The 72,089-nt window shown below is 45.7% G+C and overlaps 1 protein-coding gene across 1 annotated transcript; it reads right to left on the bottom strand.

Moving 5' to 3' along the window:
* Positions 1-24,886: 24,886 nt before the first annotated feature.
* NEU4 (neuraminidase 4) lies at positions 24,887-51,225 on the bottom strand. Its single transcript, XM_075338695.1, has 3 exons — positions 51,025-51,225; positions 34,184-34,439; positions 24,887-25,947 (listed from the first exon to the last, which is right to left on the bottom strand). Exons 1-3 carry the CDS (start codon positions 51,223-51,225, stop codon positions 24,887-24,889), a joined length of 1,518 nt encoding a protein of 505 aa, XP_075194810.1.
* Between the last annotated feature and the right edge of the window lie 20,864 nt (positions 51,226-72,089).

Genomic DNA, 72,089 nt, shown 5'->3' with positions numbered 1-72,089 from the left:
AGATGGAGAGACACCCAATTTAGAATTTTACACAGGGCTATTATGGGCTTCAACATTCCGGGAAGAGATATGCGGTGTCCTAAATGTCAGAGAGAAAAAACAGATATGCTACATGGACTATGGGAGTGTAAGGAAATTCACAGGTTCTGGAATCAAGTTAGATTATTTGTCCAGGCAACATGGGGAATTTCTGGAAATCTAGAGCTAATGGTGTGGATTTTCCATTCCTTTGAGGGAGGAGTAAGAGGGGGATCGGACATGCCGGGAAAGAAGAAATATACAATAGTACATGACATAGCCATGATAGCCAAACGGTCCATATTAAAGCATTGGATACAAAGGGAGGGACCATCCATAAAAGAGGTCATCGGGGAATTACATAATTTATTGAGGTTGGAGAAAGTGGAAGCGGAAAAGGACAAAGACAGGTTGACACCCAAGTTCTTTGGGAAATGGAGAAATTTCATTGAAAGTCAATTTACTCAGGGAGAAATAAATAATCTGATGACACCTTTTATACAATCGGAATGGTACCTTCTGAATGATAGCCAGGACAAACTGGGTAAATTGAAAATCACGTAGGTGTGGGTTCCGGAGGAAAGGGAGACGAGACGCTAAGGTAGCAACAAGACGTGCCAGAAAATTTGGAAGCATTCGGGGTTGGCTTAGGGGCTTAATGATTCTAATTGACTTGTATCGCGTCTGTTATTTCTTAGTACTTTTGCCTTGGTTTAATAGAGACCATATCAATCAGATAAACAGTTTAAAATATCAAGTTGGGGCATTGCACCCTATTATGTCACATATTGTCAGACAAATGTTTTTCCTTGTGTAACCTTGAATATCTTGTTATGTTTATAAAAAATTGGAAAATCAATAAAAAGTTTTGAAAAAAAAAAAAAAAATTGTAGAACAAACGTTTAATACAATAAGAGTGACAGTGATTACAACAACTGGTGCTGGAGAGGAGAGTGACGGTATAGGAGGGGAAAGAGATTTTACTTTAAATTACTTGTATTTTTTGGTTGAGGAAAGTGCGTGAAAATGGGTGTGGCTAACAAAATGGGTGTGGTTACAGAATGGGTGTGGGTTTTCAACTGGGCGGAGTTTACAGAGAACCTGTTGTTAAAAATTTGAATCCCACCCCTGACATTAACCTTGCTTCCCAATTTGAATTCACTATCTTACTCTAATTTGAAACTTTGCTATTTTCTTATTGTTCGGTCTGGGGAGGATCATAAGCATTGCCCCCTTGTTAACAGAATGTCTTCTGCCTGGCGAGGACAAGAGTGAAGATTGAAAAGAAAAGTGTACGTGATAGTAGGGGGTAAGCTTTGCGTCCACGGTGTAGGGTAATGAAGTTCCAGAGGGGATTTGATTACCGAAGATGTGTATGAGGCAGAACAGGGAGTAGTGAGATGTTCTAGTGTAAGAGGAAAAAGTACCAAGAGAAGGAAGGAAGGGAGAAGAAATAGAACAAAGAAGAAAATTTTGCAACAATAGATAGAGCAGAAAGGGAGAGGGAAGAGACACACGCACAAAAAAAAAAAGGGGGAGGAGGAGTGCGTGGTTTAGAGGGGGCTATATGAAAAAGGGCAGATTAGGGGAGAGGGGTAGAGAGAGGGGAAGGGAGAGGTGATGGGGTTAAGGGTAGATGTGACTTGCCCTTAGATTCTCCTTTACTGAGCCAGTAACCTCGAGAAATCCTGAGTTTCCTTAAACATGATCCAAGGTTGCCAAATCCGGGTGTAGGTGTCAGTGGTGTCATTGGCGATTGCAGAAAGTCCTTCCATTAGGGCTATGTGTGAGAATTCTTTAAACCAGTCCCCGACAGGTGGCGTCTTCGACCTCCGCCAGTATCTTTGAATTACTGATCTAGCTGCAATCAGGCAAAACCTGAGGAGATCTTTTTTTTGTGCCCCGATGGAGCCTGGCAGCATGGAGAGAATCGCCACCTGAGGGGTAGGTCTGACCTGGGTTCCTGTAATTCTCGTGTAGGCCCCAAATACCACGTCCCAGAAGGGTTTGAGTTTATCGCATTCCCACCATATGTGGGACATTGTCCCCTTTTCAATTCCATAGCGCCAGCATTCATCCGGGACTGAAGGAAATAGCTTGTGAATTTTGGTAGGGCAAAGGTACCACCGTGTCAGAATCTTGTAATTCTTTTCCTGAGCAAATCCTGCCACCGACATTTTATGTGTAAAGAGGAAAGCTTTTTGTCTGTCCCCCTTGGAAAACGTAGTTCCCAATTCCCTTTCCCATGCCTGGACATAGTCCGGGCCCGGGTGATCAGACAGTCCGTTAAGGTGTTTATATATCACTGAGATCAGATGGGGGGGGGGGTGAATCCCTTAGGAACAAAACTTCAAACGCTGTTGGCAACGTCAGGTGAGGGTGTTGGCCCTCGGCCCTCCATTTCCCCAAACAGGATTGCAGCTGTCCATACTGCAACCAAGAGAGTTTCATGGGAGGGTCCCTTGCCTCTAACTGTTCTCGCGTGGGGATATGTGTGTCCTGTAGTAAGTGTGCCACTCGAAGATCAGAGTTTTGGTGCCAGCGAAGGAACCTCTCCACCCCCAATGTGGGAGGAAACTCCGGGTTGTTGAAGATAGGGGTCAATGGGCTGAGGGGTTTAGTCAGCCTGCTGTTTGTTCTCAACCTATCCCACAACGTCAACGTTGCCTTCACCAAAACCCCCTTGGGTTCAATATGTATCTTGTCCCATTGTCCCACCCATGGGAGGTTCTTCAGAGGCGTCTGTGTGCAATTTTGCTCCAGTTCCACCCGCTGTTTTGCGCCTGTCTGGAAGTGCCAGTCAAACAATCTGACCAACACCGACGCCTGGTGATAAAGTCGTAGATTTGGCAAACCCACCCCCCCTTGCTTGTGTCTAGTAAGGGTGAGGAACTTTATTCTGGGTTTTGCTTGTTTCCATATAAATTTTATAAGAGCCGATTTCATGGTTTTAAAAAAGCTTATTGGAGGGTTGATGGGTACAGCCTGGAATACATATAAGAATCTTGGAAGGATGTCCATTTTAAAGGTGTTAATTCTTCCAAACCAAGATAGAGGTTTTTTGTTATATGTGTTGAGGTCTCTAAGGGTCTTATCTAATAGGGTTTGGTAATTTAGTGTGTACAGTTTACTGAGGTCGGAAGGTATCTGAATTCCCAGGTACTTTAATGAGTGTGCCTGCCACTTGAATGGGAAGTTGTTTTGGGATCTTTGGACTTCCGACGCTGGCAATGAGATGTTTAGGGCTTCGGTTTTTTTGTAGTTGACCTTGAAGTTACTGAGGTCTCCATAACATTCAAATTCCATCATAATTGAGGGGAAGGTGATATGGGGTTCTGAGATATATAGCAACAAGTCATCTGCATAAAGGGCCGTTTTGTATTGTTTCCCACCCACGCTCAGACCCCGTACACTGGGGTTCTTCCTGATAGCCACTGCCAAATGTTCCATAACAATGGCATAGATCAATGGGGATAGCGGGCATCCCTGTCTAGTACCATTGTGGATCTGGAATGGGGCTGAGAGGGAGCCGTTAGCTTTAATCCGTGCTGTAGGGCCATTGTAGTGGGCCATTATTTTAGTTAAGAAACCTCCCGAGTCCAATCTGTTTAAGGGCCGCCTCCATAAAACCCCAGTGTACGCGGTCAAAGGCCTTCTCAGCATCTATTGATAACAGGCCCATTCCACCCGGGCACGCCCCCGCCCCGGCGATTAACGAGATAGTCTTGCACACGTTGTCCCTCGCCTCGCGTCCCTGTATAAATCCCACCTGGTCTGAGTGTATTATGTCTGGAAGTATCGGTGACAGTCTATTGGCTAGTAGTTTTGCAAAGATTTTGATGTCTACGTTAATCAACGAGATTGGACGATAGTTTGAGACCATCGTGAGGTCTTTCTCTGGTTTAGGTATTACGACTACGTGGGCCTCCAATGATTGTGGGGCAAACCCGTTGGTATATGTGACTGAGTTAAACACCTTTGTCATAAAGGGCGTAAGTTTGTCTCTAAAAATTTTAAAAAATAATGGGGAAAACCCGTCCGGTCCAGGGCTCTTTCCGCTAGGTGTATTATTGATAGCTTCCTCTACCTCCGCCTCAGTGAACTGTGCCTCAAGCTGTGCTGATACTTCGTCCCCTATTACCGGGAGGGCTGTGTCTGCCATGTATTCTTCTATCCGACTTTGAAATTCCTGGGGATCCAGATCTGATAATTTTCCTTTAATATTGTATAAGTTGGAGTAAAATGTTTTCATTATGTCTAGGATTTCTACAGGATTGTGTTCCTCTGTCCCATTTGGGTTCCTTATTCGGGGGATGTATTGTGTCTGTATACGGGGATGTAGGAGGCGTGACATCGGGCGACCACATTTATCCGAATAGTTGTAAAGGGTCCTTTTGAACTGATTCTTGAATCTAAGGTAACTGAGATTTAAAATGGATTTCAGTTCATCTCTGCATTTAGTGAGTTCTATCAGTGTTTCTGAAGATGGAGTACCCTTGTGATGAGTTTCTAATATTTGAATTTGGGCCAGGAGGTCCCTCACTTTAGCCTCTTTAGCCTTTTTGATGCGTGATCCCTGTTTTATAAAAGTGCCTCTCAGGACACATTTCAGAGCCTCCCACTTAAAGGGGTATGGTGTGCTGTCCGAAGCATGTACTGAAAGGAATTGTCAATTGAGTCTCCAATGTCCGCCACGCACGTGGGATCCCGAAGAAAAGTGTCATTGAGTCTCCAACTCCAGTTCTGCTCAGGTCTATCCGGTGGGGACAGTTTCAGAAAAATTGGTGTGTGGTCTGACCACACGAAATTGCCGATGGAGGGGCTGGGTTGCCATTTGAGAGCGTGGTGACTTATTAGAAAAAAGTCAATTCTACTATATGAATTATGGGGGTTTGAGAAAAATATATAATCTTTTCCCTGGGGGTTCATTATCCTCCAGATGTCCACTAACTGCAATCTATGTATTTCTTTTTTCAACGCCCGCAGGGACCCCTCCAGGACCGCGCTCCTCCCCGATGTAGTGTCCACCCTCGGGTTCAATGTTAGGTTGAAGTCTCCTCCTATCACCACCACCCCCTCAGAAAACCCGGATAAGGTTTTCAGGAAGGAACCGCATGCTTTTGCTTGATTCTGACTCGGCGAGTACCATCCCGCCACCGTGTAAAGAGTTGAGTCGATTCTGATTTTTATCATAAGGAATCTGCCATTGGGGTCTATAATTGAGTCAACTACTGAGTGACCCAGGTTTTTATGGATCGCTATGGAGACCCCCCTGGAACGCGATTCCGAGTTGGAACTGTGGAACCATTCGGTAAAATATCTGTCTTTGATGTTAGGGACATGACCCGTTTTTAAGTGTGTTTCCTCTAGGATGAGTATCTGGATCTTTTGTTTATGCATGCCATATAGAACCTGTGATCGTTTCTGCAGGGTGTTGAAGCCTCGAATGTTAATGGATCCGAAGTTTAGAGACGTCATGTTCACCAGTCACTGTCGTGTCAAGACTTTGTAGGTCCTGTGTATCTACTGATGTGTATTGGTACTGGGGAACAAGGGTAGAATGGGAAGAGGGGAAGGGGGTGAAGGGGTGGAATAGAGCTGGAGAGAGGGAAAAAAAAGAAAGAAAAACAAGAAAGGGGGGGTAGGGGAAGAAAGAGAAGAGGGGGGTTGATAGGGAAGTGAGAAAAAAAAGAGAAAGCTCAGAGAGTTTTTAAAGAATCAGGAAGAATGGAGTATTGAAGTAGGAGGTAGTAGGGCATCCCCTAAAGGAGGGGTACCCCCAGAGTCAGAGGGTATGGGGGAAGTAGTTTCCCTACTATACCGCGTCCAGCGAGGTAAAACTCCCCCTGTTGGTAGCGAGCTTTCCACCGGGGAGATCTCCCCCCAGACCGACAGAACCACAATCTGAAACTCAAAACATATCAACAGTTATCTCATAACCACCGCTCTGGGTAAAGTCAAGATATCAAAAAAAAACAAAAAAGGATTTTCAAATAGTGTATCGAGCACCCTGCATAGAGAGTCAATCGCCCGCCATTTCCCCCCCCTTACCTCTCCCTTGATTTTTTCAAGTGACTACCACTGTCTCTAAGGCGGCGGGCTTGACTGCCCCTATGGTAGTCTTCTCATCTTTGATCACACTGTTTGCGCCTCTCCCTCCATCTCCGCCTCAGATAAGACAGTCTCATCAGTTTCTTCCGGGGGAGAAATAATGGGTGTCTCTGTGAACGAAAAACTGGTAATGACTTGGAAAGCGATGACCTCTCAGCGTGCAACTCCAATCTCAGTGATCATCCCCCCTCCTTCTGGGGTCCCGCCTTCTATGAGGAAGCGGCGGTGCTAGGTGTGAGGGTCCCCCTCCCAAAAGGCCTGAGGGCAGCTGGGGCCAGTCCGTGACCTCCACCGTCGGAAGGCGTAAAGCTGCAGGAAAGGCGTTGATTCCTTTGGGGTGGCTGAGGGTGTGGACTCTTCCGTCTTGTCGAACCCTTAGGCGGAACGGGAATCCCCATGTGTATGGCATGTTATGTCGCCGGAGGACGTCCAGAAGAGGTCTCAGCGCCTTCCGTTTTTGCAGTGTCCATCTTGATAAGTCTGGGAGTATTTGAAGTTGTGTATCTTGATGACGGATGGTTCCAGAGACACGGGCCCGTGACATTATGGCATCTTTTAGCTGAAAACGATGAACTCTGCAGAATACGTCTCTGGGGTAGGCTGGATCCAGTGATTTGGGTCCTAAGGCCCTGTGAACTCGATCTAGTTCAAGGTTGGTATCCAGAGGGACCTGTAGGAGTGAGTTGAATAAATGACGTGTTGTTTTGTCCAGCTCACCCGGTTCAATGGACTCTGGGAGGCCTCGTATTCTTATATTATTTCGTCTTCCTCTGTTTTCTGCATCATTCATTTGATCAGCTAGGTAGTACAGTTGGTAAGAATGGATTGACAGGTCAGAGGAGTGGGTGTTCAATGTTTGTGACATAGATGTAGTAGTTGCCTCCACGACGGTCACTCTCTCCCCCACGTACTGTATATCATCTTTCAGGGCCATCAGTTCAGCTTTATATGCATTTTCTAATCGGGTAACATAGCTCTCCATCTCCTCCCTTGAAGGCATATTTTTGATTCTGTTGCCTAAGTCCCGAAGATCTGTCAGGGCTGCCTTCCTCAAGGACTTGAGGCCTTCATTCCCCTGCTGTAGCATTTGATCCTGGGTTCCCTGTGGGGTGTCAGCGCCCCCCCAGGGTGTGCCTGTATTCTGAGAGTGGGCTTCCTTCCCCTGATCCAGGGTCCCCGTCTCCTGAGACTGAGCTATATGCTGTGAGTCATGGGCTGGGGTTGCCTCTGTATATGGTGAAGCTGCAGTCTGGAGGTCCTCCATCTGCTCCACTATGGTGGATGGCTGCTGTCCCATCCTATCAGCCTCATTATGTTTTTGTGGGTCCTGTCTGTGCCCACTTGCCTGCTGTTTTGGAGAGGTGTCTGGGATTATCTTTTCCACTGGTGCCCCTGCCTGCAGCATGCCCCGGGCGCCGCTTATCTCTCCACACCGCTCCTGAGGTCCTCCCTCCACCTCCGCCTGTGCTACCAGCTCTGGTGTTCCTCCTGCTTCCACCGCGACGCCATCTTGGCCTCGTGGTGCGGGTCCCAATCCGCCCCCTCCTCCTCTGACCTGCATTTGAATCGTTGCCTGCTCGCCTCCCACCGGTTCCGCTGCTCCTACGCTGTTCTCTCCAGGGGTGAGTGTGTCTGCCGGCGGTTCCCTCTGCTCTGCACCGCCGCCCGCCTGCGACGCCATTACAGGCCCTGGTCCCCGCTGCTCCGTCTGGCCCGCTCCCGACATGAAGCGGGATATGTCCTGGGACAGGGGCTCCACGGTGCCTGTCGTGCTGGAGGGTGCTCCTTTCTTCTTTCTAGCACCCATGGAGGTCCTTCTGGGTGCCGTGGTACTCTGTAATATTGTGATTCTGTCGGCATGGGCTGGGAGCTAGTGAGACGTGTGTCTTTACTCCTCCATAGCCAGGCCACGCCCCCATCACACAATTTTATAACAATTGGACTTAGAAACATAACAGTTTAGTGGTAAAAATTATTATTTTTTTTAATTTACACAAGGGTTAATAGGTAAAAATGAACCCCACAATTTATTGTGCATTTTCTCCCCAACTTGCACATGTGTATACATACACCTTGCGGCAGCACGCTGCGATTAATGAATATGTTGCGGGCGGAGGAGGGGACGCTGCACTCTCCCACTGCTCGGGTCCGGCTGCTGCTGCGGCTCGGTGGTGGCTCGAGCGGTGGGCCGGATCCCGGGGACTCGAGCAGCGTTCCTCGCCCGTGAGTGAAAAGGGGGAATTGATTGTGGGGATTTGATATTGTCCGTAACGCCACCCATGGTTGTGGTGAGATTGGTGACACCACCGCTGCTCTGGATGGGGATCCTGGGAGCGATGACAGGGAGCAGCCTGGATGTTAGTTCTCCCCTCCGTGGGTAGGGGGGTTGGTTGTCCCGGGGCCCGGTGATGGGGTAGGGATGGATGGCAGGCGGGTTACGGGGCCTGGTGAGGTGCAGGGTCGCGGGGGCACGGTGGTACTCACTCAGCCAATGATGTACACAAAGTCTCCGGTAAAACAAACAGCTGGATGGACGGGTCCCACAGACGGCTGCGGTGTTTCTCCTCCCGGCAGGTTGATGGTGACTGCCTTTCCCTGCACCTGTGTAGTGTAGACGGTTCCAATGGGTTCCCACCGGTAACCCGCTCCCCAGCTTGAAGGTTGCTGAAGGAGCCCCTTTTGCCCGCAGGCTCTGGCCCTGGGAACTTTAGCCTTGGCGGTGACTGTGTTTCCCTCTAACGGTTGGACTGTTGCCTTCTGTCGGTACTTGGCTGCTGGGAAACCCAGGAGGTTCCCTTTGCTAACGGATTTGACAAATTGCACGGCGACTCCTAGCCTTGTCGGGGTCCGTAAGCCCCTGCCGGATAGTACTGGCTTCTCTTTGCGTACCGGTCCGGTACCACCGGGCCACCGCCCGTCCACGGTCCTTACGGCTAGCTCCAATAAGCCTCTCCTGCAGACGGTCACCACCGTCCGCCAACCTTGCTGTTCCGTCCGGGCCACACACCCGGACCAACTTCAGACTCCTCAACTGCCACTTCACTTCCTCTCACTTTCACTTCCAAACTCTATCTCCTCCTTTTCCCGCCTCCAGGACTGTGAACTCCTCAGTGGGCGGGACCAACCGCCTGGCCCACCCCCTGGTGTGAACATCAGCCCCTGGAGGGAGGCAACAAGGGTTTTTGTCTGGCTTAGGTGTGCCTGACCGGGAGTGTGGGGTGTGTTGATGTAGTACCTGTGACGTCCTGGCTTGTCCAGGGCACCACAAATACATGACCTTCAATATGGTTATAAATGTTAATATTTTTTCTTTGATAGCCCACATGTCGTAAACTAGTGTTTGAACACACGGTGACGGTGGGGCTGAGAATGTAGGAGCCCTATTTTGCTTTTAGAGTACATACTTTGCTATGATACTTAGCGCAGCCCGAAGGTGCTAGTGTGGCGACCTGGACTAGCCAGGTCGTCACAGGTACTGCAACACACACACCTCCACCCCGAGACAGGCACATTAGCCAGACACAAAATCCTTGTTGCCTCCCTCCAGGGGCTGATGTCCACAACAGGTGGGGTGGAGCCAGGCGGTTCGCCCCACCCACTGAGGAGTTCACAGTCCTGGAGGCGGGAAAAGGAAGAGAGATCAGTTAGGGAAGTGCAAGTGTGAGGAGTAAAGTAGTGGTGGAGGAGTAAACTGACCGTGTCCGGGTGTGTGGCCCGGGCACTAAGAGCAAGGTTGGCAGACGGTGGTGGCCGTCTGCAGGAGAGGCAAATCAACGCGGAACCATAGGACCGGGGTCGGGCGGTGGCCCGCTGGTACCAAACCGGGGAGCGAAGTGAAGCCAGCACACACAGGCAGGGCCTGCGGACCCCGGCCAGGCTTGGAGCCGCCGGAAAGGTCAAATCCGTTAGTGACCAGAACCCCAGGGGTTTCCTAGCAGCCAAGGCCCAATAGAAGGCAACCGTCCGACCAGCAAAAGGAAATACAGCTACCGCCAAAGCTAGGATTCCAAGGGCCAGAGCCTGTGTGCAAAAGGGCTCCTCCGGCACATATATACGCTGGGGAGCGGGTTACCGGTGGGAAGCCACCGGAGCTGAACAAACACTAAGGTGCAGGAAAAGGCAGCCATCACCAACCGTCCGGGAGAAGCCCCAGCAGCCGGCTGCGGGACCCGTCCATCCAGCCGTTTGGTTTACCAGAGACTTTGCGTACATTTGTGGCTGAGTGAGTACAACCGTGCCATCCGGCACCGCGCTGCACAGTCCAGGCGACCCTGCACCTTGCCAACCCTGCCTCCCCGTCACCTCACCGGGCCCCGGGACCACCAACCCCTACCCACGGAGGGGGAAAATAACATCCCAGCTGCTCCCTACCATCGCTCCCGGGATCCCCGTCACCAGCAGCGGTGGTGCCCAACCTCACCACAACCCGTGGGTGGCGTCACGGACTACATCCCCAAACCAAACTACCCCCTTTCACTCACGGGCGAGAAGCGCTGCTCGAGTCCCCGGATCCGGCCCACCGCTCGTGCCACCGAGCAGCAGCAGCAGCAGCGCCGGACCCGAGCGTTAGCGAGCGCAGCGCCCCGCCGCCCGCGATACTAGAACACCTGAAAACCTTAAAAGTGTCCCCAAATTAGAAATACATCTCTCAATTATTGTACTTATGGCTGCAATTACAATTTTGGCCCCACAGGTGTTTTCACTCTGCAACATCCACTCCATGCTATGTTTCTGGAAAATTGTAAATATGCCAGCTTACTGCCTGTACATTGTGTCCCACTTGCGATTCTAGAGATTCGCACCCCATAAATTATTAAGTGGGCTCTCACCCTACAGCAATGCTACATATGTGGTAACTTACTTTGGTTTAGGGCTCTTTTAGACATCCATGCAACACCGTCCGTACACAGACCAGTATGCATGGAGTGGCCGCAGGTTTCCCAACTAGAGCATGACAGCTTCATATATTTCTATGAGGCTGTCACCCTCAGGTCAGGAGACCCCCAGCCATTCTGTTGCCTTGTGGTCTGTGCACTAACTGGCCGTAGGACTCCTGACCTGAGGGTGACAGCCTCATAGAAATATATGAAGCTGTTAAGCTCTGATCAGATGAACCCCAGACCAGTCCATGCATTTTGACCGTTACAATGACCATGTTGCACAGACGTCTGAAAGAGCACTTAGGCAAAGTGTGGTACTCAGAATGTTGTGGGGTCATGTGGATTTGAGCATAGAGATTTCACTGTACTTTGAGTGGGTGAGAGACGTCGCTTTTCCAGATATTTGTTCTACCAGTAGCGTGGAAACCCCCTATATTTCAAGTGACAGATGACACAACTGAGTGGGAACTTTTTTTTTGTGGGATGAGTTGAAGTTTTTATTGGGAGCATTTTGGGGTGCATAATATTTTTGATTGCTTTCAGTATAAGGCTGGGATCACATTCTTGTGTTCTACACTGGGTTTCTACCTAAATCCATCAAAAATCAATTTGGATGAAACCCAAGATGGAACCACACACTATAATGAGATACACTATATATGAGCGGCTGCTGATAAGTCTTTGGCTTTACCCAGAAAGAAACAAGATAGGATGATGAAACTTTACATTTATTCCACATACTCTCCACTGATGTCAACACACTTCTTACATCGGTATTCCAAGTTCTGTAGCAAAAAGAAGGATTTTGGTTGTGTCTCAAACCAGTAATCTGTAGCAGCCATGGCATCAGAAATGGTGGGAAATTTGGTACCCTTGAGTTGTTTCTTCAGGTTTGGAAAAAGATGATAGCCTGAGGGCGCTAGATCTGGTGAATAAGGTGGGTGGTCAACCAATTGGAAGCCCAACTCTGCCAGTTTTCCTGAGGTCGCTTGTGCAGTGTGAGCAGAGGTGTTGCCTTGTAGAAACAAGATTCCTTTGGACAACTTGCCATACCTTTTGGCATTCAGAGCTGCCTTCAATTGGTCCAAAAGTTCAATTTAATACCTTGCATTGATGGTGGAACCCTTTTTTAGATAGTCCACTAGCAGTATGTCATCCTTATCCTAGAACACAGACGCCATCACCTTAGTGTCTGATTTTTGTACCCTGAACATCTTTGGATGAAGACAACCACTGTGCCTCCACTCTTTTGACTGCACCTTGCTATCAGGGTCATACAAATAAATCCAGGTCTCATCCATAGTGACCAGTTGATCAAGGAAGTTCTTATCAATCCGGAAACGCTGACAAATGGACCGGGAAGTTTTCACTCGCATGCTTCTCTGATCTGTTGTCAAACATTTGGGAACCCACTTTGCAGATAATTTCCTCATGTCCAAATGTTCCTGGATAATGACACAAACACGTTTATGGGAAATCCCCATGATGTCTGCTATTGCTTTAGCTGAAATTCGTCAATTCTCCAGTATGAGGTTGTGCGCAGCATCGACGATCTCCAGTACAACAACCACTCTGTCGTCCAGGATGTTCTTCATTATTGGTGCTGTGGTGGTCCATTTTAAATTTGGCAAACCAGTTAACTGTGAAATATAAAGGGCATTGATCCCCCAATGTCTGCGACATATCACCATCCTTTGAGGACTTTCCTTGCAGAAACAAGAATTTTATCACTCCTCTGCTCTCAGTTGCTGTGAATATCGCATTAGACTCCGCCATTTTGTTTTCCCGCGTGCGTAGAACACTATTGCCATAAACAACAAACACAAAATTTTGAAAACATACAGTATATTAGACACATAAGGCTTTAATGTGATGTAACATTCGTTACCATAGAAATAAAAAAAGATCACAAAGCCAAAGACTTATCAGCCCCTTGTATGTGCAGCTAGCAAAGAAAGGGAGTGGAGTAGCGAGTCTACTATCAGAAATTGCCAGTTGTCTTTGTCTAGGACGAGCTGGTGTTTGTTTATTAGAGCTTTTATTAACTTTAGCACCTACCCCACATACAAGTCGAACAACACACCCATTCCCCCAATGACTATTTATATAAACACAGCTTCTTTCCGGGGAGCCCTGGCTGCAGAGTACGGAGGTTGGGGGGATTCTCTCTGCACTGTTGGAATAAGGGTCACATTAAGGGAGAGGTTGAGAGCACAGGTGGAGGCCCTAGAGGAGGTGGAGAAGACAGAAGCATTTAAAGACTTAAGCATGTCTTTTGTCTTAATTTCTTTAATAATTTTATATTTTTATATCTTTTAGGTTCGCCTTTGTGGAACGTGGTGGGTCATCACTATAGAGTACGGCGGACCTCTTTATAAAACAGAAGAAAAGAAAAGGTGAATAAAGGCTGTAGTTGGGGGTGGTTGTTCTACAATCTCATCATCGTCCTCTCTGTTATCCCACTCTTCCTCTAAAAACTGTAAAAGGACAAACCAATATATTTATGTAATGAAGCCGAATATTTGAAAATTCTTTTTCATTTTGTCTTTCAGAGGAACACTGCCAATTTTTCTGTTTTTTATACAGAAGATACTATAATATCTATATAATAATACTATATATATCTCTGTCTGCTTTAAAGGGTGCTTTACACGCTGTGACATCGCTAGCGATTGCTAGCGATGTCACGAGCGATAGCACCCGTCCCTGTCATACGTGTGACATTTGGTGATCGTTGCCATAGCGAACATTATCGCTACGGCAACATCACACGCACATACCTGTGCAGCGACGTCGCTATGACCGCCGAACAATCCCTCCTTCAAGAGGGAGGTGCGTTCGGCGTCACCGCGATGTCACTAAGTGGCCGTCCAATAGAAGCGGAGGGGCGGAGATCAGCGGGACGTAACATCCTGCCCACCTCCTTCCTTCCGCATTGCCGGTGGATGCAGGTAGGAGATTTTTGTCGTTCCTGCGGTGTCACACATAGCGATATGTGCTGCCGCAGGAACGAAAAACAACATTGTACCTGCAGCAACAACGATATTAAGGAAAGGAGCAACGTGTCAACGATCACCATTTTTGGACGATTTTGCGATCGTTGATCGTCGCTCCTTGGTGTGACACGCTGCGATGTCGCTACTGGCGCCGGATGTGCGTCACTAACGACGTGACCCTGACAATATATTGGTAGCGATGTCACAGCGTGTAAAGCACCCTTAAGAGTTTTGTGACAGATTTTAGGTCTAAGGCGGGCTTTGCACGTTGCGACATCGCAAGCCGATGCTGCGATGTCGCACGCGATATTCCCCGCCCCTGTCGCAGGTACGATATCTTGTGATAGCTGGCGTAGCGATAATTATCGCTACGCCAGCTTCACATGCACTCACCTGCCCTGCGACCGTCGCTCTGGCCGGCAACCCGCCTCCTTCCTAAGGGGGCGGGTCGTGCGGTGTCACAGCGACGTCACACGGCAGGCGGCCAATGGCGGCGGAGGGGCGGAGATGAGCAGGATGTAAACATCCCGCCCACCTCCTTCCTTCCGCATAGCTGCTGGAGGCAGGTAGGAGATGTTCCTCGCTCCTGCGGATTCACACACAGCAATGTGCGCTGCCGCAGGAACGAGGAACTACATCGTACCTGTCGCGGCACCGGCATTATGGAAATGTCGGAGCCTGCACCGATGATACGATAACGCTTTTGCGCTCGTTCATCGTATCATCTACGATTTACACACTACGACATCGCAAGTGATGCCGGATGTGCATCACTTTCGATTTGACCCCACCGACATCGCACCTGCGATGTCGTAGTGTGCAAAGCCGCCCTAAGTCTCACTTTCCCCTGTGAGACTCTGCTATTGAAACATGTTTTCCTTTCCTTTGGCAGTTGTAGAGTTAATGGCAGTATTCCTTGCCAGCAAGCTGGCCAATTATTACTATCCCAGGTGTTTCAGGTTTGAGACCACTCCCAAACCCCTTATATACCCTCTGCTACCAGCAGAGTGTGCTGGTTATTCTTCATTCATTTAGATGCTAGTCTTGGAGGAGGAAGGAGCTGCTATTACCCTCTGCCGTATTTCCTCATGGCTCTGACTGCAGCATTCTGTTGTTGTTTTTCCTCCTGTCTGTCTTCCTTTCCTGGTGTGTTATTTTAGTGCAGAGGTGAGGCTAGCATCCTTCACCTGCCCACTCCTTAGCTAGGGACTATTGTAGGGTCATCTCAGGGCTTCAGGTTCCGGCTCAGCGACAGGTGAAGAACCTGTCTAGGGACTGGCTAAAAGTACAGTGGCAGAAAAGGTGAGGAGGTGCCCATCTTCCCTCTCAATAGCGCTAGGGCCCACCATTGTTAAAGTATACCCAGTATACCCCTTGTCTTGTCGTGGTGTTTTCCCCATTTAAGTTGTGTGTTTGGCCTCACACTGGACTTTCCCCTAGTCCGTGCATGACAGATACGACTGTGTACAGTTTTCTGTTTTAGTAATTTTTATTAATAGAATATCTCATATTACATACAGAGCACATATCTCCATCGCAGCACATCATATTATTGTTGTACAATTTCTCACAATAAAAGAGACATTTAAACCTCTTAAATTTAATAATTATATATATAACTATACAGTATATGTTACTTCTGATGTGCAATACTATTATCTTGTGATTGCTCTTGAGGAATTGAGATATCACTTCTGTCCTCATATCTGCTTTTAACTTACTAAAATACTAAAAACAGTTTTAATGTTTTAATCTCCAACAGATCATTATTATGAATGTCCATAGACAATGTCTTTTTTTTCTAAGTTACATTATCTGTTTTATCTATCAGGTCAGTCACCACTCACTTACCCTACACCCCTTTTCCCAGAATGGTAAACTACCCTTAATGGGAGAAGGTTACTGTTATTCAAGCTAATGCCTTTATGTGGTATCTGACTATCACACCACACACAATATTTTCATTTTTTTAGGTCATTTTAATTACACTGGCCTTGTACGGCTCAGGTCATATTTATCCTGCACCCTACACTGAGCGCTCACCCCTGGGATTACGTGTAAATCTCTGAAAAACTTGATTCCAGCAAAAAAAAACTAAAAAAATTTTTATATATACATATATATATATATATATATATATATATATATATATATATATATATTTATATGTACTCTGCAGCAATTGGTGAAACTGTCCTGGTGTCTGCCCCTAATTTTTGGAAATGTGGAGACTCCTAGTTGGGACTCCAAGTTGTGTGTTTGTAGTGGCAGGGGTCTCAGAGCAAGAGACCTACACCTGTCACTCTTCCACTTGCCTCTTTATTTGAAAAATGAAAATAGTGGGCCACAACCTGTGTGGTGCTAGGCCCATAACTGATTGCAGTGCTAAGACACTATGGGTACTATGGGCCAATTGATGCCACTGTTCTGCTGTGTGCCTTAAATTTATGGGGTCTCCAACTTGTGTGTTGTCTGTAATGGCAGGGTTCTCAGAAAAAATGACCTACTCTTGTCACTCATCCAATATTTCTTATAGTCTAGGAAGTTAATGGCTGTACCACAACAACCAGTTTGAGATGTTTTGGTGGCTTTTTGGGCCCTCTTAAAGGTGTTGTATAGCCTTTTGTTTTTCATCCCATTGAATTCTATGTGTTCGGTTAGGATTGGCGAACCGTTCGGCAAACAAGGGCAAGCTTGGCGAATCCGAAATGAATCCGAACTGAACTGAGCATCAGCCGGTTCGCTCATCTCTATTTGTAACCAAGAACTATTTCTGTGACCTTTTTTTTCCTAGCTTGAAGCACAGAAGTGGCTCTGTTACAAGAGATACAGCCCTGATGACAGGGTCTAATCTAGCTGAATAGGACACAGGTCTCTGCTGTAAACTAAGATTTTGGAGCCAATTTAGACAGCTGTTTTGTAACCTTCCTTTCCACAGATGGGATACAAAAGGAAAAAAGATAACTCATGTCGTAAGATGTGAAAAGGACAGCAACACAACCTTCAGATATAAAGAAGTCCATTTATATATTTCTTTTTAAAATTAACGTCATTAAAACAATATACTTTGCTGGTGAATTTTGGGCACCTTGTGAAAACAACATTCGTGTATACTGTAAACTAAGTCCTGTATGACTTAAGTCCTTTAAAGGTAAGAAACAAAAACAAATAAATACTAAAATTAGCTTCCAAGTAAATCACCATAAAATGCTTTGATGATCTCTAAAATAAAACCATTATTTACATACTCCTCCTCGCAGCCAATTAATAAAGGTATTTTAAATCTCTCTTTTCAAAACAAATATCTACCCAACCTCCCCCTTGTGTTTTTTTTTTCTTTCTTCACAAAAACTATTACATCTCCGTTGGATCTATTCAGTCAGATTTAATGCTGCAGGAATTGAAAAATACTGAGTCTTTGAGTCTCAAATCTGCAAACACTCAGTGCCATATCTACTATTTATTAATATATGCAGTCACATCTTCTCTTTTGCATTTACATTTGAACTGCATTTGTTGGATATCTGAATAAACAAACATACTTTTTTAAAGTTTTAGTTGTTAAAGTAAGTTAAGATATTATATCTTCACATCTGCCAAAAAAGTTTATAGGGGTGGGATTTCACTCTTGAAACAAAGAATCATCAAGGGGGTTTTGCAAATCTGGGTGGATGCGGGGAGTGTCTACATTTACTATTCAGTTACAGTTAGGTCCAGAAATATTTGGACAGTGACACAAGTTTTGTTATTTAGCTGTTTACAAAAACATGTTCAGAAATACAATTATATATATAATATGGGCTGAAAGTGCACACTCCCAGCTGCAATATGAGAGTTTTCACATCCAAATCGGAGAAAGGGTTTAGGAATCATAGCTCTGTAATGCATAGCCTCCTCTTTTTCAAGGGACCAAAAGTAATTGGACAAGGGACTCTAAGGGCTGCAATTAACTCTGAAGGCGTCTCCCTCGTTAACCTGTAATCAATGAAGTAGTTAAAAGGTCTGGGGTTGATTACAGGTGTGTGGTTTTGTATTTGGAAGCTGTTGCAGTGACCAGACAACATGCGGTCTAAGGAACTCTCAATTGAGGTGAAGCAGAACATCCTGAGGCTGAAAAAAAAGAAAAAATCCATCAGAGAGATAGCAGACATGCTTGGAGTAGCAAAATCAACAGTCTGGTACATTCTGAGAAAAAAGGAATTGACTGGTGAGCTTGGGAACTCAAAAAGGCCTGGGCGTCCACGGATGACAACAGTGGTGGATGATCGCCGCATACTTTCTTTGGTGAAGAAGAACCCGTTCACAACATCAACTGAAGTCCAGAACACTCTCAGTGAAGTAGGTGTATCTGTCTCTAAGTCAACAGTAAAGAGAAGACTCCATGAAAGTAAATACAAAGGGTTCCCATCTAGATGCAAACCATTCATCAATTCCAAAAATAGACAGGCCAGAGTTAAATTTGCTGAAAAACACCTCAAGAAGCCAGCTCAGTTCTGGAAAAGTATTCTATGGACAGATGAGACCAAGATCAACCTGTACCAGAATGATGGGAAGAAAAAAGTTTGGAGAAGAAAGGGAACGGCACATGATCCAAGGCACACCACATCCTCTGTAAAACATGGTGGAGGCAACATGATGGCATGGGCATGCATGGCTTTCAATGGCACTGGGTCACTTTTGTTTATTGATGACATAACAGCAGACAAGAGTAGCCGGATGAATTCTGAAGTGTACCGGGATATACTTTCAGCCCAGATTCAGCCAAATGCCGCAAAGTTGATCGGACGGCGCTTCATAGTACAGATGGACAATGACCCCAAGCATACAGCCAAAGCTACCCAGGAGATCATGAGTGCAAAAAAGTGGAACATTCTGCAATGGCCAAGTCAATCACCAGATCTTAACCCAATTGAGCATGCATTTCACTTGCTCAAATCCAGACTTAAGACGGAAAGACCCACAAACAAGCAAGACCTGAAGGCTGCGGCTGTAAAGGCCTGGCAAAGCATTAAGAAGGAGGAAACCCAGCGTTTGGTGATGTCCATGGGTTCCAGACTTAAGGCAGTGATTGCCTCCAAAGGATTCGCAACAAAATATTGAAAATAAAAATATTTTGTTTGGGTTTGGTTTATTTGTCCAATTACTTTTGACCTCCTAAAATGTGGAGTGTTTGTAAAGAAATGTGTACAATTCCTACAATTTCTATCAGATATTTTTGTTCAAACCTTCAAATTAAACGTTACAATCTGCACTTGAATTCTGTTGTAGAGATTTCATTTCAAATCCAATGTGGTGGCACGCAGAGCCCAACCCGCGAAAATTGTGTCACTGTCCAAATATTTCTGTACCTAACTGTATGTACTTTGCTATTTGCTACTACTCTAGAAACATCTACATTATGCATAATTCATATGCAGAATACAACAAAGGGTCCACAGAGAGGTTTTGAATATATAAACTTCCTTTAGGTTCATCAAGCTGAAAGAATCCCAAAAATATCTGATTATAAAAAGCTATTTTAACATTGTAAACCAAGAATAATTACTTGTTCGTTTAACACTCAGTCGCTATTTTTTTCTCTCTATTGCCTTCTGCAGCTGCCCAGGAGCTGCCCAGCCCCAACCCTACAGATATGGGTGCAGTTGTGCCTGTCTCTCTCTTCTTTAGCTATTCTTTTCTTAGAATAATCAATGATAAGAGCATTTTTTAAATTGAGCTTAGGTTTCATCACTCCACAATTTAAACAATAATCTCCATGACAGATTCTATACGACACATACTACACACGTCGACTATACTCGTATATCATCAGCACATGTAATTTCTTCACATTCTTTCAGCATCCTTATTCAACAAACCCTTCAACAGCAACCCCAACCTTACCCAGTCTGTACCTTAGTGTACAGATCACCCATCTTCTGTCTTGTTGACATGGAAACCCCAAGACTAGGGAGATAAAACCTTTGGAGAACCCTACCTCCTTTGCTATGGTCTTTGTTTTCCTCTGTCTTTCTCCATGCCTGACTATTTTGTCAGAATTCATCTCCTATGTCTAGGGAACGGAACCATATATGGGTTATCTTTGTATTATAGGAGGATGTTGACAGCTTTCATCAATATTAATACAATCCACTAATGTTACAATCTAACCCTACAGACCAATAACCAGTACAATGCTAAATCCACACTTACACACTGATCACCTGCACACAGTTCACAAAAGCATAGGTAACTTTTTCAGTTCCATGACCAGACTATTTAGTACAAAATAACTCACCAGGAGTGGAGAATAGACTAAACTCAGAAAAAGTAAGGCAAGTTTGCAAGAATAAGCTTCTTACTTTATGCTGCAGCTTTAGCGATACTTTTTCTAGAGGGTCCATCCTCTGAGATCCGGATGGTATAATGTCCATCTGGGTCCCTGTTTGGGCGCCATGATTTTGTGAGGGAAATTCACTCCTTCTACGCCATTGGGGCTCTAAACTAATAAGATTTGTTTCACAGCGCTCAGGAAACATAATAGCACAGCCTAAAATTTTGTACTGAAGGTTTCTGGTTTATTACATCATGTGACCAGTTTATATAGGATCTCAGAACAAAAAAAAAGCTCTTCTGAACTATGCACCAATAAGATCAGTAGGGGTGTGTATAGTAATGTGAAACGTCCCCCCTCATCAGTGTTAGCTGATCCCCATTACCACATAGAGTTATAAGACAAGATGAACACTATAAGAACAAAATTGATTCTGTTCTCTCACATATTAATGATAAAAATCTTTGAAAAAATTAAACAGCTGCTGGATATTGATGGGAATACTCCAGGTACTCCCATTTTGCAAAATCCGAAACTTCCTTTCTTAGGTTGGGAAGTTTTAGCTCTTGGAGAAAAAGCAGTAATCCAGTTTATAGCTCAACGTCAGGATAATGGAATCCTCAAAAGTTGAGGGATGAGTTTTTATTTCCAGACAAATATTTCTATCAATACCTTCAATTACATCACGCTTGGTCTGCAAAAAACATAGTCACACAGCTTAAAATCCAAAACTATTTAGTATTTTCATTGGTGCGAAACCAAATCAGGGTAGCAGCAGCTATTTCCAGGTTTTATGGAATACTCCTTGTAAAATTTATATCTAAACACCTAAAAAAAAAAACTAAAAGAAAAATGGGAACAGAATATCGGTTTAATTGAACCAGACAAGTGTAATGCAATAGTCTCTTTTGTACCACAATTATCCACTAGTGAAGCTCAGAGGTTGTCACAACTGTATTTAATACATCGGGTACCTATAACTTCTAACGTTCTTCATAAAATAATGGTGAGGTCTGATGACACTTGGCTAAAATGGGGAGAAGGCCATGCAGATATCATACACATGTTTTGGGAGTGTGGCCCACTGGGGAACTTCTGGAATCAGACCATAAACTACATAAATAATGTGTTTGACCTTAAAATCCCAATGCAATCTGATGCACAGTGTATGTTCTCGGCTTTGATGGAGAGACAGAAGGTAAAAATAAAAGGTTGGCACTTAAAAGGGCCTTATATCAGATTAGGAAAATGATAGCAGCATACTGGTTTGATAATTCATCCCTGAAGTTTAGGGAATTCATTGAGAAGATGCCGTTATTAATACGCCTGGATGAGGGAGTTTATAAAAAACAAAAGGCCTTAAATAAATATTATAAGATCTTGGATAGATGAAGGACTTTTTATGGTTTGTCTATTCTGTAAGTGGCGCAACTAGAGTACGATGGGCCCGATACAAAATTTGCGCCTGGACTCCCCTCTGCATGATGGTAAGATGTATGGGCCCTTGTAGAATTCCAAATCCTATAAAGACATACGAGTTTCCAGCCCTCCTTCTTCATTATGTAGTAATGTACCCCATCTTGTACTAATGTCTCTCATCATGGGTCCATTCCTGGAAAATATGTCCTCCATCCAAGTAAAAATGTTCCATATCCTAACAAATTTGTCCCCCACCCTGGTAAATATGTCCTCCATCCTGGTATATATGTCCCGCCATCCTGGTAAACATGTCCCCCATCCTCAGCCTCATACTGGTAATTATGTCCCCCATCCTGGTAAATATGTCCCTATCCTGGACCACATCCTGGTATATATGTTCCCATTCATGGTATATATGTTCTCATCTTGGGCCCATCCTGGTATATATATCCCCATGATAATATATATGTCTCCATCCTGGAATATATGTCCCTCATCCTGGTATTTATGTTCTCATTTATGTTCTGCATCCTGGGCCACATCTTGGTATACATGTCCCCCATCCCAGTATATATGTCCCCATCCTGGTATGGTATATATGTTTTCATCTTGTTATATATATCCTCATCCTGAGTCCATCCTGGTATAAATGTTCTCCATCCTGATATATATGTCCTCATCCTGGTATATATGTCCTCATTCTGTGCCCATCCTGGTATATATGTTCCCATCCAAGCATATATATCCCCATCCTCATATATTGGTCTCCCATCCTGGGCCACATCCTTGTATATATGTTCCCATCCTAGTATATGTGTCACCATCCTGGCATATATATCCCTCATTCTGCTGTATATGTCCCCATCCTAGTATATATGTCGCCATCCTGATGTACATATCTCCATCCTGGTATATATGTCCTAATCCTGGGTTCTTTCAAGGTATATATGGTCCCTATTCTGTCTCTAACGCATAAAAAAACAAATAAAAAAATACTACTAACCTTCCCAGGCTCCCATGTTGCGTGGCGACATTCTCTGTAAATGGCGCAGTGACCATCAGCTGACATCGGTGGGAATGCTATGGCAATGCATGACGTTACTGTCATGCGTCCCCAGTCACAGAGACGCTGACGTCAGCTGCCTGCCATTGGCTCTCAGTGCCGAAATGTATTTTATCTTGATGTTCATGCTCACATGCACATCCAGCTGAAGTAGGCCTTGAGGTCAGAGGAAGCCCTCCATTCTTGGGCCCTGTCGCAGTCGTGACCTCTGTGTACATGATTGTTACGCCCCTGTACTGTGTCTATGCTTAGTTCAATCCCTATTCAGGTGGGGTGTCTGGTTCTTAAATAATTTTGCTAGTGTACTTTAGTTGTGCACAAAATTTTTTGTTTTTTGGCATATTGGTGTATAGTAATATAGAATTAGCCCTAGAAACAGTCAATTGACTTTTAGATGATTCCCTGGTGTTTGGTTTCATCCATCTCCATTTCAATGTTATTAAACTCTATCATTCTTATGATGATCTGTGATATTTTATACTAATCTGTACATGTTCACAATGTTTCTATCCAGTGATGGTGGGGAATGGGTGAATTAGGTGGCTGCTATTTTTAAAATTTCAATAAAAATCTTTCCTGATTAACAAAAAGATGTGAGCCTCTTGCTGAATCAGGCGTCTCTGACTCCAGCATGCCACCATATCAAGGCTGACATGAAGAACGCTGGTCTTGATAAATTGGGGCCTATGTCTCCTTAGGGTGTCTTGTGTGTTTATTAAGAGCTACACAGTATATAGTAACAATAAATATAATTTTGGATGTCTCAAAACATATTCTGTATCCACTCACAATAAAAATGTCATGACTATAGCTGGACGCTGACAGGGTTAAGTCTTGTGGGAGAGGTCTGCTCAGTTGTGCCTTGTTCCGGGCTCACACCACTTTATCATAGTGTGGATTCCTCCAGAACGCCGCCAGTAATAGTTTCTGCTCTGCTGCGCGCGCAACTGGTTCTTGTGAGTTAGCCCTGATTCGTCTCGCTACCCAGCTTTCCTCTCCCTTACCTCCATTTCCCTTGTACCGTTTGTCTGCTCTGTCTACCTGAACCCGGTCCTGTTCTGTGTCTCGGTCTCCTTGTACTTACTTGCTCTACCGGCCTCTGACCTCGGTAACATTTCCTGACATCGGCTCTACTTCTCCTGTTTGGCTTTTGACGTGTCTTCTTGGCTCCTGACCATTTGTGTTTCCACCTGTTTACAGCTTGCTCACTCCTCCCTGTATTGGCATGACATCCCAGTTTAGACTCAGGCTTGCTGACTACTCTTTCTGGTGCTTGCGCCCTCTTGTGGGCTTTTATCTAACTACTCTTTTGAGTTCAATCTCCATTGGTGGAAGCCTGACAGAAAGTCACGAGTTATGATAATCTGCTTGGGGCTTTTATAAGATAGGTGTCTCCATTTATACCACCATCAGTGTCAGCTCTTCCACAATGCACAACATCCAGGGGAATAATCATGCAGCAACACTTCTATGGGATAAACAGATAGCCAACCATAGTGTAATACAGTAAGGATTGATTTACTAGGTCCAGTGTATTGTACTCACACAGATTAAAAAAACTGCACATTAAGATAATTTAAAGGCCCATAAAACAGCATGCCTTATATCTTGAATGACCCAAAGTTTCACCCACCCACTTTTGTCAGGGCTCTCATTCCCTTGGACCCTGGATGCAGTGTGATGTGTAGTAGCTGACACCGATCCATGAAATGGAGGCATCTATCTTATGAGACAATTGAACAAACTATCAGAACACCTGATTCTGGTTATGAGTGGATACTGAATTTGTATTACCTTATATATTGAGTAGTCCAACATTATTTTTATTGTAACTTTCATCTTAATGGGTTTATTCCTCATTGTTGGGTACATGCTCCCTATTTTCACTGTTTATGAATAATGAATTATTTATCCTCTGCTCACTTTACAGTTCATTTTTGTGTTAGCCGCAAACCACAGTATATAATCATACTTGGGGTAATCTGACGAAATCAATAGACTTCATGGAAGGGACTTGTCTTATGAGAAGCATTTCTTTGAGACTTAAAAGAAACATCCCACTTTTGCAGGTGACACTTTCCCTTTCTTAAGAACTTGCACAAATTCCTTTTATAACATCACGTTTCATAGTTGGATGAAGAAGAGCCGGGTTAAATGGCAAGTTCTGGATGACTTCATATAGTGTGAACATGCTGAATGAGATCTGCTCATAGGGAGAATGTACACCATTTTCATAGAGACAACCAAAGAGAGCCAAGGATGCAGACTCCAATGCTCCAAGTTCTCCAGACCGTAGCTCTATATATGCCAAGTCGGAGTAGGCACTGGGTCCTTCATAGATAATCCAAGGGCCCTTCCAGCTGTCAGCATCTTTAGGGTATGGACTGAGATAAACACCCAAATTCACCCGTCTCTGTGTGCTTGTTGGGTGGGAATACAAGACCCAAGTAGGCAGCTGAAATTGGTGATCAGTCTTAAAAAGTGTCTTTTTTACTTGTAAGTCTGGTGATGATGATTGCACCCTAGTGTCTATGCCAACAGTCTTCTTATTTGTCTGTTTGTGCATCATTACTTCACAGATATTGTGGTGTCTAATTAATTGATAGCCTTCAGGACTCTGTCCACCTCTTTTCAGTAACTGATGTACTCTCTCGGTTCTTATGGTCGATGTGTTAGCTGCACTGATCACATTTATAGGCTGCACCATCTGCATGTTTTTAGCAGCAAATCTATCGGAAAATTTGAATGGGGCAGGAAAACCAATGACACTCCCATGGCATCCAGTAGGCGTCTCCACCAGTTTCTCCACTAGTTGCCCTTGCTGGAAGACGAGACCATTATCAAAACTCAGAGCTTGCACTCTGAATCCTAGAGAGCTCCTCGCATTGCAATACAAGACATTGCTGCCATCTTCCTCATCCACTGACACCAATTGGCATTCTACGGTCTGTAGGTTTGGGACTAGGTCTCCAAATGTCCAAGATTTCCCATGATCATCACTACGGAAAGCAAATGCCCGTGGAGTAGTCTGGCAGAGCTTTCCAAAGCAGTTTCTGCAATCTATGTGATAGGTGTATGCAGGTAAAAGCAGACGGCCAGACTTTAGCTGGATGCCATGTCCCGGTCCCAAAGCAAAGGTAGCCCACTCTGAAAACAGAAAGTGTTTGAAAAATTTAGACATATTTAAAATAAAACAAGCAAAAAAAAAACATTAAAACATTTGTGTTTTTTTAATATTAAAAAAAACATTCCTTTCCAGATGTTGACAAAAGATTATTTATGACAACTCAAAATGAGAACATCGTGCAGTTTTTTAAAATAGAAGAAATAATGCAATCAGTTTTCTACTCCAAAACCTTTTTTAAAAATCTGAGAGGAAAAATACAATTGATTGTTATTTTAAAGAATTATCTTTATTTTATGTTTGTATTGACTATAAGCTGGCAAGGGCAGGGTCTGCTCCTATATTTACCAGTCTGTCATTGTTAGTTTATTGTAATTTATATTACATAATTACATAGTTACTTAGGTTGAAAAAAAGACCTAGGTCCATCTAGTTCAGCCTTCCTCCACCAGTTATACATTTGGTCACTAAGTCATTTATAACCAACAATGTTGTGTGCACTGAGGAAATCATCCAGCCCTTTTTTTAACCCCTTCACGACCATGGACGGAAAGATCCGTCATAGTGCCCTAGTACTTAAAGACCAATGACGGATCTTTCCGTCATGGCGGAATCGCGGCACCGGAGCCCCGATGACTGCGATCGGTTCACAGAAACTGCAGATTCGGGAATGAGGGGACCTATACCTGACCTCAGGAGGGGTGGTGCCTCCTCCCCGGACTTACGGAGGCTATGATTGGCTGACGAACGTCACTCAGCCAATCACAGCCACTGTAATGTTTCAGCCATTTAAAGTGACTGAAACATTGAAATCCAGCCCTGACCAGTGCAGCTGTAGCACTGGCCATTGGCTGGAGCTGGGTGACCTCACTGGATCACCCTCCCCCAGCTCCAGCAGCTCTGATTGGAGAGACCGGCCTTGTGACCGATCTCTCCAATCACCATGGACCTGTTGCCGGTTACCGCCCCCGTCAGCTTCACTTGTCGGTCTTGAGCACGCCAGCACAATGAGTGTATACAGTGCAATGGCAGGGCGACAAGCTCTGGTGCCATGCTGTTATGTGACCGGAGCATGGGACCCGGAAGTGGCCGCGCTGCCATTATACTGTATGAAACCGGCGAAAAGCCTCCTGATCCGCCGCTGCCCTCCTCCATCTGCCACCGCTCTGCTCTCCCCGATCTGCTGCCCGCACCCCCACCTCTCACCCCCGTGATCGGCTGCCCTCCCCCTCCCACTCATGATAGGCTGCCCGATCCCTCCCCCTCGTGATTGGTTGCCCGCCCCCTCACCTCCGTGATGTGCTGCCCGGCCCATGCCCCTCGTGATCGGCTGCCCTCCCCCTCCCCCTCATGATCGGCTGCCCGCCCCCTCACCTCCGTGATGTGCTGGCCGCCCCCTCACCTCCGTGATGTGCTGCCCGGCCCCTCCTCCTCATGATCGGCTGCCCGACCCCTCCCCCTCGTGATCGGCTGCCTGACCCCTCCCCCTCGTGATCGGCTTCCCGCCCCCTCACCTCCGTGATGTGCTCTCCCTCACCAGTCACCCCCGTGATGTGTGCTCCCTCACCTGTCACCCCCGTGATGTGCGATCCCTCACCTGTCACCCCCGTAATGTGCGCTCCCTCACCTGTCACCCCCGTGATGTGCGCTCCCTCACCTGTCACCCCCGTGATGTGCGCTCCCTCACCTGTCACCCCCGTGATGTGCGCTCCCTCACCTGTCACCCCCGTGATGTGTGCTCCCTCACCTGTCACCCCCGTGATGTGCGATCCCTCACCTGTCACCCCCGTAATGTGCGCTCCCTCACCTGTCACCCCCGTGATGTGCGCTCCCTCACCTGTCACCCCCGTGATGTGCACTCCCTCACCTGTCACCCCCGTGATGTGCGCTCCCTCACCTGTCACCCTCGTGATGAGCGCTCCCTCAACTGTCACCCCCGTGATGTGCGCTCCCTCACCTGTCACCCCCGTGATGTGCGCTCCCTCACCTGTCACCCCCATGATTTGCGCTCCCTCACCTGTCACCCCCGTGATCTGCTGCCCGCTCTCCGCTCATCTGTCTCCCCATGATCTGTGCTCCCTCCCCCACCTCTCACCCTCCCCGATCTGCTGCCTCCTTCATCTCCTGTGATCCTGCTGCCTAGATCCATCCTGTAAGGTAACTATCCCCAATCTCACCTCCCACTCCCCTTTCCCCCCATTACCCCTTCCCCCCCATCCTCCGCCGCTCCTGCATCCACTGTGCCCTCTCCCATCTGCCGCCACCCTATCCCAGGCGCCGTCTCACATTCACAGATGCTCCCTTTATATGCCGCCGCCCCCCCCATCTGCTGCCCCCCCATCTGCCGCCCCCCCATCTGCCACTGTTCTGATACATCCTGTAAGTAGTGTTCGTGGCTCTTTTCTAACTATCCCCAATCGCATCTCCCACTCCCTCCCCTCCTCCTCCCACACCCGCTTGCCGCCAAGTGCTGATCAGCTACGTGATTGGCTGATCAGGTACGTAATTGTTGCTCGAGTTTTTGCTTTTTTTTGTGCACCCCAAATAAAAAAAAAGACAAAACTTGAACAATTAGGTACCTGATCAGCAATCGTCCTGCAGTCGTACTCGACTTTGGACAGGACTTCTTTTTTCCATCCCACCTTGTCCCCCGCCCCCCCTTTTTGCAGAACATCCGTGCGTGCGTCCTGATTTTTTTTTTTTTATGCCATGGGGGTCTAGTTTCCAAAATGGGGTTACATGTGGGGGAGCTCCACTGTTTCGGCACCTCAGGGGTCTCCAAACACAACATGGAATACGCTAATTATTCCAGACAATTTTGCGTTTGAAAAGTCAAATGACGCTCCTTGCATTCCGAGCCCTGCTGTGCACCCAAACATTTGATTTCCACCACATATGAGGTATCTGTGTACTCAGGAGAAATTGCACCATAGATTTTATGGTGAAATTTTTCCTGATACCCTTGTGAAAAGAAAAAGCTACCTGGTTGAAGTAACAATTTTGTGGTAAAAAATGTTTTTTTTTATTTTCACGGCTCAACTTTATTAACTTTTTTGAAGCCCCCAGAGGTTCAAAGTGCTCAATAAACATCTAGATAAATTCCATGAGGGGCCTAGTTTCCAAAATGGGGTCACATGTGGGGGAGCTCCACTGTTTCGGCACCTCAGGGGCTCTCCAAACGCAACATGGTGCGGCTAACAATTCCAGCTAATTTTCTGTTCAAAAAGTCAAATGACGCTCCTTCCCTTCCGAGTCCTGCTGTGCGCCCAAACAGTAGTTTTTCGCCACATATGAGGTATCTGCATGCTCAGAAGAAATTGCCCAACAAATTATGGGGGTTCATTTAATCCTGCTACCCTTGTGAATATGCAATATTTGAGGCTAAATTAACATTTTTGTTGCAAAATGTAAAATGTTAATTTTTTCCTTCCACATTGCTTTAGTTACTGTGAAGCACCTGAAGGGTTAATAACCTTCTTGAATGTGGTTTTGAGTAGCCTGAGGGGTGCCGTTTTTAGAATGGTGTCACTTTTGGGTGTTTTGTATCTTGTAGACCTTTCAAAATTGCTTCAAATGTGATGTGGTCCCTAAAAAAATTGGCTTTGTAAATTTTGTTGTAAAAATGAGAAATTGCTCATAAACTTTGAACCCCTATAACTTCCTTAATTTTTTTTTCCCCCCAGAATTGTTCTGATGTAAAGTAGACATGTGGGAAATGTTATTTATTAATTATTTTGTGTCATATGTCTCGTTGGTTTTAGAGCATAAAAATTAAAAGTTTGAAAATTACAAAATTTTCAAAATGTTCATGAAATTTCCGTTTTTTCACAAAGAAACGCAAAAAATATCGGCCTAAATTTACCACTAACATGAAGCCCAATATGTCACGAAAAAACAATCTCAGAATCACTGGGATCAGTTAAAGCGTTCCAGAGTTATAACTTCATAAAGTGACACTGGTCAAAATTGCAAAAAATGGCCTGGTCTTTAGGGTCAAAATAGGCTTGGGGCTGAAGGGGTTAAAAGCTGTTATAGTATCTGCCATTACTACCTCTTGTGGTAGGGCATTCCACAGTCTGACTGCACTAACTGTAAAGAACCCTTTCCTATTTAGCTGTCGGAATCACTTTTCTTCCACTCGCAGTGAGTGCCCCCTGGTCCTTAGTATTGTCTTTGGAAGAAATAAGTCATGTGCCAGTCCTTTATATTGACCACACATGTATTTATACGTATAAATGAGATCTCCTCTGAGACATCTTTTTTCTAAGCTAAACATATCTAACTTTTTCAACCTGTCATCATATGGGAGGCCTCCATTCCTTGTAGTAGTCTAGTTGCCCGCCTTTGAACTGACTCTAACTTCTGAATGTCCTTTTTAAAATGTGGAGCCCAAAACTGGATCCCATAGAGGGGTAACAATACGTTGGGATCACGGGATCTACTCTCTCTTTTTATACACCCTAAAATCTTGTTTGCTTTAGCAGCTGCTACTTGACATTGAGTGCTGCTGCTCAGCTTATTTTGTAATAAGAATACCCAAGTCCTTCTCCTGTTCTGTAGTCCCGAGTTTACTTCCATTTAATGTATACGCAGCTATAGGATTACTCCGTCCTAGGTGAATTACTTTACATTTATCAACATTAAATTTCATTTGCCAAGTATCTGCCCATTCTGACATCTTATCCATATCTTTTTGTAATATTGTACTATCAAGGTCAGTTTTTAATACCCTATATAGTTTGGTGTCATCAGCAAAGACGAAAGGGGGCTTTACATGCTACGATATCGTTAATGTTTTATCGTCGGGGTCACGTTGTTAGTGACGCACATCCGGCGTCATTAACGATATCGCAGCGTGTGACACTGACCAGCGACCTTAAGCGACCTCAAAAATGGTGAAAATCATTCACCATGGAGAGGTCGTCCCAAACTCAAAAATTGGTAAGGGTTGTTTATCCATGTTGTTCATCGCTCATGCGGCAGTACACATCGCTATGTGTGACACCGCAGGAGCGAGGAATGTCTCCTTACCTGCCGCCGGCCCCAATGCGGAAGGAAGGAGGTGGGCGGGATGTTACGTCCTGCTCATCTCCGCCCCTCCGCTTTGATTGGCCGGTTGCTTAGTGACGTTGCGGTGACGTCGCTGTGATGCCGAACGTCCCTCCCCCTTGAAGGAGGGATTGTTCGACAGTCACAGCGATGCCACTGACCAGGTAAGTACGTGTGACGCTGCCGTAGCGATAATGTTCGCTACGGCACCGATCACAAACAATCGCATGCGTGACGGGGGCGGGTACTTATACGCTCGATATCGCTAGAAATTGCTAGCGATATCGCTACCGTGTAAAGCCCCCTTGACACTTTACTATCAATCCCATCCACAAGGTCATTAATAAAGAGATTAAAAAGAATCGGTCCTAGCACAGATCCCTGCGGCACCCCATTGCGGACTATAACCCATTTAGATATTGCACCATGTATGACTACTCTTTGTTTCCTATCTTTTAGCCAATTCCTTACCCAGTTGTATTTAGTTTCCCCTAGTCCTTGCTTCTGGAGCTTTAGTATAAGGCTATTATATGGTACAGTATCAAATGCCTTTGCAAAGTCCAAATAAATCACATCAGCTGCATTACCAATATCCAGGTTTGCACTTACCCCCTCATAGAACCCCAACAGGTTGGTTAGACACGACTTATCTTTCATGAATCCATGCTGTTTCTCAGTTATTATATTATTTTCTGCAATATATTTGTGCATGTCATTCTTTAAAATGCCCTCAATAACTTTGCATACTATATTTGTATTTTTTATGTAAATCCTTCTCACATGTACAGAACCGTGGAATCAGTGATGCTCCAAAAAGAAATAATAATAATAATAATAATAATAATAATAATAATAATAATAATTCGTATTGTACAGATCAGGACATTACACAAAACACATTTTCTTCTTCTAAAGCTTAAAGAGGTGGTCCACTACAATGTATAGTGGCCACATCAATGTGAAGCTGAGACAGAAGGCAGTTTCTAAATACCTTCTGTTGTCAATTTTGCCTGTGAGCGGTGCTATCGCTGTCCGCTCATCTCCATTACCTGTCCCGGGCTGCAGTGACCACTAATGTCCGGTGATGTCCAATCAACCTCCAAAATTGGAAGTTGACCGGGCATCACCGAGGCAGGACCCAGTCTCCCTGAGTGACTGGGCTGTGATGGCAGAGTTTCATCGCACGTCACAGCCCATCATCTCGCACGCTCTACCCCTTAACAGCAGAGCGCTGGGCTGTGACGTGTGATGAAACTCCGCCCACAGCCCAGTCACTCAGGGAGACTGGGTCCCGCCTCGGTGATGCCGGGTCAACTTACAATTCCGGAAGTTGATGTGACATCGCCGGAAATCAAAGAAAAAGACTGATGGCATATCCTGTGAATATGAAACATAGTAACAAAAAGGAGACAGTTTCACACTGCAGTGCTAAGATATGTGGAACAATGAATATGGGAATATAGACATGCATTACTGCTGTAAACAAACATGTAAAAATAGAGATACTTAGCACACAAAACTGGACAGATTTTATGTGAGCTAAACAGCCAGCGGCAAGGTGACCTCATTTTTGTTGGGTCCCTAGCAAACTAATGCCTCTCTTTGGGTTAAAAAACCCGCTACAATTAATGGGCTGACAGAAACTTGCAAATGGAGAATTAAAATCGCCCGAGGCTGAAGAGCAGGAGGGCTCAATCAGAAGGCATAACCCTGTAATCTAAGTAAAAGACTGATGGCACACCCTATCTTTCTAATGTGAACAAATGCAAACTGAATATGAAACATTTTTTTATCACCGGACATCAGGGGTCACTTCAGCCAGGATCACGTGACGGGGATGAGCGGACAGCGATAGCGCCGCTCACAAGCAGAAAGGACAACAGCAGGTATTTGGAAAAAGCCTTCTGTCGCAGCTTTACATCGATGTGGCCACTATGTTTTGTAGTGGACCACCCCTTTAATATCAGTATCAAGACTATGAGATGGAAAAATAGCAAAAACTAGAGTCACTGTTACTGCAATATTATTGTAGTAACCTTTTGAAATCTCATGATCCTCTGACATTTCCCATCATCTGTCTTGTATCAAAATACATCTTAGAGTTGATTTCATTTTAGACATTTTTGCATTTATAAGCTGAAAAAGCTTTTACATAGAATAGGAGATATTTATTGTATTTCACTGTACATGTCCATGTAATCACCAGAAGGAGGGCAGCTGTCACACCTGTTAGGACAAACTTTTACTTTTAACTATTTAATCAGACTTTGTCAGGTCCCTGAAGCTTCACAGAATGCCCCAGTACCATTTAGAATCATAACTTGGTACCTCAATAATGTCCCTGATATACCAACCAGGATCTGGGCTTACTGCAAAAAAACAACAGTTAAATCCACTCTTGCCATATGTGACAGGTAGGAACTGCACAGATTATCTAAAATCATCCAGCAACTGTAGAGTTAAGCCTGCAGCAGCAGACAGAAGTATCTAGTAGTGACCCAGGGGATGCTAGGAAGCAGTCAGTGTGTATTTGTCTCTGCAAAGAAAAGAAGTGTATGTTTGTCTCTCTGCAAAAGAACAGTGCTAAGAAAGTGTAGTGTATGTATCCTTAGAATAGTCAAGCTACAGAGATCTGCCAGTTCAAGACAGAGACTGCCAAGAGTGGAGAACAGCTCAGGATAGTTCAAAAGCAAACTATTGTGCAGCAGAAGGATAGAGAAGAGTGACCTGCACATAATCCACCCCTCTCCCTGACATCACTGCATAAGGTACAGTGTTCTACTCTGTGTACATCCTCATTGTAAGGCGAAAGATTCTGTAAGAAGAGAAGATATTCTGTGAACAGACTGTTATGTATGTTATTCTGGAAGCCCTGTGTGAATAGTATTAAAGCCTTCAATCTACTGGAACAGTGTTATATAGCTGTGTGTTTCTGGAAACTGGTACATCACCTCATGTATGGAAGGTGGTGGTTAAGTGTGCTCTGATTTAATCTTCCAAATTTTCAAAGAACTCATGTTTACTTTGCCTAGCCCCCCTATACAGAGTGGCGAACATAAACACATATGCAAATAAACCTGACTAGTCCAGGAGTGTCCCCTCTAGTGATAGCAGTCATGCAGTACTCACATCCCTGTTGGCCTGAGAGATATCCTCTTTACTGTCTGCATTTTCTCTTAGGCCACATCTGCATCCATATTTACTCTGTACCTTTCAGTGATTCTCCGATGACTTTCTGAGTCAAATCTATAACATTGCTCCATGTCTTGCCTTGGTCTGAGCTTATTACATAGCACAGTCTTGCAAGATTACGGCCAGTTATGATCTGGTAGGATTCTGTGGTCCTGCCCTGGACAGCAATGAAGAAAAGGAAGATCTCTCCTGTAAAGTTGTCATAGATCGGACATGGGTTCATTGAGCGATGTCCAGGCAATATGGCTTTCTCCACAGCAAACATGTCCTCCCACTGCAAGAAGACATTATACACCTTTATTTGTTTTGCATATTTTTACCACAACACAGAAGAAACAATGTGAATGTGGGTTAATAGAAAGCCCAAACTAGCCTCTTAAACAGACAGTAACATAACTTTCATGAACAACATAACATTTAAAATTAATCCACCATTTTTATTTTGGTGGACGGTACAACAACTCAAGCAAGATACGTTCTCCCAAAACAAAGGCAAAAAAAACAAATAAAAAGAATACAATAAAGAAACTAATATGCGTCAGTATATACAGGGTGGTCCAAAAGTAGGTGGACAGAAAATAATAACATTTATTTTGCTTTATATATAAAATTATATTTACTAACACAAGCATAACATTGACAATTAAATTTTATTCTGAACAATAATACAAAAGCCCTTACATTTTATCAACGCAGGTGTTCAAACTGATTTCCATTACAATTTGCACATCTTTGAAGTCGGCCTCTTACGCTTCGACAAACATTTTTTTGCACAAGTCTCTTTGGGTATTAATTTCTTGAAATGCATCTCTTATGTAATTTTTCAAATCAGTGACACTTTTTGGTTTTTGACTATAAACTTTATCCTTAAGTACTCCCCAAAAGAAAAAATCCATTGGAGTCAAATCTGGTGAGCGTGCCAGCCAATCAAGTGGGCCTCTTCGGCCAATCCATTTATTAGGAAATGTTCCATCAAGATACTCGCTGACTACTCTTGATTAATGTGAAGGGGCCCCATCTTGTTGGAAATAAAGATCATTTGAATTAGGCTGTTGCTGTAACTGGGGAACAACTTGATTCATTAGAATGTGGTGATACTTATCTCCTGTGACTGTTCCATCAAAAGATATTGGTCCTAAAACACCAAAACTTGAAATACCACCCCAAACATTGACACCAGGGTCATTTAGTTGTTGCTCTAATGTTAAATGCATGTTCTCATTCTACCAGTAAATACAATTACCGTATTTTTCGCTTTATAAGACGCACCTGATTATAAGACGCACCCCCAAATTTGGTGAAGGAAAAGAGAATTTTTTTTTTTAATGTTAAATGGGGTCCATCTTATAATGCCAGTGTCCGTCTAACAAATCATATAGACGTATATGTCCCTCATAGCCCCCCATCCTAAAATTAGCCCCCCTTAATCTGGATATGGCCCCTTATATTGAATATAGCCCCCTTGTGCTGGGACACGTCCTTCTGTGCTGCCCATGGCCCCTATAGATGGCACATCTCCCCTGTGTTTGATATGGCCCCCAAACAGCTGCCCATGGCCCCTATAGATGGCACATCTCCCCTGTGTTTGATATGGCCCCCATACAGCTGCCCATGGCCCCTATAGATGGCACATCTCCCCTGTTAGATATGGCCCCCATACAGCTGCCCATGGCCCCTATAGATGGCACATCTCCCCTGTGTTAGATATGCCCCCCATGCTGCTGCTCATAATAAAATAAAACACTCTTTCCTTACCTTCTCAGCGCTGTCCCTCCTCGTGTCTCCCTCCTCGCAGTTGAGCTCCGGCTTCCTCCACTTCCTGGTTCTTGCTGCCGGTCATGTGATCTTCACGGCAGAGTGATATCATCTCTGAGTGCCTTATCACCGACAGCAGCAGCAGGACACCGGGAGATCAGCGCTGGAGGTAAGTAAAGCTTTTTAATTTTACTATGGGCAGCAGTATGGGGGTGATACCTAACACAGGGGGATCATGTGCGATCAAATGGGAGCGCAGGCAGATATAATATGCCCCGCTGCCCAAGCCCCTCAGCGTGATGCGATTTCAGCACCACGCTGCTGATGGACAGCGGCTGTGCATATTATATGAGCGGGAGCAGGAGATCAAAGGCTGCCGCCCGCAGCTTCACCAGCTCCCAGCACCGCTCCAGAGTGGACCCTGCAGTATATATATATATATATATATATCTAATATATAAAGCTGAATGTGTGTATGTGTGTGTGTGTGTATGTGTGTAAGTATGTCCGGGATTGGCATCCACACCGTCGCAGCTACAGCCACAAAATTTTGCACACTCACACTTCTGGACCCCGAGAGTGTCATAGGCTATGTTTTGAGGGGAAATTTTAACCTCACTCTTTACAGTTATTCAACAAAAAACCTGCCTCCATTAAAGCGAATGGAGCTGGGAGCCACAGTGCAGCCAGAACTTCAGAAGAATGCGCGGCCACGCCCTTATATGGAATGTTGGCGTGTCCCAATGTAGCCAGAGAAAGAGACAGACACAGAGCCACGCCCTTATATGGAATGTTGGCATGTCACAATGCAGCCAGGGAAAGAGACAGACACAGACAGGGAAAGAGGCAGACACAGACAGGGTAAGAAACAGACATAGACAGGGTAAGAGACAGACACAAAGAGACAGACACAGACAGGGAAAGAGGCAGACAGACAGGGTAAGAAACAGACATAGACAGGGTAAGAAACAGACACAAAGAGACAGACACAGACAAAGAAACAGACTGACAGGGAAAGAGACAGACAGGGAAAGAGAGGGAAAGAGACAGACAGGGAAAGAGACAGACAGGGAAAGAGATAGATAGACAGACAGGGAAAGAGATTGAGACAGACGGAGAAAGAGACAGACAGTCAGGGAAAGAGACAGACAAAGAGAGAGAGAGAGACAGAGAGATATATACAGTGGGGGAGACAGACAGAGAATAGGAGAGAAACAGAGAGACAGTTACTATCCCGGGCAGCGCCGGGTGCTATGTTGTGAGGCGAAATTTTAACCCCGCGCGTTCCAATTTACCAATCAATTTTGCCCCTATCTACATAATGGGGAAAAAGTGAAACGAAAAGTGTTGGGGGCAAATTGACAGCTGCCAGATGTGAACAAGGGGGACTTAAAGAATGAGAGCGATGGTGCCAAAGAGTATATACCGTACAGTTACTAAGGTGGGACCCCGACATGGGATACTCGCCACACTCGGGGATATGAACACACACACAAAATGCGCCACACACTACCACGTACTTGAACACATATACCACCCTCAGCACACATCTCACCACACATACACCAACCTTGCCACATAATCGCCCTAAACACACACAAGTCTGGTATTATCCTTCAAAAATAAAAATCTGATTAATAAGCAGCCAAACTACAAGAACAACAAATGTACCACATAGGAAATCCGGCAGCTGTCAGTCACATGACCTGTCTATATGTGTATGTGTGAGCTAATATATACTGTCAGGGGGAGGGCTTTCTGTTTCCTGGAGATTTATCAGGCTGCCAATAGCAACCAATCACAACTTAGCTTCTATTTTGCTACAGTTAATTAACCTGAGCTCTGATTGGTTAATATAGGCAACAATTTAATAATTACATTTCTGTCTGTTTTGTGGTTTTTGTGTGCAGAATACATTTTTGTTAATACATTCTATTTGGTTAACAGCAGTTATTAACCCGGGCGAAGCCGGGTAGTACAGCTAGTATATATATATATATATATATATATATATATATATATATACCCCCCCTGTATATTCAGTTTATAAGACGCACCCCCTACTTTCCCCCAAAATTTGGGGGAACAAAAGTGCGTCTTATAAATCGAAAAATACGGTATGTCTGTTAATATGGCCGGATAATTTGAAAGAAGCTTCATCACTCCACATAATGTTATCTAAAATTACTGGACTTTCTTCAATTTTGTTAAGCATAAACTAACTAAATTGCAGCCGCCTGTCTGGATCATCCTCCAAAAATCCATGAATTACATGAGGACGATAAGCTTTCCACCCAATAGATTTCAGGATTCGCATGATAGAAGCTCGTGAAATTCCCAGATCTAAAGAGACTCTTCCGGTGGACTTTTTGGACCATGAACAAATGTTTCAGCAACAAGTTGTTTATTATTTTCTGTACAGGCTGTTTTGGGTCGAACAGTTTTTTAGAGCATTAAGGATTGAGCCAGTGGCATTGAATTTGTTATGAATGCGGTAAATGGTTTGTCTCTTTGGGGCTTGAGTACCAAATGTTTCAACCCAATTTGCTCTAACAGTTTCAGCATTTTGAGATTTCCAATACTCTTTTAAAATCCATTTTCTTTGATCTGTATTTAAATTATTTGCCATTATGGGTTATCTGAATTATCTGAAAAGAAAACAGATTTGGGGGAGATTTATCTGTGAAAACTAGATCTGTGAAACTGACTCAGTTTCCCTTAGCAACCAATCAGATTCCAACTTTCATTTTCCAAAGAGTCTGTGAAGAATGAAAAGTGGAATCTGATTGGTTGCTAAGGGCAACTGAGTCAGTTTCACTTTACACCATGTTTGATAAATCTCCCTTTTCATAACCCTATTACACATACTGTCCACCTACTTTTGGACCACCCTGTATATTGAAGTATTGAGAAATAATGAACTGAATACATTTAAACTTACCGGCATGGCATGTTTTGAATCATTCACTTACTTGACATACACTGATTAGCAAAAGGGTAACAATTTTTGAACATTTGACTTTCAGGCTCCGATCTCACCATCCAGTACAGCTTCAATTGTGAGACTACTTTCATTTATAAATTTAACTTTTTGTTATTTTGTTAGAATTTTGTAAATCCACCTTTGGCTTTCAACACTGCCTGAATCCTTCTGGGCATGCTCTCAATCAGATACAATCATGTCTCAACCGAAATCTGATCCCAGGTCTCTTCTACACGTTCCCAGTGTTGTTGCATACTGGTTGACTCATTTTCAAATTCAATTTGATATATTCCAGGGGTCAAATTTATCTCAAAAATATATTATAAACCCCAACTTTTTAAAAAATTCCTTTATTATACCAAAAGCTAAACAGACTCATAGACATAAATACATACAGTGTCTCAGCTGGATTCAACCAATAAGGGGGTAGATACATTGCAATATATAATTCATCCTTCTTCCACGATTCGATACCTATTTCCCCTCATCAAAAAATTCCTCAGAGGGAAAAATTGCAATTTTTCAAAGGTTTATATATACTTCATACCATTATTCACATTATATATATATTTTTTTTATAAATACCTATTAAACTCACCGTCACACAGTGGTTTAGGAGCTGAATACAGAGACAAAAAGATATTTCGTCTCTATATCTAGTTCCAACCCCTATCCAGTTTTAGAGACCATATAAACACACTTATGATAATGTCATCCCTGGTCACTCTTTTTGATGTTTTTTTGACCGCTACTCGACATCCAAATCACATCCTCAACTGGTCAATTGAACAGAGGAAAAAGCAGGCATAACTTTTTAAAAAAGCACATCCTGGAATACCCTAGGTTATTCCTAACAGAACCAACACCCAATATGTAGTGCAAACTCATCTACCGAACTGTTATTTTAGATACCATGCACCCTATAGAATGCCAAAGGTCATTCTCTACAGAACAGAGACCTAATATCGGCCCGAGGCCATCATCTGAACTGTTAGAAAAAAGATTTTTTTCAGCAAAGCAACAAACACATATATGCCAAAGATAATACAGAATACAAAGTCCAGTAACCATAATTTGTTCCTTAATAGGATTCTTGATAGATGAAATATTTATCACATATCCACTTGAGATTATCATATAAAATAATATCCTTCTTCATAGAGGTAGTTGATTTCAGACATGTGAAATGTCACAGGTTCCTTTTGGTAATGGTTAGACACTCTGTGCTTGATAGCTTCACAATCTTGGGATACAATTTACACCTTACACCTCGACGCGTATCCCCCCTTGTATGATAGAGCCAAAGGGTTCATCAGGAGGTTTTATTGATCCATGAGTTTAATATCAATATTCAATATGGATCTAAAAGAGGAAGAGAGAAATATATACAATCTCTCAGTATAGATAAGAAACGCTTCCCAACATACACATAAGAAGACTACACCGTCAAGATCTTACTCAAAATGAGGCTATAAACGATCCCATTAGATACCAATTGCCCCATTCCGTATACATATTCCCTACATCAAAACAGGTCTACTCCTTACAAATGGAAAGGAGAGCACAAATATGTATGCGTATATCTAAATCAGTAACCCCAAGAACAATCATATAGACCAAGTCAGTCAGCTGATTTTAAAAAATACAATAGATATAGACAATGTCACTTACCCCAAAATCACCTCAGATAAAGTATGGTATGCCAAACCGGACCACTACAGCAATCGTTTAGGGGTCCAAGTAAGATGAGACAGTAGAAACTGGCAAAACGCCATGATAGCCTCCGTCCCAGAAAATCCCCAAATGAGGACACCAGCACGCCAACCAACAACCATGCGGCAACCTTTTAAATGAGTGCGGGAGCCATTACATTTCCGGTCCCAGCCGTCTCCCATCATTCATTGCGACCGTGCACACGCGCAGTCACGTCATTCACCCTGCTTCATACACAAACCTGATGTCACTTCCCGTATATCTCATCAAAGCCACCGTGCTTGCGCAAACCTGCGCCAACCACGCAGCCGCCTATCTTTAAATTTTAGTCAGTTAGTAAGCATTAACCCTCTATATGTGACCCTTTTGCTATGTGGAATTTTGTTTCATGGTGAATTCAGCCTGTGTATATCTTATGCCTCGGGCGCATGCGCGGCGCTGCGCTATGGGAACCTTCGTGGTGGCGCTTGGAGAATATGGGCGGCTGCGTGGTTGGCGCAGGTTTGCGCAAGCGCGGTGGCTTTGATGAGGTATACGCTTCGGGCGCATGCGCGGCGCTGCGCTATGGGAACCTTTGTTATGCCGCTTTGAGAATATGGGCGGCTGCGTGGTTGGCGCAGGTTTGCACAAGCGCGGTGGCTTTGATGAGATATACGGGAAGTGACATCAGGTTTGTGTATGAAGCAGGGTGAATGACGTGACTGCGCGTGTGCGCGGTCGCAATGAATGATGGGAGGCGGCTGGGACCGGAAATGTAATGGCTCCCGCACTCATTTAAAAGGTTGCCGCATGGTTGTTGGTTGGCGTGCTGGTGTCCTCATTTGGGGATTTTCTGGGACGGAGGCTATCATGGCGTTTTGCCAGTTTCTACTGTCTCATCTTACTTGGACCCCTAAACGATTGCTGTAGTGGTCCGGTTTGGCATACCATACTTTATCTGAGGTGATTTTGGGGTAAATGACATTGTCTATATCTATTGTATTTTTTAAAATCAGCTGACTGACTTGGTCTATATGATTGTTCTTGGGGTTACTGATTTAGATATACGCATACATATTTGTGCTCTCCTTTCCATTTGTAAGGAGTAGACCTGTTTTGATGTAGGGAATATGTATACGGAATGGGGCAATTGGTATCTAATGGGATCATTTATAGCCTCATTTTGAGTAAGATCTTGACGGTGTAGTCTTCTTATGTGTATGTTGGGAAGTGTTTCTTATCTATACTGAGAGATTGTATATATTTCTCTCTTCCTCTTTTAGATCCATATTGAATATTGATTTTAAACTCATGGATCAATAAAACCTCCTGATGAACCCTTTGGCTCTATCATACAAGGGGGGAAACGCGTCGAGGTGTAAGGTGTAAATTGTATCCCAAGATTGTGAAGCTATCAAGCACAGAGTGTCTAACCATTACCAAAAGGAACCTGTGACATGTCACATGTCTGAAATCAACTACCTCTATGAAGAAGGATATTATTTTATATGATAATCTCAAGTGGATATGTGATAAATATTTCATCTATCAAGAATCCTATTAAGGAACAAATTATGGTTACTGGACTTTGTATTCTGTATTATCTTTGGCATATATGTGTTTGTTGCTTTGCTGAAAAAATCTTTTTTCTAACAGTTCAGATGATGGCCTCGGGCCGATATTAGGTCTCTGTTCTGTAGAGAATGACCTTTGGCATTCTATAGGGTGCATGGTATCTAAAATAACAGTTCGGTAGATGAGTTTGCACTACATATTGGGTGTTGGTTCTGTTAGGAATAACCTAGGGTATTCCAGGATGTGCTTTTTTAAAAAGTTATCCCTGTTTTTTCCTCTGTTCAATTGACCAGTTGAGGATGTGATTTGGATGTCGAGTAGCGGTCAAAAAAACATCAAAAAGAGTGACCAGGGATGACATTATCATAAGTGTGTTTATATGGTCTCTAAAACTGGATAGGGGTTGGAACTAGATATAGAGACGAAATATCTTTTTGTCTCTGTATTCAGCTCCTAAACCACTGTGTGACGGTGAGTTTAATAGGTATTTATAAAAAAAATATATATATAATGTGAATAATGGTATGAAGTATATATAAACCTTTGAAAAATTGCAATTTTTCCCTCTGAGAAATTTTTTGATGAGGGGAAATAGGTATCGAATCGTGGAAGAAGGATGAATTATATATTGCAATGTATCTACCCCCTTATTGGTTGAATCCAGCTGAGACACTGTATGTATTTATGTCTATGAGTCTGTTTAGCTTTTGGTATAATAAAGGAATTTTTTAAAAAGTTGGGGTTTATAATATATTTTTGAGATTAATTTGACCCCTGGAATATATCAAATTGAATTTGAAAAGAAATTAAATAGTATGGCTAGCTTTTTGACCGGGCCAATTAATATCACTTCATTGGATAGTGAGGCGGAGGAGGTATTCTCTCTGCAGGGGGATCATCTTACCTTCAACGCTACTCCCAATATTCGCGGTACCTTTAAGGAATTAACTACTTGTTATAAACAATATCTAAAGTCCTGGTGGGAAATTAAGGGGTTGGAGAATTATATCAAGAATAATATTGTACCTAAGGGATTACGTATCAACATTAATCCCTCCCCAAGAGCAAGCAGTAAGGAGCTGTTGAAGGCCTGGCAGGCAGAGTCGATAGCCTCTTCCTTGAGATTTATGGGATTGCTCTTGGAGGAAGAGAGGAAGTTGTTCAGGGAGGCAGAGAGGACCTTGAATACCTTGATTGAAAAAACACTAGGCTTTAAATCGAACCCTGAGTTTAATAAAAAGGAGAGTATTTTGCAGGGTGATATTGAAAGGTATCAAAATCAACTAAAATCCAGAAAACATACACAATTTCAGAGAGATCATAGCGAGTTCCAGACTGAAAAGGCCTATAATTTTTCTACAATAATGAAAAATATCCTTGAAGTGTCATCATCTGAGACTGATATATCAGACTCGGAGGGCGTAAATAGGAATTATAGAGCAGGCAACAGGGGAAGGGGTGGACGGAATAGAAAAGGGGGTTGGAGAGACCAGAGAGAGAGATGGGGACCACCTGTGAGGACCAGGAGCAATACAAGGAACAACATACAGACAGAGGGGGGAGGAGCGGTTGGAGGTGTAATAGCCTCATCCTTTGCCTCACCCTCCTCTGCACCGTTGCCTTTTTTAGGACAGCAGGTACCCAACAATTTACTCAACAAGGGTCGAGTACAATAGGTATAGTAAACTCAGGGCAAGTTGTTAACCTGAGTCGACAGCACCTTTCAAATGAGGAAATTCAACTACTATCGAAGGGCTTATCATTTGTACCCACCACGCCTTTTAACCTGTTTACCTGGGTAAAAGACCTAAATCTGTTTTGTCGTAAATTGAAATGGAAATTTTTTTTTAAATCTAATAATAAGGAACAGTGTCTTGCTCTGGGAGTAGAGGAGGAGGATATAGAGGTCTTTGGAGATTTGATGGATCTTGTTAATGATGAGAATGCCAGAATTAGGAAAGGGTCCCTTTACCGATTTAAAAAGAAAAAGTACTAAGATGCCTCCCTCTGGGGACTATGGTAAAATCGACTTATTCCTGCAGCTAGTTGAAAAGGATCTTGGAAGACTGAAACCTCATAATAGTAATGTGCCATCTAATCTTAGTCAGGTGGAATGGGAAGCATTGATGAGTTTGGAGAAAAATAGACATGTTGTCCTCAAGTCCTCCGACAAGGGGGGCAACATTGTTGTTTTGGATCATGAAGAATATGGCTCCATGTGTATGAAAATCCTGAAGGATAATGATACGTATGGAATTCTCAAGACTGATCCCACTGAACGGTTTCTTAGGGATTTGGTTGTCTTAATAGATGAAGCCTTGGACACTGGTTTAATCTCGGCCCAGGAGCACAAGTTCCTTGTCCCTACTCATCTGGTGGTTCCTACCTTTTATGCACTTCCAAAATTGCATAAGGGGGTGGAACCATTGAGGGGAAGGCCCATTGTGGCCGGAATAGGTTCGATTGGTCAGAACGTCGGAATTTATGTTGATAAAATATTGCGGCCATTTGTTGTATCACTGTCCACATACTTAAGAGATACATCGGACCTTCTATTGAAATTGGAGGGGATGACAGTGGATCGGGGAACGTTCTTGGCGTCGGTCAACGTGGAGGCGCTCTATAGTAGTATCGTCCATGAGAAGGGTTTACAAGCTGTCCGATACTATCTATCCGGGAGGGCCGTCCACTTCGGCCGGCACAATGATTTTGTCCTCGATCTACTGTCATTTGTCTTGCACCATAACTATTTTCTATGCGGCGGTAAGTACTTCCATCAACTCAGGGGGACTGCGATGGGCTGCTCATGTGCGCCCAGCTATGCAAATCTCCTCCTGGGTTGGTGGGAGAAAACCGTCGCATTTTCTGGGGAATATAAATGGTGGCAAGATAAGATAAGCGCGTGGTACAGATATATAGACGACGTTTTGATTATCTGGACTGGGACTAGGGATGAATTTCTGCAAATGGTGGAGGAATTAGGTGTGAATAGTTTTAATCTAAGGTTCACATACGAGATAGACCAGCAGAAAATATCGTTCCTTGATCTTCTTATCTCATTGGATGAGAAAGGCTCTATTCACACAACCATATTTAGGAAACCTACATCAACTAATAGTTTATTGCGATGGGAGAGTCATCACCCCCTGCCCCTTCGGAAGGGTATTCCAAAGGGACAATACCTTAGAGCAAGGCGCAACTGTTCTGAGATTAACTCTTTCAAATTGCAGGCTTCCAATTTGAGGGAAAGATTTAGAGACAGAGGGTATCCTGAGATGGCACTGAATGGAGCTTTTCAACATGCTCTCCATAAACAGAGGAGTTCCCTGCTAGTCCCAAATACACAGAGAATTAACCCGGATGAAATCAGGGTTATTGGTACTTATAATGTGCAGGCGGAACGAATTTTTGGAATTTTGAGGAGACACTGGGGCATTTTGAAGGCGGATTAATCTATAGGAGATAATATCTCGGAGGTCCCCAGGATAACTTTCAGGAGAGGTAGGTCATTAGCAGACCGATTGGTGCATAGCCACTATAAGAAACCACTATCGGAGGGGACGTGGCTGAACAGTCGGGTTTGCGGTACTTTTAGATGTGGTAGATGCCACTTCTGTGGTTGGATTAATATTTCTAAGTATTCGGTCAGTGTAGCTACAGGAAATAAGTATTTTCTGAGGGACTTTGCAAATTGCCTGACAAAAGGGGTAGTATATGTGTCAACATGTACATGCCCAAAGAACTATGTTGGGAAAACGCGACGTGAATTTCGAAGGCGTATAGGGGATCATTTGGGGGATATCCTGCACAAACGGGATACCCCCATATCCCGTCATATTTGGGAAAATCATGGAGGCGACTCAGGCATACTTAAATTTGAGGTCCTAGAAGTAATCATACAAAGTGAAAGAGGAGGGAATTGGGACAATAAGATTCTTAGGAAAGAAACGGAATGGATTTTTCGTTTGGGGTCGGTACAACCAATGGGTCTTAATGAAAATCTAACATATGGGTGTTTTCTGGATTGATGTATATTGGGATGTGATATATCTGGGGATGATTTGAGATGGTTCCACTGGGGGGAGGGTGTTTTCTTCCTTTACTGTCTTTAGTGTAGGTCCGGTGATATTGGAAAGACTAGAGGAGGTTAGATTGAATGATAACCTTCTTAATATAAACCCCCATTATTGGGTTTGGTTTTTATCAATAATAATAGTAAGCTAAAGGTCAATAATTGGTAAAGAGAGGGGTGGAAAGTGTAGGTTTAATAATGTTGGTTGGGGTAGGAATGCTCCCGTTTCTTTGGAATAGGCCCTTTAAAAACTACATCAATATATGTATGCAGTAAGGCCCCTTGAATTTAAGCATTTTTTCTTCTATATCTTTAAATTTTAGTCAATTAGTAAGCATTAACCCTCTATATGTGACCCTTTTGCTATGTGGAATTTTGTTTCATGGTGAATTCAGCCTGTGTATATCTTATGCCTCGGGCGCATGCGCGGCGCTGCGCTATGGGAACCTTTGTGGTGCCGCTTGGAGAATATGGGCGGCTGCGTGGTTGGCGCAGGTTTGCGCAAGCGCGGTGGCTTTGATGAGGTATACGCTTCGGGCGCATGCGCGGCGCTGCGCTATGGGAACCTTCGTTATGCCGCTTTGAGAATATGGGCGGCTGCGTGGTTGGCGCAGGTTTGCGCAAGCGCGGTGGCTTTGATGAGATATACGGGAAGTGACATCAGGTTTGTGTATGAAGCAGGGTGAATGACGTGACTGCGCGTGTGCGCGGTCGCAATGAATGATGGAAGGCGGCTGGGACCGGAAATGTAATGGCTCCCACACTCATTTAAAAGGTTGCCGCATGGTTGTTGGTTGGCGTGCTGGTGTCCTCATTTGGGGATTTTCTGGGACGGAGGCTATCATGGCGTTTTGCCAGTTTCTACTGTCTCATCTTACTTGGACCCCTAAACGATTGCTGTAGTGGTCCGGTTTGGCATACCATACTTTATCTGAGGTGATTTTGGGGTAAGTGACATTGTCTATATCTATTGTATTTTTTAAAATCAGCTGACTGACTTGGTCTATATGATTGTTCTTGGGGTTACTCATTTAGATATACGCATACATATTTGTGCTCTCCTTTCCATTTGTAAGGAGTAGACCTGTTTTGATGTAGGGAATATGTATACGGAATGGGGCAATTGGTATCTAATGGGATCATTTATAGCCTAATTTTGAGTAAGATCTTGACGGTGTAGTCTTCTTATGTGTATGTTGGGAAGCGTTTCTTATCTATACTGAGAGATTGTATATATTTCTCTCTTCCTCTTTTAGATCCATATTGAATATTGATATTAAACTCATGGATCAATAAAACCTCCTGATGAACCCTTTGGCTCTATCATACAAGGGGGGAAACGCGTCGAGGTGTAAGGTGTAAATTGTATCCCAAGATTGTGAAGCTATCAAGCACAGAGTGTCTAACCATTACCAAAAGGAACCTGTGACATTTCACATGTCTGAAATCAACTACCTCTATGAAGAAGGATATTATTTTATATGATAATCTCAAGTGGATATGTGATAAATATTTCATCTATCAAGAATCCTATTAAGGAACAAATTATGGTTACTGGACTTTGTATTCTGTATTATCTTTGGCATATATGTGTTTGTTGCTTTGCTGAAAAAAATCTTTTTTCTAACAGTTCAGATGATGGCCTCGAGCCGATATTAGGTCTCTGTTCTGTAGAGAATGACCTTTGGCATTCTATAGGGTGCATGGTATCTAAAATAACAGTTCGGTAGATGAGTTTGCACTACATATTGGGTGTTGGTTCTGTTAGGAATAACCTAGGGTATTCCAGGATGTGCTTTTTTAAAAAGTTATCCCTGTTTTTTCCTCTGTTCAATTGACCAGTTGAGGATGTGATTTGGATGTCGAGTAGCGGTCAAAAAAACATCAAAAAGAGTGACCAGGGATGACATTATCATAAGTGTGTTTATATGGTCTCTAAAACTGGATAGGGGTTGGAACTAGATATAGAGACGAAATATCTTTTTGTCTCTGTATTCAGCTCCTAAACCACTGTGTGACGGTGAGTTTAATAGGTATTTATAAAAAAATATATATATAATGTGAATAATGGTATGAAGTATATATAAACCTTTGAAAAATTGCAATTTTTCCCTCTGAGGAATTTTTTGATGAGGGGAAATAGGTATCGAATCGTGAAAGAAGGATGAATTATATATTGCAATGTATCTACCCCCTTATTGGTTGAATCCAGCTGAGACACTGTATGTATTTATGTCTATGAGTCTGTTTAGCTTTTGGTATAATAAAGGAATTTTTTAAAAAATACTGGTTGACTCACTTGAATACTGTATGATTACAGTTTTTCTTTTTAAACTCTACCCACAAGTTTTTGATTGGGTTGAGGTTTTGGGACTGTGGGGGCCAATCCAGCACCTCTACTTCATTGTCATTGAGCCAATTCTTCTCCAATCTTGATGTATGCTATGGGTCGTTGTACAAAATATGGGTCAAGTGTACAAAATAACTCATCTTCTAGAATACTCACATATAGTTCAGCACTAAGACCACCATCGATACTGGTCAAGTATCTAACGCTTTTGGCTGTGAAACAACCACATATCATCAGGCTTCCTCCATCGAACTTGACAGTTCCTTAAATTTCTTGATCTGTTAGTCTCTTTTTCCCTTGTTTCTTCCAGACCCATTTACAACCATCAGAGCCTAGTCTATTGACTTTTGTCTTATAACGCCAATCACCCATTTCCAATCTTCTACAGTATACTTTTTAGACGTTTATGCAAACTCAAAGCCACACTTATGACAAAATTGAAATTGAAGCTTCTTCACCTTTTTTCAAGCCACCAATCCAGACTTGTGTAATGAGTATCACACAATGCTTGCATGAATGTCTGTGATCTCACTGTTATGAAGCATACAAGCCGCCTCCACTGCCGTATTTGTTGCATCAGCATTGATAGAACTTGTGATGAGACAACTTGATGATGCCGATAGGTTGTCTGAATGCCCACTTATTGGCTTTGAATGGATGGATGGACTTCATTTTATATTCTTCCAACTGTCATGACATGATGCAGTTTGTCAATTTTATTGACTGAGAGACCGCTATCGATGAGCTGGATGATGCCATCTCTCTTTTCTTGGAACATCTTCATAGCTGCCCTTTAATTCGAACCAGTGACCTTTCACTTGGGAATCAACCGAATAACACAGTGAGCTATTAGGGAATGTGAGAACAGATTGTAATTTATGGTGTACATATTTTTCACCACCTGGAGCAAAACAATAACAATGCAGTGACATAACAAGAATCTACATAACTAATCATATGCTAAGTAGTTGCAAGTCAAATTTATGTATAAGATAGCCAAGATGATCTTTTAATATATAAAGCTGAGTGTATGTATGTACTGTATGTATGCCCGCTACAAAATTCACACCATCGCATGTACAATCACGAACTTTTGCACAGACACTCCATTTGACTTAAGGGTACTTTACACGCTGCGATATCGGTACCTATATCGCTAGCGAGCGTACCCGCACCCGTCGGTTGTGCGTCACGGGCAAATCGCTGCCCGTGGTGCACAACATCGCTTACAACCATCACACGGACTTACCTTGCCTGCGACGCCGCTCTGGCCGGGGAACCGCCTCCTTTCTAAGGGGGCGGTTTGTGCGGCATCACAGTGACATCACACGGCAGCCGCCCAATAGAAGCGGAGGGGCGGAGATGAGCGGGACGAACATCACGCCCACCTCCTTTCTTCCTCATTGCAGCCGGCCGCAGGTACGAGGTTGTTACTCATTTCTGCGGTGTCACACATAGCGAAGTGTGCTGCCGCAGGAACGATGAACAACCTCGCTACTGAATAGACGATTTTTGGTAAGTGAACAACCTCTCACATACCAACGATTTTTGGCTATTTTGCGATCGTTTAAGGTCGCTCATACGTGTTACACACTGCGACGTCGCTAACGACGCCGGATGTGCGTCACAAACACCGTGACCCCGACGATATATATCGTTAGCGATATCGCAGCGTGTAAATGGCCCTTAAGGGAATGTCATAGACTATGTTTTGAGGGGAAATTTGAACCCCGCGCTTTACAGTTATTCATCAAAAACCTGCTTCCATTAAAGTCAATGGAGCTGGGAGCCACAGTGCAGCCAGAACTTCAGACGAATGCACAGCCATGCCCTTAAATGGAATGTTGGCATGTCACAATGCAGCCAGGGAAAGAGGCAGACACAGGCACAGACAAAGAGACAGACAAAGAGACAGGGAAAGAGACAGACACAGACAGGGAAAGAAGCAGATATAGACAGGGAAAAAGACAGGAAAAGAGACAGGGAAAGAGACAGGGAAAGAGAAAGTCAGGGAAAGAGACAGACAGGGACAGGCAGAGACAGACAGGCAGACAAAGAAACAGATAGACACAGACAAAGAGACAGACACAGACAGAGAGACAGACAGGGAAAGAGACAGACAACGAGATAGAGACAGACATAGAGGGAGACAGACATAGACTGGGAGAGAAACAGAGAGACAGTTACTATCACGGGCAAGGCTGGGTGCTATAGCTAGTTGCATATAACAGGAAGATAGTCTCATGCACAAAGCTGCAGTGTTTGGTGAGATTTGGAGCCTAAAATTCAAAAGTTCAAAGCATTGTTACCCTTTTGCTGATCAGTACATTTATGTTTCATGGACTAATCTAAAATCATACCAACTTTCACTTACAACCCAAACTGAGATAATGTTCAGAAATTCCATAGTTTACTAATCACACTTTTCTGACCTCTACATAGCTGTGGTATAGTATGCCACGACGTGACACAAGTAGATTAGCGTGAGCATCGTCAGTGCTTAGTCTCTCTTCTGCAAATGCCAACAGAGTCGACCAACGTGGGATGTAGAGGAGAGCCGGTACACGATAAGTCACACCATTCTTCTCCCTCTCAAACAGAACTGTGCGAGACGGAAAATGACGGGACCCCATGAAAAACTGAAAAAAAAAAGAAGATAAAGTATTGTTATTTTATAAAACTAAATAAATAACAGTGTATATATCACGCCCTTTCCAATTTCTTCAATTTTTGCATATTTGTCACAGTTCAATGTTTTAGATAATCAAAGTTATTTCAATATTAGACACTATTGTTAAATTAAAACCGGCCCTATGTGAAAAATGTGACTGCCCCCTTAATTACAGTACTACAACCACTAACTACATCACGTTAACCAAATTTAATTGACAATTGGGTTCCATTTTACTATCCATGATTACTGCCAGACCTTTTAAATCTAAACAACATTTAAAGCTGTCTGGAAATGTGAAACAATTACAAGGTCATAAAAGCAGCACATGATATCCTGTTGTAAAGAGATTACAATACAAATGTCAATGTCATTGAAACCTTCCAGTCAATGTTAAGTCAATGGTGAAAACTTGCAGGAGTGGTTAGTATAGCAAAACTTTCACCAAGAGTGCATTAAAGACTCATAAAGGACGCCCCAAAAGAACAAAGATGAACAACTAGAGAATATTAGTTCTCACTTGCCTCACATATACTGTATATATTAGGTTCTAAATTAAAGGGACTTTGTCCGCACAGAATGACTGTTCAAACCAAGTACTGGGTCTTGGTGCATCATGACGTGGCCAAACATTTAAATGGAATCTGTCACCATTTTTTTCATGGCTGAACAAAGACTAGCACCTTCATCATCAGTGCCTGTGCCGCATTCCATGAAGTGTATATAATCCCCTGACTCCCCATCTACATTTCCTAAAAACCTTTTGAAATTCTCAGGTCAGGTCAAATGGGCGTCCTCCCTTCCTTCCTCGGCTGATTTCAGTCCCCTGCTTTGATAGCCATGGATGATGCCTCCTGCATTATCCACATAGCTAGATCAATTTTTGGACCGGAACAGAGACATTGCTGGCTCACACATGTGCATTTTGATCTGCCCTACAGCGGGTACAGACTAAAACATAGTGGCGCATGTGTACTTATGTTTTAGGCTCTGCTCGCAGTAGGGCAGATTAAAATGCACATGTGTGAGCCAGCAATGTTTCTGTACGAGAGTGATATTTCACCTGGCTATGTGGATAATGCAGAAGGCGTCATTCATGTCAATCAGAGGAGTAGGATGGTGATCAGCAGAGTAGACACTGCTGCAAGGTAGCTCATCAGACCGGACCGTCTGGATTTACATAGAGTATGGAAAATTTCAAAAGGTTTTTGGGGGTGTACATTAGCGTGACAGTCAAAAATACTTTATTTTGTTTAGGACAGTCTCAGACCAGCATCTCGTGCGCTTTCTCCTTTTCTGCAGAGAGCCGCAAGCAGGAGCGATGCTGGGCTGTGATGAGCGGTTAAACTCCACCCACAGCCCAACCACTCAGGGAGACTGGGGGCGGCCGCGGTGATGTCAGGTCAACTGGAAGTTGACATGACATCACCAGATTTCAGAGGTCACGGAGCCCGTCAGTCATGTGATGGAGATGAGCAGACCACAATAGCTCCGCTCACAGGCACAGTTGACTACACAAGGTATTTGAGAAACCCTTCTTTATGAGTTTTACATTGATGTGTGGCCACTATGCTGAGTAGTGAACCACCCCTTTAATGTAACTTGCATTAGTGTGCCACAGACAAGGATCTTGATGAAGAAAATCTTGGTTTATTTCCAATGCAACTAACAGTTTTTTTGTGCTGGACGACATGAAGTGATGAAGCTTCTTGTGTGACACAAGGTCTTCAGCAAGCTGCACGTGAGTTGAGCAGACATCGTTGCCTTCCTTCTGCAGACCAAGTACCATTTTAACTGTTTCTGTGGTTAGAACTTCACTGTGAAAAAGAGACAGACCCACCATAATCTCACTGAGGTACCACAGGTGTCTGTTGTAAGTTTTTATTGCTGCCTCAGCAACAGGAGAATTGATTTCTTTTTTATGCTTGAATTTTTACAGTAATGACAAGTCAGTTTGCAGTTTGCAGCGATGTGCCTTTTATGTGAGAGGTACAAAGCCTTCAAGTATAAAGCGGGCTTTACACGCAACGACATCGCTAACGAGATGTCATTGGGGTCACGGAATTCATGACGCACATCCGGCCTCGTTAGCGACGTCGTTGCGTGTGACACGTACGAACGACCGCTAGTGATGCAAAATAGTCACCAAATCTTTGATTGTTGACACGTCGTCCATTTCCCAAATGTTGTTCCTTGTTCTGGACGCAGGTTGTTCATCGTTCCTGAGGCAGCACACATCGCTACGTGTGACACCCCAGGAACGACGAACAACACCGTACCTGCATCCTCCGGCAACGAAGTGGGCATGACTTCCATGCGGCTGCTCTCCTCCCCTCCGCTTCTATTGGACGCCTGCCGTGTGACGTTGCTGTGACGCCGTACGAACCGCCCCCTTAGAAAAAAGGTTGTTTGCCGGCCACAGCGACATTGCTAGGCAGGTAAGTATGTGTGACGGGTACTAGCAATTTTGTACGCCATGGCCAGCGATTTGCCCATGACGCACAAACGACGGGGGCTGGTGCTTTCACGAGCGACATAGCTAGCGATGTCGCTGCGTGTAAGCAGCCTTTAGCGAACAGTAAAAGGGCAAAATTGAAGATTTTTTAACTCTGTAACAGTTAACCGAAATTGGTGACAAAACATGAAGATCTTCAGAGCGTATATGAGTTTGGCTATTTATCGGGCCAAATGGTAGGTGCTTGGTGTGTACGTCTGGGTTTGCGAACTAAGGAACAGGAATGCCAGTAGCGCCCCTGAGGTCATCAGGAAGTTACAAGGTACTGCATCCCCACCAGGATGCAGGGCCTACTCCCCAGGAACCCGGAAGACCAGTGCAGGTAACAACACAATCATTCCAGATAATCCCTGTTTTCCCCAGTTCCCACATAGACTGGTATCAGCTAGGGTTGGACCAATGGATTGCCGCCTAGAGATGGAGCCAATCCAGTCCACTAGACGACCAGGTGGGAGGGGCAGACAGTAGACAGTCACACAAGAGTCGACAGGAGTCGGTGATAGAGAGAGGAAGCGAGTGGACGCACTGACAAGAGTGAAACAGTGACCTTAGGTCCCAGGCGGTTGGTTGCCGGTGGAGTACGGTGGAGTACTCCTGAAACCACAGCACCAACGGGGTACAGAATCCTAGATCAGGCAAACGCTCCAAGCAGAAGAACTGGTCTTTTGTATGACCTTTGACTACCACTCCCTCTGTTCTCCTATTCATATATTGACTATTAGGGTGTAGTCTGCATTTAATGCAACTTTTTACGTCACATCTTGCCCACACTCTCTTAATAAACGCTCCAAGCAGACCTGATAAAATCTGCATAGTGAGGGGACCATCAAGGACCTCACTGACCTTGAAGTTCGGGACACAGTAGCAATGAGAGAACCGGGGAACAGGACCAGAGATTCCGACCCCACAGGGTTCACGCTACCGTTATACGGACTGCCGTTAAGAGACTACCAGCAGGGGACCCCCAGCTGCTCCAAACCATGGGGACTCACCAACCAAAGAGAGGTGCAGGGGAAAGAAGCCACCAGGTCACTAAACCAGCACTGGAACTAAGGGGACCTGCGGTCAACACCAGTCTTCCTCGGGTGACCAGTTTACATCTTGCCGTGAGTAAAGGAACCAGTTACACCTCAACCCCTTGTGTGGCCTGTTTTCTTTCAACACTCATCTACATCACTTATCCTCTGTATCACCTGTAACCGAGGTGGACCGGGAAAGGGTAGTGGCCCGCCGGTACCGACCAGGGGAACCGACCCGGAAACCGTAGCACAAGGGGGGTACTCGGACCCTGAAGCCGGAAACCAGAAATGACTGGACTGGTTAATTAACCGATTGAGGCCAGGACTAGAGGTCCTGTCCCACCCAAAGTCGCTCATAGAAGACAACAGCCCACCGATTAGGGATAAGAGGTCACCGCCAGGGCCCATAGATCCCACGGGCCAGTGTCTGCGGGCATGGCTCCTTAGGCCACATCCTGCCAGGAGCGGACTCCTACGTTTCCCACTAGGACATCATTTTCTACTTAAAACAGTGCAGAGGACAAAGATAGAGACCACCAGCCGGGTGGGGGACCCTGAATGCAACTGGCCGTGGCACCGGCCACCATTACCTTGGTTTACCAGAGACTCGTGTGTTTGTTTCTAACAGTGAGTACACCAGCACCCCCCGGCGGTCACTATTCCTTGCACCCCAGCTCACCGGGTCCCGGGGCCACCATCCCTGCCCACGGAGGGGTTAACAACTTGCTGCGCAACATCTCCCCCGGGTTCCCTGTAACTGCAGCGGTGGTGTCCCAACTCACCACACACACTGTGGGTGGCGTCATGAACTCAATAATCCCAGTACGGCCCAGCCCGTACATATACAGTGCTGGCCAAAAGTATTGGCACCCCTGCAATTCTGTCAGATAATACTCAGTTTCTTCTTGAAAATGATTGCAATCACAAATTCTTTGGTATTATTATCTTCATTTATTTTGCTTGCAATGAAAAAACACAAAAGAGAATTAAACAAAAATCAAATCATTGATCATTTCACACAAAACTCCAAAAATGGGCCAGACAAAAGTATTGGCACCCTTAGCCTAATACTTGGTTGCACAACCTTTAGCCAAAATAACTGCGAACAACCGCTTCTGGTAACCATCAATGAGTTTCTTACAATGCACTGCTGGAATTTTAGACCATTCTTCTTTGGCAAACTGCTCCAGGTCCCTGAGATTTGAAGGGTGCCTTCTCCAAACTGCCATTTTGAGATCTTTCTACAGGTGTTCTGTGGGATTCAGGTCTGGACTCATTGCTGGCCACTTTAGTAGTCTCCAGTGCTTTCTATCAAACTATTTTCTAGTGCTTTTTGAAGTGTGTTTTGGGTCATTGTCCTGCTGGAAGACCCATGACCTCTGAGGAAGATCCAGCTTTCTCACACTGGGCCCTACATTATGCTGCAAAATTTGTTGGTAGTCTTCAGACTTCATAATGCCATGCACACGGTCAACCAGTCCAGTGCCAGAGGCAGCAAAGCAACCCCAAAACATCAGGGAACCTCCGCCATGTTTGACTGTAGGGACCGTGTTCTTTTCTTTGAATGCCTCTTTTTTTTCCCTGTAAACTCTATGTTGATGGCTTTTCCCAAAAAGCTCTACTTTTGTCTCATCTGACCAGAGAACATTCTTCCAAAACGCGTTAGGCTTTCTCAGGTAAGTTTTGGCAAACTCCAGCCTGGCTTTTTTATGTCTCGGGGTAAGAAGTGGGGTCTTCCTGGGTATCCTACCATACAGTCCCTTTTCATTCAGACGCCGATGGATAGTACAGGTTGACACTGTTGTACACTCGGACTGCAGGGCAGCTTGAACTTGTTTGGATGTTAGTCGAGGTTCTTTATCCACCATCCGCACAATCTTGCGTTGAAATCTTTCGTCAATTTTTCTTTTCCTTCCACATCTAGGGAGGTTAGCCACAGTGCCATGGGCTTTAAACTCCTTGATGACACTGCGCACCGTAGACACAGGAACTTTCAGGTCTTTGGAGATTGACTTGTAGCCTTGAGATTGCTCATACTTCCTCACAATTTGGATTCTCAAGTCCTCAGACAGTTCTTTGGTCTTCTTTCTTTTCTCCATGCTCAGTGTGGTACACACAAGGACACAGGACAGAGGTTGAGTCAACTTTAATCCATGTCAACTGGCTGCAAGTGTGATTTAGTTATTGCCAACACCTGTTAGGTGCCACAGGTAAGTTACAGGTGCTGTTAATTACACAAATTAGAGAAACATCACATGATTTTTCAAACAGTGCCAATACTTTTGTCCACCCCCTTTTTTATGTTTGGTGTGGAATTATATCCAATTTGGCTTTATGACAAATTTTTTTTTTTTTTCATTGAAGACAAATTAAAGGAAGATAATAATACCAAAGAATTTGTGATTGCAATCATTTTCAAGAAGAAATGGAGTATTATTTGACAGAATTGCAGGGGTGCCAATACTTTTGGCCAGCACTGTACGTCCTTATAACCCCCTTTTTATTCGGCGTGTCCACCAGACCCCCGGGTCTGGAGACCCTCGAGCCAGCATCCCTGAAGGTCCGGCCCGAGCATCGCTGGCTGCTGTGCACGGGGGCAGCACAATACCTTTATAGGCTAACCAGAAAAATATTAGCAAGCTTTCAGAGCACAGCTCCTTCTTCAGGCAAATTACACGGTACCACAATATTACCCTGTATTGCACATTGTACTGATTGTGTCAAATGACATAATCTTTATTTTATACAAGAGCTGCCAATCCTTCGCTTGTTCTGATCCTGTGCTGTATCGTATCTCTGGGACCAAAACCAACTTCTCAGTTCCTCCTCTTGACACTAGTACTGCCAGTCGCTCAGCAGTTTCATTGCCGGTCTCGCTTGCAAACCTTCTCCCATCCCAGTGTACAGTCAGTGGACCACTACTATCAAAGTACTGATAGCATTTGACTGATAGCATTTGCGGCAACCTCTCAATGCTTGTGAAGAGCCTGTCTGATAGATTCCCTGTTCAATGTGAGACTGTCTGGATCATGGCCAAAAGACTGAGAAGCAGCAGGAAGCAGGTAGGTTGCTTTTCTATCACTGATATTAGTTCCGTCTAAAGATGCAGCAACTTCCTGAGTCACAATGTTGACTGGTCTTTCCAATTTATATTTCTTGGGGATAAATTTTTCTTAATTATCATTATGGTTGTCGACAGCACCATTTCCGCTGCAGCTGCTACTACTACTCCAAAGATCAGCCGATGCTGTCAACTGCTGAACTCGCAGTTTCCTTTTTTCTTCATTTCTCTGCCTGTAAGTCTCATAAATCTCGTTGAGCAAGCAAAAAATCAGTCTTCCTGACATTGTATAAGTGTTATGGCATCAGCTTGAGCGACATCAAACAAATCATCAAGTTTATTGACAAATTCCTTCCCCTTGGATTCTTGTGTTTTGGTTCGCCGTTTAGCATTATTCTTGAGACTCTTCAATTGACCAAACATACTCTTCACCTTACTGATCACATGATATTGTTGCCTTGTTGGGATTCTCACTTTTTCCCAGAACCAAAGTACATTGTTGGTTGCGACGGTAGTACTGGTACATGATGGCTGCTATTCTGTACAGTGCAGGATATAAAACTTGGCTAACACCTGCCGATTTGATGGCAGTTAACAACCAGTAATATTGCCTGCTGTCCCTCCAACCACATTCCCCTAACTAGACGCCATTTTTTCTGACAATAGTGACTAAACCAGTGGGAGGCCTAAATAGCAAACATATAACCAGATTTCATTAAAGTTTGATACGTTGCTGCCAGGGATGAGTGACACCCTGTGTATTTGGTTGGACACCTTCTCCTCCTCCATTAGCAACCTATGCTAATGAGTGAGGGAGGAGTTACAGCCTTTCAAAAAACTTTATTGTCCTGGACAGAAGGCGGGACAGTGAATGGGAGGAGTTACAGCCTTTTAAAAAACGTTATTGTCCTGGACAGAAGATGGGACAGTGAATGAAGTGCGAGTTCGTGCTATTGCAAAAGCTCACCCTACGGAGCATTCACTTACGGTGCGGGCCGGACAGCGGCCAAAGCCAAATACACAGGGATTTGCTCATCTCTAGTTGCTGCAAATCACCTTAATATCACTAATCAATAGTTGCAAATTATTATTCTAAAAGAATAGTAAGTGAATTTTATGCAAAAATTGAATAAGGCCCTGTGCGCACGCTGCAGTTTTTGCCGCGGATTTGCTGCGTTTTTTTGCTGCATGAATTGCTGCAGAATATGTTCATAACCGTTCTGCAGTCCTTCCCCAGCAAAACCTATGGTAAAAAAAAAGGTGTGCGCACACCACATTTTTTTCCCCTACAGGTTTTGCTGCAGAAATTCTGCAGCAAAAAGGAATGAATATATCACTTATTTTCTGCAGGTAGGTACCTGCGGTTTTTGCCATAGATAATGGTAGAAAACCACAGGGAACAACCTGCGGAAAATTTGCGGGAATACCACGGCAAAACCGCACCAAAACCGCAACAAACCGCAGTAAAACCGCATGCGGTTTGAGGGTGCGGTTTGCTGTGTTTTTTTTACCACAGGTGCAGTAATCTTTCAGAGGGTGCGGAATTTTCCTAAGAAAATTCCATTTTCTAGTGTGCACAGGGCCTTAGAAAGTAAAAGACACATAGTGCGAATGGTGTCAGCTGCTGCATAAATATTTAGAGAATAACTTACATAAAAAGTGAAGAATACTGAATGTTATCTGTAATCTGACAAGTTTACATTGAAACAGGAAATATAAACTAACATTAATCATATTAAATATTCTTTGCAAATTACAAATATATTAATTGGAGAGAGTTTCACGGAGTGGTGGGCCCTTATTGCTGCTCTAACCTAAAACTATCCAAATCCTATTTTAAAAGCTATTAAGTGTTCCAGGGCTGAGATTGAGCCGCCTTTTAAACACAACAAAAAGAAACATTTTTTATAGGATATTACAGATCATTCATTATGTGTAACTCACACGCCCGCACCGGTGCCTGGGGTGACTCTTTAGCGGGCAGCGGTTCTGCTCCTGGGGCACCGCCATGGCAAAGCCCGCTTCCGTGACCCCGGCGGTGTTAGCTAAAGTAAATAGTAAATATAATGATGACAGTTTATTCGTGACTATAGTTGAGCGCGGTTCGCGGTTCGAGGTTCTCCAGTTCTAGGCTCGAGTGATTTTGGGGCCTGTTCTAGATCGAACTAGAACTCGAGCTTTTTGCAAAAGCTCGATAGTTCTAGAAACGTTCGAGAACGGTTCTAGCAGCAAAAAAACAGATAATTCCTAGCTGGCTTTCCGCTGTAATAGTGTAAGTCACTCTGTGACTCACACTATTATGACATTTCAGTGTATAGTGTGCGGGAACAGCGCCTTCAGATCACTGCTGTTTGTATAATTTTTTCCTTGTCTTCCTTCCCTAAGCGCGCGCGTCTTGTGGGGCGGGCCAGTGTGTCGCCCTGGGCAAGCCAGGGGACACAGGTCACACACCACCACACCCCACACTCCAGGTAGGCACATCACAGCTAAACTACAAATCCTTGTTGCCTTCCTCCAGGAGTCTGATGATGCACACCAGGGGGTGGGCCAGGCGGTTGGCTCCGCCCACCGAGGAGCTCACAACTCTGGAGGTGGGAAAAACCAGGCAGTCAGCTCAGGGACGAGCTTGAGTAAACAACAGAGTTCAGTTAGAGGAGGAAAGAAAGTGAAAGTGAAAGTAGGAAAGTGGAAAAGGAGGAAAGCAAGTGAAGTGACAGAAGAGAAAGAAAGCCTGAAGGGTCCAGCTTTGTGTAGGGCCAGATCAGCAAGGTCAGCAACGGCGGTGACTGTCTGGAGGGGGACCGTTTGGAAGTTCCTGGAAGGACCCCGTTGGCTGTGTGCCCGGTGGTTTGGAGCAGTGTTCCGAAGGACAGTCAGCACCAGGGCAGGGGCCTCTCGGACCCCGGCAAGGCTAGGAGTCGCCAGATTTGCCGAATCCGTCAGTGAAGGGGACGTAGATCCCCCAACAACCAAGTCCCGATTGAAGGCAACAGCCCAACCTGAACTGGAGAGACACCGCCACCGCCACGGCACCAGTTTCTCAGGGCCAGCGCCTGCGGGCAAAGTGTAGAGCTCCTCCGGCCCAGATTGCAGCCGGGGAGCGGGTAACCGGAGGGAATCCACCGCTACCACAAGTCAACCATAGGTGCAAGGAAGAGGGACATCACCGTCACCTACCGGGAGTGCAGGTGCAGCCGTCTGTGGGACCGTCCTACCAGCCGTTTGGTTTACCGTACAAACTGTGTTCACGTCTCAGGCTGAGTGAGTACCACGGTGCCGCAAGGCACAGCGCTGCCCCCGCGTCCCTGCGCCCACCAAGCCCTGCACCACACATCTCCTTCACCGGGCCCCGGGATCACCAACCCCTACCCACGGAGGGGCAACACAACACCTGGCTGCTCCGCATCACCATCCCCGGGAGCCCCCGTACAGAGCAGCGGTGGTGAAATCACCACAACCGTGGGTGGCGTCACGAACTATAACAATCCCCCACACCCAACAAACCCCCTTTTCACTCACGGGCGAGGAGTTTCGCTCGAGAAACCCCGGGATCCGGCCCACAGCTCGAGCCACCACTGAGCAGCTGCCGGACCCAAACAGAAGGGGTGAGCGTAGTGTGCCGACACCCTCCTCCCCGCCCGCGACAACTTGGCGTCACGAACAGGATCTTACCGCTCTGCCGTCTGGTAGAGGTTCGCCTTGTTACCGCCGGAGGTATCCGGCAGAAAAATTTCAGAAGCCGCCATCTTTGGCGCGAAAAGTCCCCGCTCGAGCGTCTTCTCGAGCAGTAAAGGCGCGAAGGCCAAAACCCCGCCCCGAGAGAGGAGGGGCCGGAAAGAGCTAAGGGGGACGGAACAAGATGTCTGCGCCCGACGGAGCCGCTGGAGGAGCGGTGGTCGCAGCCGCAGCGGCACCCGCGGATGGGAATGGGCCTGCCCAGGTCCCGGCCGTACCGGCGGGAGGTGCCGCGGCCCCCGCGCTTGCTCAGGTCATGCCGTTTTCCTTGCCCTATGCGCCTGGAGCTGCCTGGCTACCGCAGTATGACGGGAAACCGGATGCCCTACAGGCCTTCCGGAAAAAGCTTAACCCGTTGCTAGAGCTGTACCCCCTGACTGATAAGCAACGTGCAGCGATAGTGCTAGGCCAGTTAACCGGTGCGGCGGAGCAGGAAGCGGAGACCTGGGCCGAGGGGGACCGGTTCTCTGTAGCCACCATCTTCGAGAAGCTACAGACTGCCTTCGAGACCCGGACTGAAGCTGAGCTGAGGATGCAGTTTTACCAGTGCCGGCAACGAGCTGGGGATAGCATTCGGGACTATGCTCTACGTCTGCAGACCGCCCTCCGCACGCTGAAGCGGGTGAACTCTATTAATGAGGCGGATAGCAACAAGATGTTAGTGGAGCAATTTGCGCAGGGGATGAGGTCCCCAGAGGATCGTAAACAACTCCGGCTGTGGGCCCTGGAACACCCTGATGTGGACTTTGCTGTGTTAAAGGAGCCGGCTATCAAGGCACTACAGCCCCCAGCTGCTGAAGTTCTGGAACCCGTCCCGTGGCCCGTCGAGACAGCTCCCGTTGTGGCGGCCTCAGCCAAACCAACCTCCTTAATACCTGCAGCCCCGAGCAGCACAGTGGAAGAACTGGCAGCCCAGGTCCGTCGCATGGACGGAGACCTTGCCAAGATCCTTGCTGCGCTACAACCTCTGACCAGATCTCAGCCTCCAGCGCAGATACAGCTTGCTGACAGTCCCGAAGATGTTCCCTGGATGCAGCGGAGAAGTGCTAACAACCCGCGGAGCAGACCCCCAATCTGCTACAAGTGCCGTAAGCCGGGCCATTATTACCGACAGTGCCCGTTAAACGAGCAACCCCTGGGGCCCCGGGCCAATCCTCAGGAGTAGAACACCGTGGCCCCCCGGACTGGCGAGACCGATATGTCGGGGCCCGCCCTATCATCCCCGTGGCTGTGGACGGCATACCAGTGATGGCTCTCTTGGACACTGGATCACAGGTAACTACCATACCGTACACGTTGTATCAGCAGTATTGGGCCACAGACGAGCTGGCGCCTCCAGACAATAGTATAAATTTGATTGCCGCTAATGGACTTCCATTGACCCAGGTGGGGTATAAACAAGTGGCTATGACGGTGGGGCAAGCTGAACTGCAACACCAGGGTATGATTGTGATCATGAATGAACCCAGTGATCATAACCCGAAAATAGTGCTGGGAACCAATGTGATGGAACACTGCATGGTTGATGTGTTGAACCTATTGCAACAGCTAGCCGCCACAGCGGCGGGGAGCCGGCAGAGGGCTGTGCAGCGGGAGATCCGCGCCCTGATGTACCGCCAGCATGTAAGCTCAACCGGAGGGGAGATTGGTGGAGTGAGAGTGATGGATGTTGCTCCATTGACTGTGCCCCCTAGGAGTGAGATGATGATTTGGTGTAGGGCAGCAGTAGGGCCTCAGGGGCGCGACTACCCTGCGATGATGGAGCCCATGCCTTCCGAGCACTGGCCCACTGTAGTAGCCGCCCGAGGGCTGGTAGATGTGAAGAAAGGGAGAGTGCCCGTGAGAGTGTTGAACTGTGGGGAGGAAGAAGTCAGGCTCCCCCGGTATGCCACCATTGCCAAGCTGCTCACCCTGGACCCTCACACTATCCATGAAGCCAGTCCATCCACACTCCCACCTACCGTCAGCACTCCCCCACCCCAGGGGGACGCAAAGGAGTGGCACCAACAGTTACATGTAGGCACTGATGATACCCCTACACATCACAAGGCAGGGGTACACAGGGTGGTGCAGGAGTACGAACAGGTTTTCAGTAAGCACCCCCTAGACTTTGGGCAGATCAAGGGGGTCCAACACCACATTCCCACGGGTGAACATCCCCCTATCAAAGAGAGGTATAGACCTATTCCCCCTGCACATTACCAGTGTGCCAAAGATATGTTGAGGAATATGAAGGAGGCAGGGGTTATTCGGGACAGCTGTAGTCCCTGGGCCGCTCCGTTGGTACTGGTCAAGAAGAAGGATGGTACCATGCGGATGTGTGTGGACTACCGGAAGATCAACCAGATAACCCATAAAGATGCCTATCCATTACCTCGTATTGAAGAGTCTTTGGCTGCACTGAGAACTGCAAACTACTTCTCGACCCTTGACCTCACCAGCGGATACTGGCAAGTGGCCGTGGCCCCAGGGGACCGGGAGAAGACCGCCTTCACCACCCCGATGGGGCTCTGCGAATTCAATAGCATGCCGTTTGGGCTGTGCAATGCCCCCAGGACCTTCCAACGGTTGATGGAGTGCTGTCTGGGACATTTAAACTTCGAGACCGTCCTGCTGTATTTGGATGATGTGATTGTTTATTCCCAGACGTATGAAGCCCACCTGGAGCACCTGGCCGAGGTGTTCGCGTCCCTTGCCAAGTACGGGATGAAGTTGAAGCCCTCAAAATGCCACCTGCTGAAACCCAGGGTGCAGTATCTAGGGCATGTGGTGAGTGCGGATGGTGTCGCCCCCGACCCTGAGAAGATCACTGCCATCCAGAGCTGGCCGAGACCAACTACAGTGAGGGAAGTAAGGCAGTTCCTGGGTCTGGTGGGGTACTATCGGCGCTTTATAAAGGGGTACACGAAGATGGCTGCCCCCATGCAAAATCTCCTCGTGGGACAGACCAAAGGTGGTAAACCCATTGGGGCCCCACTGTCGTGGGAGGACAAGCATGAGGAGTCCTTTTGCCAGTTGAAGGCGGCCTTGACCGGAGAAGAGGTCCTGGCGTACCCTGACTATGGGAGCCCGTTCATCCTCCACACGGACGCCAGTAACGTGGGGCTAGGAGCGGTCCTATCCCAGGTCCAGGATGGAAAGGAGAAGGTGATTGCCTACGCTAGCCGAAAACTCCGGCCGACCGAAAGGAACCCTGAGAACTATAGCTCCTTCAAGCTCGAGCTATTGGCGTTGGTGTGGGCTATCACGGAGCGGTTCCGCCACTACTTGGCGGCAGCCAAATTCACCGCGTTTACGGACAACAATCCGCTGACTCACCTGAACACGGCCAAGTTGGGCGCGCTGGAGCAGCGGTGGGTAGCCCGGCTAGCCAACTATGATTTCACCATAAAGTACCGAGCTGGTCGTGTCAACATAAATGCTGATGCACTCTCCCGGATGCCCCATTTGTCAGAAGAGGGGTGCGAGGATGACGACCTCGAGGAGATCGAGTTGCCTGCGTTTCACCAGCTGCCTACTGAGAGGGTACAAGTCTGTCAGCAAAGGGTGGATCTGGACCCGCGGCCCAGTCAAGAGTGGCAAGACGCCCAGGATCAAGCGCCGGCTGTCCGCCTTGTCAAGACTCTAGTGGAACAAGGTGCTATGGGAATAGACCCTGCCGCTCCAGCCGAAGCCCAACGCTTGTGGAAAGAACGGAAACGGCTTTACCTACACCAAGGGAGGCTGTACCGTGAGCTGATCAACCCGAAGACCCATGAGAAAATATGCCAGTTAATCGTTCCTCAAGCTGATGTCGCTACTGTCCTGCAGGCATACCATGATGGTGCTGGCCACTTCGGGTGGAAGAAGCTGGAGATGCTGTTGAGGGAGCGGTTCTATTGGAGTGGGATGCGTGAGTCGGTGGAAGCCTGGTGCCGAGAGTGCGGTCCTTGTACGCTGAGACGAAAGGACGAGACTAGCCAGAGGGCACCGTTACATCCCATAGTCACCCATCAGCCGCTGGAGCTGGTCGCCCTAGACCATATCAAGCTCACCCCTAGCCGAAGTGGGTACACCTATGCATTGACCATGGTAGACCACTACTCAAGATTTATGGTGGTAGTCCCCGTTAAGGACCTGACTGGTCGAACCGCTGCTCGAGCGTTCCAGGCTTATTTTTTCCGACCCCATGGGTACCCCGAGAAGGTGCTGACTGACCAAGGCCCGGCTTTTGAAGCAGAAGTGTTTCACGAATTCTGCCAGTTGTACGGCTGCAAGAAGATCCGGACCACTCCGTACCACGCCCAATCCAACGGCATGTGCGAGAAAATGAACCACTTGGTCCTGGGGCTCCTCAAGACGCTGCCGCTGGAAGAACGGAACATGTGGCCGGAAAAGTTACCCGACTTGGTCGACATGTATAATAATATCCCGTCCAGCTCGACGAAGTGCACCCCAGCGTATCTGATGAGGGCTCGGCCTGGCCGCCTGCCGGTGGATCTGGAGATGGGGTTGGAGGCCCCGGAAGCACTCCCTTCAACGGCAGAGTGGGAAAGTCGGAGGAGGGCCCAGTACCAGCAAATCCAGGAGTATGTGGAGAAAAACCTCAGTCGAAGTCGAGAACAGCAAGAGCACCGGTTCAATCAGAAGGCGCCCGCAGGTCCTTTCCAGCCAGGAGATGTGGTGCTGAAACGGAAGAGAAAAGCCCACAAACTGGATGATCAGTGGGAGCAAGTCCCTTACGTCATACAACCCACAGAATGGGGAGATGGGAAGACCTACCAGATCAGTCGTGACCAAGGGGGCACCCTGGCCACAGTTTCTCGGGACCATCTAAAAAGGTGCCCCCCAGCGTTGAAGGCAGAGGCCGAAGTACCGGTTCCTCCACCAGCGGAGAAGGCAGCAGAGGTAATCCACACTGTAATGGGTGACTTCCCAGCAAACTGGCCTACACAGAACGGCGCGGTGATCCTTCCAGTGATACTGTTCCCACAACCCGTGGATGAAGAAGTAGTGGAAGCGGTTAACCGTGAGCCAGAACCAGTGCCAGTGCCCAGGGATGAACCTGTACCCAGCCCCCCTACACCTCCGCCTGCCCCACACTATAGCAGGGAGGAGGAACCGATTGTTCCCTCTACCCCACTGTCTAGCACCACTGACACCGGGCCCCGAAGGTCCACCCGTTCCAACCTAGGTAGACCCCCACTTAGGTACAGGGAGACCGTTCTATGAGTAAAAGGGGTCCGCAAATGTAAAAGAGTGTTGCTGTTTGTTTAAAAGTTTTTGCAAAAGAATGATAAGGAAAATGAAAATTACCGAGTTTTTCATCTGATTTGCTTGTGATTGAACCGGCAGGAGCCGGCACCGTTGTCCCCGTGGGGACCGTTAAAAGTTTTTGCATGGCAACTATCCATGGACAAGCCCGTGAACTTACAGGGCACCACAAACGTTAAGTGGCTTGTAAATATGTTGGGTACCGTTACCGTTTCCGCAATACCGCCTCCGGAGAGGCAGGTTGGAGGGAGGGCCCTGAGCAGAGCAGGCCAGGGCCCAGCCACCAAAGGAACCGGTGGCCACCCTCTGGAGGGGAAGGACAGATCCCGGTCGGGTAACTTGTGCTGGACTGTGGGTCAAGGGGTGCTGCCTGGGTTTTAGGGGCAGCATAAGGGCCAGGTTGCTTGGGTGGGAGAGAGCGGAAACCGTGACCGTATACCGTTGCAACGTTTAAGTAAATGTGCCTCCCGTCTTGGGAAGAGTTTTGATTAAAAATGTATATATGTTGATTTTTCAAATGTTATCTTTTTCAGAAAAAATAAAACCGGTGTAGGACGGCAGCCCGCGGACGGTCTGCATTTTGCTAAGGGGGAATGTGTCGCCCTGGGCAAGCCAGGGGACACAGGTCACACACCACCACACCCCACACTCCAGGTAGGCACATCACAGCTAAACTACAAATCCTTGTTGCCTTCCTCCAGAAGTCTGATGATGCACACCAGGGGGTGGGCCAGGCGGTTGGCTCCGCCCACCGAGGAGCTCACAACTCTGGAGGCGGGAAAAACCAGGCAGTCAGCTCAGGGACGAGCTTGAGTAAACAACAGAGTTCAGTTAGAGGAGGAAAGAAAGGGAAAGTGAAAGTAGGAAAGTGGAAAAGGAGGAAAGCAAGTGAAGTGACAGAAGAGAAAGAAAGCCTGAAGGGTCCAGCTTTGTGTAGGGCCAGATCAGCAAGGTCAGCAACGGCGGTGACTGTCTGGAGGGGGACCGTTTGGAAGTTCCTGGAAGGACCCCGTTGGCTGTGTGCCCGGTGGTTTGGAGCAGTGTTCCGAAGGACAGTCAGCACCAGGGCAGGGGCCTCTCGGACCCCGGCAAGTCTAGGAGTCGCCAGATTTGCCGAATCCGTCAGTGAAGGGGACGTAGATCCCCCAACAACCAAGTCCCGATTGAAGGCAACAGCCCAACCTGAACCGTAGAGACACCGCCACCGCCACGGCACCAGTTTCTCAGGGCCAGCGCCTGCGGGCAAAGTGTAGAGCTCCTCCGGCCCAGATTGCAGCCGGGGAGCGGGTAACCGGAGGGAATCCACCGCTACCACAAGTCAACCATAGGTGCAAGGAAGAGGGACATCACCGTCACCTACCGGGAGTGCAGGTGCAGCCGTCTGTGGGACCGTCCTACCAGCCGTTTGGTTTACCGTACAAACTGTGTCCACGTCTCAGGCTGAGTGAGTACCACGGTGCCGCAAGGCACAGCGCTGCCCCCGCGTCCCTGCGCCCACCAAGCCCTGCACCACACATCTCCTTCACCGGGCCCCGGGATCACCAACCCCTACCCACGGAGGGGCAACACAACACCTGGCTGCTCCGCATCACCATCCCCGGGAGCCCCCGTACAGAGCAGCGGTGGTGAAATCACCACAACCGTGGGTGGCGTCATGAACTATAACAATCCCCCACACCCAACAAACCCCCTTTTCACTCACGGGCGAGGAGTGTCGCTCAAGAAACCCCGGGATCCGGCCCACAGCTTGAGCCACCACTGAGCAGCTGCCGGACCCGAGCAGAAGGGGTAAGCGTAGTGTGCCGACACCCTCCTCCCCGCCCGCGACACCAGCATGTCAGCCAATCCCAGACACACACACAGCTAAGTGGACTTTTAGCCAGAGAAGCAACGGCATGTGTGATAGGATGTCCATGTCACATGTCCCTGCATTATAAAAACGAGTATCTGCCCGTCCGGACGCCATTATCTCTTCTGCGTCCTTGGTGTCAGACATCACTGTCGCAGCTCCGTCCTTTGTCCTATCGCCGATACACCTGTATGCGTTCCATACACAGCGCTAGACAGCTTAGGGAGAGCACTTTCTATCAGTCCTTTTAAGGGCTCAAACCGGCAGGGTCAGAGCCATAGGTGACAGGTCCTGAAAACAGAGACAGCGTCTGTGAAGCCAAGGTCAGGGATTTCGTCGCTGCATTTCCCCATTAGGAGGGAATAGAAAGGCAGGCTTCCATTCCTCTACCCAGAGCCCCACAATCCTGGCACTGTACCCTCCTGTCCTCTGCACACTCCACCTCATTATAACTAAGCCATTATACTAGCAAACACTCAGTGTACCTAGTGGCATCCTAAACGTGGCTATTGGACTTTTGTGTAGTCACACTAGTGCAAAGATATTTGCAGCACGTCTGCCTGCATTGCACACTCAAACTTTTTTTAACTAAGCCATTATACTAGCAAACAGTCAGTGTACCTAGTGGCATCCTAAACGTGGCTATTGTACTTTTGTGTAGTCAAACTAGTGGAAAGATATTTGCAGCATGTCTGCCTGCATTGCACACTCCAACTCTTTTTAACTAAGCCATTAAACTAGCAAACAGTCAGTGTACCTAGTGGCATCCTAAACGTGGCTATTGTACTTTTGTGTAGTCACACTAGTGGAAAGATATTTGCAGCACGTCTGCCTGCATTGCACACTCAAACTCTTTTTAACTAAGCCATTATACTAGCAAACAGTCAGTGTACCTAGTGGCATCCTAAACGTGGCTATTGTAGTTTTGTGTAGTAAAACTAGTGGAAAGATATTTGCAGCACGTCTGCCTGCATTGCACACTCAAACTTTTTTTAACTAAGCCATTATACTAGCAAACAGTCAGTGTACCTAGTGGCATCCTAAACGTGGCTATTGTACTTTTGTGTAGTCACACTAGTGGAAAGATATTTGCAGCATGTCTGCCTGCATTGCACACTCAAACTCTTTTTAACTAAGCCATTATACTAGAAAACAGTCAGTGTACCTAGTGGCATCGTAAACGTGGCTATTGTACTTTTGTGTAGTCACACTAGTGGAAAGATATTTGCAGCACGTCTGCCTGCATTGCACACTCAAACTTTTTTTAACTAAGCCATTATACTAGCAAACAGTCAGTGTACCTAGTGGCATCCTAAACGTGGCTATTGTACTTTTGTGTAGTCACACTAGTGGAAAGATATTTGCAGCACGTCTGCCTGCATTGCACACTCAAACTCTTTTTAACTAAGCCATTATACTAGCAAACAGTCAGTGTACCTAGTGGCATCCTAAACGTGGCTATTGTAGTTTTGTGTAGTAAAACTAGTGGAAAGATATTTGCAGCACGTCTGCCTGCATTGCACACTCAAACTTTTTTTAACTAAGCCATTATACTAGCAAACAGTCAGTGTACCTAGTGGCATCCTAAACGTGGCTATTGTACTTTTGTGTAGTCACACTAGTGGAAAGATATTTGCAGCATGTCTGCCTGCATTGCACACTCAAACTCTTTTTAACTAAGCCATTATACTAGCAAACACTCAGTGTACCTAGTGGCATCCTAAACGTGGCTATTGTACTTTTGTGTAGTCACACTAGTGGAAAGATATTTGCAGCATGTCTGCCTGCATTGCACACTCAAACTCTTTTTAACTAAGCCATTATACTAGAAAACAGTCAGTGTACCTAGTGGCATCGTAAACGTGGCTATTGTACTTTTGTGTAGTCACACTAGTGGAAAGATATTTGCAGCACGTCTGCCTGCATTGCACACTCAAACTTTTTTTAACTAAGCCATTATACTAGCAAACAGTCAGTGTACCTAGTGGCATCCTAAACGTGGCTATTGTACTTTTGTGTAGTCACACTAGTGGAAAGATATTTGCAGCACGTCTGCCTGCATTGCACACTCAAACTCTTTTTAACTAAGCCATTATACTAGCAAACAGTCAGTGTACCTAGTGGCATCCTAAACGTGGCTATTGTACTTTTGTGTAGTCACACTAGTGGAAAGATATTTGCAGCACGTCTGCCTGGCATTGCACACTCAAACTCTTTTTAACTAAGCCATTATACTAGCAAACAGTCAGTGTACCTAGTGGCATCCTAAACGTGGCTATTGTACTTTTGTGTAGTCACACTAGTGGAAAGATATTTGCAGCACGTCTGCCTGCAGTGCACACTCAAACTTTTTTTAACTAAGCCATTATACTAGCAAACAGTCAGTGTACCTAGTGGCATCCTAAACGTGGCTATTGTACTTTTGTGTAGTCACACTAGTGGAAAGATATTTGCAGCACCTCTGCCTGCATTGCACACTCAAACTCATTGTTACTAAGCCATTATACTAGCAAACAGTCAGTGAACCTAGTGGCATCCTAAACGTGGCTATTGGACTTTTGTCTAGTCACACTAGTGCAAATCTATGTGCAGCACCTGTGCATGACACCCTCCTGCTCTGTTTTTAATAACTTATAATGATAGCAAAAAATACTGCCATTTAGTGGCATCATAGAACTGGCTGTTGTATTCCATTAGTGCCCCACTGGTGCCAAGCTATTTCTAGCACCTCTACATGACACCCTCATGCACATTTTGCTACGCTAATGTTATAGCAAACTCAGGGAATTCATTGCTGCATTTGATAATTCGGAGGGATAGAAAGTGAGGCTTCCTTTAGCTTTTCCTTCTGTTCATAGACAGCATCTCCAAGTTCACACCCGAAGAGCAATTTCTCCTCCACGTCTAAGTGTGGAGAGGCAGCTAGTGCGCATGCGTGTGCCGATTTACCCCAGCTGCAGCCTAACTACAGTGTTTCGCCTAGTGAGTATGCTCAGCCTGACTGTGCTATTCCTGACGCTAAGTCTTCATTTCGGGATACAGCGCATGCTCCCACACTAAGTGTGAAAAGCCTCTTTGCACAGGTGCTTGCATTCCGTGCCGGGTCTAAGTCCTGTGTTGTGCCTAGACACCATGCTAAAGCTGATAGTCTTTTTTCAGAGACTGTATTTCATGCTACTGAGCATGCTCAGGCACTTACTGCATCAGAGACTAGGTCCGGTAATGAACTCTTTGGCCCTGCCCCTGATGTGGGGGTCCCATATAGACCACAGGGCATCAGGTGTCCTCCCAAATGGCTTGCAGAGGCCCACCCCTATGACTTGTCACCGCATTATTGATGGTCAGACGATGACTGGTGAGGTGTTTGGGTCATGGCAGCCATGAGGTCATCATT

Source organism: Anomaloglossus baeobatrachus, chromosome 3 (genome assembly GCF_048569485.1).
Source record: "Anomaloglossus baeobatrachus isolate aAnoBae1 chromosome 3, aAnoBae1.hap1, whole genome shotgun sequence".
In the NCBI taxonomy this organism is placed as follows: Eukaryota; Metazoa; Chordata; class Amphibia; order Anura; family Aromobatidae; genus Anomaloglossus; species Anomaloglossus baeobatrachus.
This window is presented reverse-complemented; position numbering and strand designations above follow the sequence as displayed.

Excerpts from the sequence above, each read along its gene's own strand:
- NEU4 (XM_075338695.1), bottom strand. The coding sequence starts at position 51,225 with ATGGGGTCCCGTCATTTTCCGTCTCGCACAGTTCTGTTTGAGAGGGAG. Across the intron at positions 34,440-51,024 it reads TATACCACAGCTATGTAGAG|TGGGAGGACATGTTTGCTGT; the intron begins GTCAGAAAAGTG and ends GTCTTCTTGCAG. Across the intron at positions 25,948-34,183 it reads CATCGGAGAATCACTGAAAG|AGTGGGCTACCTTTGCTTTG; the intron begins GTACAGAGTAAA and ends TTCTGTTTTCAG.